Below are 66,396 nucleotides of genomic sequence, written 5' to 3' on the forward strand. Positions count from 1 at the left end.
CCCTGCCCTGCCGACCCTGGATTCTTGCACCCCAACACTCAGAGCCTGGCACCCTCACCCCATGGAGCCTGGCACCCCTGCCCTGCCCACCCTGGATTCTTTCACCCCAACACCCAGAGCCTGGCACCCCTGCCCACCCCAGAGCCTGGATTCTTGCACCCCAACACCCCAGGGCCTGGCACTCCTCCCCACCCCAGAGCCTGGCACCCCCACCCCATGGAGCCTGGCACCCCTGCCCTGCCCACCCTGGATTCTTGCACCCCAACACCCCAGAGCCTGGCATCCCTGCCCACCCCAGAGCCTGGCACCCCTCCCCACCCCAGAGCCTGGCACCCCCACCCCATGGAGCCTGGCACCCCTGCCCTGCCCACCCTGGATTCTTGCACCCCAACACCCCGAGCCTGGCACCCCTGCCCACCCCAGAGCCTGGCACCCCTGCCCACCCCAGAGCCTGGATTCTTGCACCCCAACACCCCAGGGCCTGGCACTCCTCCCTACCCCAGAGCCTGGCACCCCTCCCCACCCCAGAGCCTGGCACCCCCACCCCATGGAGCCTGGCACCCCTGCCCTGCCCACCCTGGATTCTTGCACCCCAACACCCCGAGCCTGGCACCCCTGCCCACCCAGAGCCTGGCACCCCTACACCGCAGAGCCCGGCACCCCTGCCCACCCCAGAGCCTGGCACCCCCATGCCACAGAGCCTGGCACCCCTGCCCCCACCAAAGCCTCTCCCAGGAGGTGCTCCCGGGGCAGAGCCAGGGAAGCAGAAGCTCTCTGCCACCACCTAAAGGCGCAGCAGAGCACCCAGCAGCTCCTCCCGCGGCTGCGGCGCTGCCTTGCCCTGCTGAGGCAGCTCCCTGCACCTCTCTCTGCTGCCAGCAGGAGGACCTCTGAAGGTCCCTTCCGAGCCAGCGGCGTTCCACGAGTCCCTCCTTCCCTCTCTCCTCCTGCTGCCTGCCCTGGCAGCAGCCCCAGGGGTCCCCCATCAGAGGGGTTAGGAGGGGGCAGCTCCTCCGGGACGGGTCCTGAGCGCCGCCGGCCGAGGGCCCTGGTGGCTCCGCAGGTGCCAGGAGGCAGTGCTGCCGCCTGGCGGTGATGGAAGCTGCCTGCAGGCTGAGCTGCCTGGGCCAGCAGCAGGAGAGAGCTCTCCTCCTGGCTGACCTTCAGGAGGCCACATCTAAACTCGAGGTTGTGCAACCCTCAAGTCCACCCAGCTCCAACCCCCTGCCCCGGGGCAGGGCCACCTCCCAGCAGCCCAGGCTGCTCATGGCCTCACCCAGCCTGGCCTTGAGCACCTCCAGGGAGGGGACATCCAGGACCTCCCTGGGCAGCCTGTGCCAGGCTCTCCCCAGCCCTCACTGCAAAGATCTCCTGTGTCTGGTTTTGGCTGCTCAGCACAAGAGCCATGGGCAGCCAGGAGCAAGTCCAATGGAGGCTGCAGGCTGGTCAGGGCACCCCTGAGTCCTTCTCCACAGGGCTGCTCTCAATCCCTTCACCCCCTTCCTCCCCAGCCTGTGCTGATCCCAAGCATTGCCCTGATCCAGTTCCAGGACCTTGCACTTACCTCGTTGAAGCTGAAGCAGTTCCCTCAGTCCCACTCCTCCAGCTTGTCCAGGGCCCTCTGGCTGGATCCAGGCCCTCAGGCTCATCCCCTGCCCCACTCATTTGGGTGCTCTGCAGATAAGGTGGCACAGAGCCAGGGCTGCCCCTTCTCCCAGGTGCTTTTCCCATCCTTCAGGAAGAAAGGTCCCAAGCAGAAACTGCTCCAGGAGTCACCAAGAGCCCCAGGAGCTGCCAGAGGAGGTGGGGGGATGGTTCCTGACAGCAGCTGGGGGTTAGCCTCCAGCCTGAGCCAAGAGCCTGGGCTCTGGCTCTTGGGGGTAACTTGGTGTGAACTCTTCTTTGCCTCTTGTGAGAGGCTGGGGGGAAGGATCCTGGCAGTCAGGGAGCGGTGGGGTGAGGCTTGCACACCCCAGGGGACATGCAGGCTCCTCAGGGTGCTCATCCCTGGGCTATGCATGCAAAGGGCTTTGTCCTTGGTGCCTTCCCTGAGCCAGACACCTCAGGGCCAAACAGCAGCTCCAGAAGCTGCCTTTTCCTGCTGGAAGTGTCTGAGGTGTTCCCATAATAAACAGGAAGTTGTCTCCAGCCTTGACAGCTCATGGCTGTGGGGAAGGAGAAATGCTCAGCACAGCACAGGCAGGGACCTGGTGGAGCAGGGCCTGGGGAGGAATCAAGCCCAGAAGGGCTTCAGGGTGGAAGGGACCTCAGAGGTCATCTGCTCCAACCTCCAGAAGGGGACAGTGGAGCCCTCCACTGCCCTGGGCAGCCTGGGCCAGGCCTGGACAACCCTTTGGGGGAAGAAATTGTTCCTCATGGCCAACCTGAACCTCACCTGGTGCAACTTGAGGCCATTTGCTCTCTTCCTATCACCTGATAGAGGGAGAAGAGCCCAACCCCACCTGGCTCCAGCCTCCTCTCAGGGAGCTGGAGAGAGCCAGAAGGTCTCCCCTCAGCCTCCTCTTCTCCAGGCTGAACTTCCCTGAACTCCCTCAGCTGCTCCTCCCCAGACCCTTCCCCACCTCCCTTGCCCTTCTCCAGCCCCTCAGTGTCCTCCTGGCAGTGAGGAGCCCAAACCCTGCCCCCCAGGACTGCAGCTGCACCTTGCTGCATGCAGGCAGAGGTGGTAGAACCACCGCAGGGATTCTCCCAGCCCAGGGACAGAGGGAACCTCCCCCCCCAGCGTGTCCCAGGGGAGATGGAATCCTGCTGGTAAACAAGCTCGGGGTAATGACAGTAATTAGCTGCTGTTACCCAGGCAGGAAGCAGTGTTTGGGAGGCGATTAGAAGCCCTCATGCAAAGAGCTTGTCTCATCCTCCTGCAAGTGCAGGAAAGCCCTATAAAACACCCCAGGCTGCAGGGCTCCCCTGGCCATTCCTTCCTGCCTCCTGCCTGGCCAGCTGGTAAGTGCCATCCCCCCACCCCCTAATGAGAGGAAAGGGCTGGCAGGGCTTTGGCACCCACTCCCTCTGTGGTTGCTGAAGGGCTTCGTGGGAATGGTTGAGCTGTTGGGGTTGGAGTCAGTGGAATCCACTGGGGTTGGAATCCATTGGAAAGGGAATTTCCCCCCCTCCCTCCCCCCCAAAAAAAAAGGGAGGAATTTGGAGCCATGTGTGGCTGTCCGTGGGTCCATGGCCCAGAGGAGGCCAGGGACAGGCAGAGTCCCTCAGGGAGCAGTCCTGGGGCCAGGCTTGGTCAGCAGCTTTGGCAGTGAGTGCAGCCTCAGCAGGGTTGCTGATGGCACCAAGCTGTGTGGTGCAGCAGAGAGCTGGAGGGAAGGGATCCAGCCAGAGGGAGCTGGGCAGGCTGGAGGGAAGGGATCCAGCCAGGGGCACCTGGGCAGGCTGGAGGGAAGGGATCCAGCCAGGGAGAGCTGGGCAGGATGGAGGGAAGGGATCCAGCCAGAGGGAGCTGGGCAGGCTGGAGGGAAGGGATCCATCCAGGGGCACCTGGGCAGGCTGGGGGGAAGGGATCCAGCCAGGGGGACCTGGGCAGGCTGGAGGGAAGGGATCCAGCCAAGGGGAGCTGGGCAGGCTGGAGGGAAGGGATCCAGCCAGAGGGACCTGGGCAGGCTGCAGAGCTGGGCACAAGCCAACCTCAGGAGGTTCAACAAGACCAAGGGCAGGGTCCTGCAGCTGGCTCAAGGCAACCCCAGGCACAAATGCAGGCTGGGCAGGGACTGGCTGGAAAGCAGCCCTGAGGAGAGAGCCTTGGGGGTGCTGGGGGAGGAGAAGCTCAGCAGGAGCTCTCAGAGTGCACTTGCAGCCCAGAGAGCCAAGCAGAGCCTGGGCTGCAGCAAGGGAAGTGTGGCCAGCAGGGCCAGGGAGGGGATTCTCCCCCTCTGCTCAGCTCTGTGAGACCCCACCTGGAGCACTGCCTCCAGCTCTGGAGCCCCTATGACAAGAGGGATCTGGAGGGGCTGGAAGGTGTCCAGAGCAGGGCCAGGAGGATGAGCAGAGGGCTGGAGCTGCTCTGCTGTGAGCACAGACTGAAGGAGCTGGGGCTGTTCAGTCTGGAGAGGAGAAGGCTCTGAGGTGACCTCCTTGTGGCCTTCCAGGCTCTGCAGGGGGCTGCAGGAAGGCTGGGGAGGGACTGCTCAGGATCTCAGGCAGTGCTAGGACTGGGGGGGAATGGAATGAAGCTGGGGGTGGGGAGATTGAGGCTGGAGGGGAGGAGGAAGTTCTTCCCCATGAGAGTGGTGAAGCCCTGGGATGGGTTGCCCAGGGAGGTGGTTGGGGCCCCAGCCCTGGAGGTGTTTAAGCCCAGGCTGGATGAGGCTCTGGGCAGCCTGCCCTAGTGTGGGGTGTCCCTGCCCCTGGCAGGGGGGTTGGAACTGGATGCTCCTTGTGGTCCCTTCCCACCCTGACTGATGCTATGATGCTGTGATTTCACTGCATTGCAGCTGGCATCCAGCTTTCAAAGCTCTCTTCAGGTAAAAGAAACCAACCTGGGATCAGAGGTTTTGGGGTTGGAAGGGGCCCTGGGTGGCTCCTTCAGGCCAAGCCAAAGCTGCCCTAAGACACAGAAGGCCTCAGGTTGGACATCTCCAGCCAGGAAGGGTTTGGATCCTGGGGGCTGCACTGACACCTGGAGACCTGGGATGTCCAACTCTGCCTCCCAGCAGCTCCTTTGGGCCCCAGCCAGCGAGGTTTTAGTTTTCCCAAGGGATGGAGAGGAGCTAAACCCTTCCCCCTGCCTGCATGGCCCTGGTTGGATCCAAACCTCAGCTCCATCAGAGGCTTCATCTCCCCAAGGGGCTGAGGGCTGCACAGCTTTCAGCTGCTCCCAGGTTTCAACTGCTCGTGGCTGGAGCTTCTCTCTCTGGGTCAAGAGACCTTGCTCAGAAGGAGAGGACACTGCACAAGGACAACTCCTTCCCTCCTCCCTGGCTCCAGGAGGGGCTTTTGCCTCCTCCCCTGCTCCAGGAGGGGCTTTTGCCTCCTCCCCTCCTCCCCTGCTCCAGGAGGGGCTTTTGCCTCCTCCCCTCCTCCCCTGCTCCAGGAGGGGCTTTTGCCTCCTCCCCTCCTCCCTGGCCCCAGGAGGGGCTTTTGCCTCCTTCCCTGCTCCCTGGCTCCAGGAAGGGCTTTTGCCTCCTCCCCTCCTCCCTGGCCCCAGGAGGGGCTTTTGCCTCCTCCCTGGCTCCAGGAGGGGCTTTTGCCTCCTCCCCTGCTCCCTGGCTCCAGGAGGGGCTTTTGCCTCCTCCCCTCCTCCCTGGCCCCAGGAGGGGCTTTTGCCTCCTCCCCTGCTCCCTGGCCCCAGGAGGGGCTTTTGCCTCCTCCCCTCCTCCCTGGCCCCAGGAGGGGCTTTTGCCTCCTCCCCTCCTCCCTGGCCCCAGGAGGGGCTTTTGCCTCCTCCCCTCCTCCCTGGCCCCAGGAGGGGCTTTTGCCTCCTCCCCTGCTCCCTGGCCCCAGGAGGGGCTTTTGCCTCCTCCCAGCCCCCAGGGTGCTAAGTGCTGCCAGCCAGCCAAAGCCAGCCATGAGAACTGGGACCCCCCCCCCCCCCCCCTTTAACCTTTCCACCTGAGCCAGTCAGAACCAGGCATTTCCTGCCCTGTCCCTGCAGGTTCACCACCACTTCCAGATGCCCTTTGGAGGGGAGTGGGAGCCAGGCTGCCATCCCTGCAGCATGCAGTGCCCAGAGCCCCTGGGCAGCAGCAGCACCGAGCCCTGTGTCGCCTCCTGCGGTGCCTCCAGGGTCATCATCTACCCTCCTCCTGTCGTCATCACCTTCCCGGGGCCCATCCTCAGCACCTGCCCCCAGGAGAGCCTGGTGGGCAGCTCTGCAGGGGCAGCAGCTCCTCTGGGAGCTGGGGTGCTGCCCTCCAAGCTGGCTGCAGAGGGCTGCACCCCCAGGGTCTCCCCCAGGGTCTCCCCCAGGGTCTCCCCCAGGGTCTCCTATGTGTTCGCCTCCCGCTGGCTGCATCCCTGCAGCAGACCCGGCTCGGGGGGCTGCCAGCCCCCCCAGGCTGAGAGGGAAGAGCAGGCTGCAGAGGAGGAGAAGCCAGAAACTGGAAGTGCAGAGCCAGAGGGCAGAGAGACCTCAGAAGCCTGACAGGAGCCAGCCCCAAGCCCAGAGGGCTGGGTGGAGTCCTTCTGCCCCCTCCAAGCAAACTCTGCCTGCTGCTGTCCCCTTGGCTTGCTGGGTCCTGTCCTCCCCTCAGGTGCCTTCACCTAGGGAGGTGATCAGAGCAATCAAACCCTCCCTCTCCTAATTGGGGTGAGCCAGGCCTCTGGCACACGCAGGGTTGGCTGCTCAGGCTCAGTTCCTCCTCCTTCCACTCACCAGAGACAAAGAGAGGAAGGCAGAAGATGTTTGAGGAGCAGCACAAAGGTGGTGAGCAGCTGAGGGCAGGGGAGAGGCTCTCCCTGGCAGACTCAATGAGCCTGGCCCTCAGCCTCCTCAGAGCATTAATCAGCAGGAAACTCACTTTCCCTCTTGAACCACAGCTGAAGATGCACACAGGGAGAGGGCCTTTGGTCCTGGGGTTCAGGGAAGGGGTTGGGGTAGGGGGGCACCAGGATTGGATCCTCCTCTGGGTGTTTGGGTTGGCAGAAGAACAAAGAGGGGGGAGGGGGAGGGGAAATATTGTTGTTTGGTGGCAGCTGCCTCTGGGAAGTGGAAGGGAGTGTGGGAGCCAAGGGAATGTGGGAGCCAAGGGGGTGTTTGGATCTGTGCCCTCCACGCTGTTGTTTCTTCTGCCAGCCTCCTCCTGTCCTCTTCCCTCCCCATTAAAAGGATTCTGCATCACCCTGGTGGTTTCCTTGGCTTCTTTCCCTCCCTCCTCTTGGTGTTCAGGTGCAGTTTGGCTCATGGAATCCATCATCGAGGCTGGGAAAGACCTCTGAGGCCAGGGGGTCCAAGCAGCACTAAATCATGTCCCAAGGGTATCCCTGCAGGTGTGGCTGGGCAGCTCTGCCCAGCTGCAAGCAGAATCCCTCAGTCCCAGCATGGAGGGCTGGGAAGGGAGCTCTGGAGAGCATCTCCTGCACCACCCTCACCCCCACCCCCTGCTCCAACAGGGCTCCCCCCAGCACCTTGCCCAGGGGGCACAGCGCCCGGGGTGGGGTTTGGAAGCTCTCCACAACCTCTCTGGGCTCAGCCTGCTCCAGGGCTCTGACCTCTCTAAGTCAAGAAGTTTCCCCTGATGGAACCTCCTGGGCTCCCCTCTGTGCCCCTGGGCACCACTGAGCAGAGCCTGGCCCCAGCCTCTTGCCCCCTCCCCTTATCTCTTGCTGAGCATCGATCAGATCCCCACCGAGTCAAGACGAAGCCTTTTGGACTGGAGGTTCCTGCGGGCTCCACCTTGCCGCTGACCTCGTTCCCAAGGTGGTTCTGCTCCCAGCAGGGGCCAGGCCATCGATAAGGCTTCAATCTGCGCCCTGCCTGCGGCTTATCTGGGGCGTGACAGCCAGAGCCAGCTCCCGGCTCAGCTTCCCGGCTGCGCTGATTGCATCTCCGCGGCGGATCAATAAAGTAGGACACCCGCGGGGGGCGGCCAGATGAAGGAGGAGCTGGAGGAGTCCTCCTCCCGCGAAGGGGGCACCTCTGGGAGGGGGTGGGGGGGGAGGCTCCTCCTGGGGACGAGCAGATGTGCAAGGGGCAGGCGGCAGCCCAGGCTGCTCGGCTGCAGGCAGACGGCCGGCGGCAGCGGAGCGCAGTGCAGCTGAAAGCCCCCGGCGGGGAGTGCAGCAGAGGGAAGGGCAAAGACTCTCCTCAGAGGCTGGCAGCTGCCCAGGGAGGCTGCAGGCTGCTGCTGAGCTCCTGGCAGCCTCTGCTCCCTTGGAAGGGGCCTCTGGGCAGCCATCGGGAGGTGGCTGCAGAGCCAGGGGCATCCCCTGGTGGTCGTGGAGCCACGGAGGGGTTTGGGTTGGAGAAGAGCAAAGCTGCTCCACTCCAACCGTTCTCTAACCCTGCCGAGGCTGGGGCTGGACCATGGCCCTCAGCACCACATCCCCAGGGCTTTGAGACCCCCCTCCAGGGGATGGGCATTCAGCCACCTCCCTGGGCAGCCTGGGCCAGGCTTGGAGAACCCTTTCAGTGGAGAAGTTTCTTCTGCTGTCCAACCCAAACCTCCCCAAGGTCAGGTTGCTTGGGTCTCTGAGCAGCCTGCTGGGGTCGGGGATGTCCCTGTTGGGGTCGGGGATGTCCCTGTTGGGCTTGGGGATGTCCCTGCTGGGGTTGGGGATGTCCCTGCTGGGGTTGGGGATGTCCCTGCTGGGCTTGGGGTTGTCCCTGCTGGGCTTGGGGATGTCCCTGCTGGGCTTGGGGATGTCCCTGCTGGGGTTGGAGATGACCCTGCTGGGGTTGGGGATGTCCCTGCTGGGGTTGGGGATGTCCCTGCTGGGCTTGGGGATGTCCTGGATGACCTCTAAAGGTCCCTTCCAGGATCCCATGCCACTGCCTTGCCTGTGGCTGCTCCTCTGCCTCCCCCTGCAGAAGGTGCCACAGTTCATTGTCATTGGAGCATCCCACATCACCTTCTGTCCCTTCACACAGCACAGGGCAATTATCCTCTCATTAAGGGATAACTGATGCCCAAAAGCCACCCAACCTGTCTCAGGACACTCAGTACCCAAGGGTGGATCTAAGGCTCAGCCACACCTAATTATTATTAGCCTCATTAGCTGGAACCTGTCATTAGGATTCCAGCAGGGCCTGGCAGCCAGACCTGGGATGGGGCTGAGAAGACCAAGGCCTGGGATGGACACAGGAGAAAGGGACCTGCATGGGATGTCCAGCAAGGTGCTGGTGCAGGGCTGGGTCTTGCTGTTCCAGCTCCTTTTCAAGCTGTGCCCTGAGCTCTGTGGCAGCCTTTCACTCAGGCTGAAGCTTCTGCCTCCTTGCCCTCAGCTGGAAGCAGCAGCTCCATCCAGAGACCTTGCAGCAGAAGCCCAGGGCTCACAGGATGGGCTGGGTGGGAAGGGAGCTCAAAGCTCAGCCAGTTCCTGCCCTCCCCCTGCCGTGGCCACAGGCACCTCCTCCCAGAGCAGCTTGCTCAGGGCCTCATCCAGCCTGGCTTTGGCCATTTCCAAGGCTGGAGCCTCCACAGCTTCTCTGGGCAGCCTGTCCCAGTGCCTCCCCACCCTCCTGGGGCAGAACTTCCTCCTCATGTCCCATCTCCATCCAGCTTCCTCCAGTCTGAAGCCATCAGCCCTGCTCCTGCCCCTCCATCCCTTTGCACCAAGTCCCTTCCCAGCCCTCCTGGAGCCCCTTTCAAACCCTGCCAGGCTGCTCTGAGGTCTCCCTGGAGCCTTCTCTTCTCCAGGCTGAACAGCCCCAACTCTCCCAACCTGTCCTCACAGCAGAGCTGCTCCAGCCCTGGGATCACCTCCAGCTGTTTCCTCCTGGCAGCAGAGCTCTGCTCTCCCTCTTCCTGCTGTGAGCTGCTGCCTCCTCCATCCCTAAACTCTCCCCCAGCTTCATCTAACAGAGCAGTTCTCTGCTCACCTCCCAGCTGCTCTGTCAGCTCCTTGCAGGGAGCTGTGAGGCAAGAAGGGAACTCTCTGTTAGCTCCTACCAGGAGCTGGGAGGTGAGAAAGGAGCTGAGAGGTGAGAAGGGAACTCTCTGTTAGCTCCTTGCTGGAGCTGGGAGGTGAGAAGGGAACTCTGTTAGGTCCTAGCAGGTGCTGGGAGGTGAGAAGGGAGCTGGGAGGTGAGAAGAGAACTCTGTTAGCTCCTTGTAGGAGCTGGGAGGTGAGAAGGGAACTCTCTGTTAGCTCCTTGCTGGAGCTGGGAGGTGAGAAGGGAGCTGAGAGGTGAGGAGGGAACTCTGTTAGCTCCTAGCAGGAGCTGGGAGGTGAGAAGGGAACTCTGTTAGGTCCTAGCAGGAGCTGGGGGGTGAGAAGGGAACTGGGAGGTGAGAAGGGAACTGGGAGGTGAGAAGGGAACTCTGTTGGCTCCTTGCTGGAACTGGGAGGTGAGAAGGGAGCTGGGAGGTGAGAAGGGAGCTCTGTTGGCTCCTAGCAGGAGCTGGGAGGTGAGAAGGGAGCTGGGAGGAGAGAAGGGAACTCTGTTAGCTCCTAGCAGGTGCTGGGAGGTGAGAAGGGAACTGGGAGGCGAGAGGGGAACTCTGTTAGGTCCTAGCAGGAGCTGGGAGGCGAGAAGGGAACTCTGTTAGTTCCCAGCAGGAGCTGGGAGGTGAGAAGGGAGCTGGGAGGCGAGAAGGGAACTCTGTTAGCTCCTAGCAGGAGCTGGGAGGTGAGAAGGGAGCTGGGAGGCGAGAAGGGAACTCTGTTAGCTCCTAGCAGGAGCTGGGAGGTGAGAAGGGAGCTGGGAGGCGAGAAGGGAACTCTGTTAGCTCCCAGCAGGAGCTGGGAGGCGAGAAGGGAACTCTGTTAGCTCCCAGCAGGAGCTGGGAGGCGAGAAGGGAACTCTGTTAGCTCCCAGCAGGAGCTGGGAGGCAGCTGCCAGCTTTTCTCGCTGAGATTAGCAAAGTGAATTAGGTAATGACCCTTAATACTGCTTTAATTAATAGCTTTGCAATTAATAGATGATTAAATTGGCTCTTAGCACCACGCCTCTGTGAGTCACCAGGTGATAGAGGACCTTGCAGCCGCTCTGGCAGCCTCAGCACACACCAGGGGCGCCGACAAAGGACTGCAAAGGGATCCTTTGCCGGGGTGGAACTGCCAGGGCAGCGGCCCCGGCCCCGGCCCCAGGAGCGGCCCCCCCCGGGGGGAAACCACTCCGACAGACCTCTGCCCCACGCTGGCCTTTGGAGGAGGTCCAACTGCCCCCCACAGCCCCTTGGCTTGGGCCAAAAGTGCTCTTGCAGGCTGCCTCTGCCTGAGCACACAGCAGCAGCTTCCTGTGTCCTGCTCACCGCTCGCTGCCTCCTGGGGCTTGCTGAGCTCCTCCAGCTCTTTGCAGGAGCTCACACAAAGAGAAGGCAGCAAAAGTCTCCTTCTCCCTCCCTTCCCCCTTCTCCCTCCCTTCCCCCTTCTCCCTCCCTTCCCCTTTCTCCCTCCCTTCCCCTTTCTCCCTCCCTTCCCCTTTCTCCCTCCCTTCCCCCTTCTCCCTCCCTTCCCCCTTCTCCCTCCCTTCCCCCTTCTCCCTCCCTTCCCCCTTCTCCCTCCCTTCCCCCTTCTCCCTCCCTTCCCCCTTCTCCCTCCCTTCCCCCTTCTCCCTCCCTTCCCCCTTCTCCCTCCCTTTCCCCTTCAGAGCTCTTTTGGGGTGGGGTAAGGTGAAGTGGAGCAGGGCTGGGCTGATCTGTGGAGCAACTCAGCAGCCTTATCGATGCTGCTTCATCAGCTCTGCCCACACCTGGGCTCTGCAGGTGACCCAGTAGCCCTCAGAGTCCCTCAACCCTGCTGCTGGGCAAGCAAGGTGACTTTGACCCAGAAAAGATGGAGTGGAGCTTCTCCCTCCTGAGGACAGCCTGGGGGGAGCTGGGACCTCATTCCCTGAGGGCCCAGCCCTGGAGATCACAGCTCACAGGACATTAGGGGTTGGAAGGGACCTCTGGAGGGCTTCCAGTCCAACCCCCACCCTGCCAGAGCAGGAGCACAGAACCCAGCACAGGTCCCACAGGAACACATCCAGACAGGGCTGGAAAGGCTCCAGGGAAGGAGACTCCACAACCTCCCTGGGCAGCCTCCCTGGCCTATAGCTCCCTGGCTCATCCCTCTTCCCCTTCTGGACAATGGGAGTTATGTTTCCCCTTTCCCAGTCAGTGGAGACCTCCCTTGCTGGACCTCCTTTGCCCATGCTGGACCTCCTTTGCCCCTGGTGGACCTCCTTTGCCCATGCTGGATCTCCTTTGCCCTTGCTGGACCTCCTTTGCCCCGGCTGGACCTCCTTTGCCCTTGCTGGACCTCCTTTGCCCTTGCTGGACCTCCTTTGCCCTTGCTGGACCTCCTTTGCCCTTGCTGGACCTCCTTTACCCCTGGTGGACCTCCTTTGCCCCTGCTGGACCTCCTTCGCCCTTGGTGGACCTCCTTTGTCCCTGTTTGACCTAGTTTGTCCCTGCTGGACCTCCTTTGTCCCTGCTGGACCTCCTTTGCCCATGTCGAACCTCGTTTGCCCTTGTTGAACCTCCTTTGTCCTGGTTGGGCCTCGTTTGGTTCCTCTGTGTCCAGCTCTCAGCCTGGCCAAGCCTCTCTGGAGGGCCTCCCAGCCTTCACCTGCTCCAGCCAAGCCTCCCAGCAGGGAGCAGGCCCTCTGCCCCCTCACCAGCACCGTGGCTGAGGGCTTCGAGCTGCCTCCCTTCACTCCAGGGCGATGCTCAGAGCCTCTCCCCCGATCCCAACCTGCCTGGCAAGGAGGCAGAGCCACAGGCTGGGGGGGTCCTGGTTTGCTCCAACCTGCACTGAGCATAGCATCATAGCATCAGTCAGGGTGGGAAGGGACCACAAGGAGCATCCAGTTCCAACCCCCCTGCCAGGGGCAGGGACACCCCACACTAGAGCAGGCTGCCCAGAGCCTCATCCAGCCTGGGCTTAAACACCTCCAGGGCTGGGGCCTCAACCACCTCCCTGGGCAACCCATCCCAGGGCTTCACCACTCTCATGGGGAAGAACTTCCTCCTCCCCTCCAGCCTCAATCTCCCCAACTCCAGCTTCATTCCATTCCCCCCAGCCCTATCCCTCCCTGACACCCTCAGCAGTCCCTCCCCAGCCTCCCTGCAGCCCCCTGCAGAGCCTGGAAGGCCACAATGAGGTCACCTCAGAGCCTTCTCCTCTCCAGGCTGAACAGCCCCAAATCCTTCAGGCTGTCCTCACAGGAGAGGTGCTCCAGGCCTCTGCTCATCCTCCTGGCCCTGCTCTGGACACCTTCCAGCCCCTCCAGATCCCTCTTGTCATAGGGGCTCCAGACCTGGAGGCAGTGCTCCAGGTGGGGTCTCACAGAGCTGAGCAGAGAGGGAGAATCCCCTCCCTGGCCCTGCTGGCCACACTTCCCTTGCTGCAGCCCAGGCTCTGCTTGGCTCTCTGGGCTGCAAGTGCACTCTGAGAGCTCCTGCTGAGCTTCTCCTCCCCCAGCACCCCCAAGGCTCTCTCCTCAGGGCTGCTTTCCAGCCAGTCCCTGCCCAGCCTGCATTTGTGCCTGGGATTGCCTTGAGCCAGCTGCAGGACCCTGCCCTTGGTCTTGTTGAACCTCCTGAGGTTGGCTTGTGCCCAGCTCTGCAGCCTGCCCAGCTCTCTCTGGCTGGATCCCTTCCCTCCATCCTGCTCAGCTCCCTCTGGCTGGATCCCTTCCCTCCATCCTGCTCAGCTCCCCCTGGCTGGATCCCTTCCCTCCATCCTGCCCAGGTCCCTCTGGCTGGATCCCTTCCCTCCAGCCTGCCCAGCTCCCCCTGGCTGGATCCCTTCCCTCCAGCCTGCCCAGGTCCCTCTGGCTGGATCCCTTCCCTCCATCCTGTCCAGCTCCCTCTGGATGGATCCCTTCCCTCCAGCCTGCCCAGCTCCCTCTGGCTGGATCCCTTCCCTCCAGCCTGCCCAGCTCCCTCTGGATGGATCCCTTCCCTCCATCCTGCCCAGCTCCCTCTGGCTGGATCCCTCCCCTCCAGCCTGTGTCTGCTGCACCCCACAGCTTGGTGCCATCAGCAGCCCTGCTGAGGCTGCACTCACTGCCACTGTCCCTGGCAGCCACAAAGCTGCTGACCAAGCCTGGCCCCAGGACTGCTCCCTGGGGGACTCTGCCTGTCCCTGGCCTCCCCTGGGCCACGGACCCACGGACAGCCACTCTTTGGGCGCAGCCATCCCGCCGGTTCTTTACCCACCTAGTGGTCCACCCCATCCCCCCCATGTGTCGCCGGCTCGGGGAGCAGGCTGTGGGGCGGCACAGAGCCCAAGGCTTCGCTCAGGCTTTTGTTTCTTGAGGCGGGGGCGATCTCCTTTCGGCCGGGCCAGCGTTCCAGGGCAGCTTAGCAAACCGCGGCGCGGCCGGAGGGGGGAGAGCGACAGCGGCGATTCCAGCGGCGATTCCAGCGGCGATTCCAGCGGCGATTCCAGCAGCTTCCTGCGGGAAGATGGCAATCTCCGCATGCCAAGCAGCCGGGGGCGGAGGGGGAAGGATCAAAGCTCCGGCGCTGGGATGTCGCGCAGCAGGCAATCAAAGGGAGCCGCCACGACGGCAATCAGCCGAGCGCCCAACAAACAACAGCAAACAACAACAACAACAGCAGCAGCAGCAGCAACCAAGCCTCGGCTGAGCCAACGAGGGCTGCAATCCCCGCGGCTCATGCCTCGGTTTGCAGCCCTCGGCAAGCGAGCTTGGGATGCCTCAGCTGGGCCAGGCTTGGCTCACAGTCTCACAGTGTAACTAAGGTTGGAAGAGACCCCAAGGATCATCGAGTCCAACCTGTCCCAACAGCCCTCACAACTAGAGCATGGCACCAAGTGCCACATCCAATCCCCTCCTGAACCCCTCCAGGGATGGGGACTCCACCACCTCCCTGGGCAGCACATCCCAAGGGCCAACAAGACTCTGTGAAGAACTTTTTCCTCACCTCGAGTCTAAACCTCCCCTGGCACAGCTTGAGACTGTGTCCCCTTGTTCTGGTGCTGGTTGCCTGGGAGAAGAGACCAACCCCTTCCTGGCTACAACCTCCTTTCAAGTAGTTGTAGAGGGCAATGAGGTCACCCCTGAGCCTTCTCTTCTCCAGGCTCAGCAACCCCAACTCCCTCAGCCTCTCCTCCCAGGGCTGTGCTCAAGGCCTCTCCCCAGCCTTGTTGCCCTTCCCTGGACACCTTCAAGTCTCTCAATGTCCTTCTTAAACTGAGGGGCCCAGAACTGGACACAGGACTCAAGGTGTGGCCTAACCAGTGCAGAGTCCAGGGGCACAATGACCTCCCTGCTCCTGCTGGCCACACTCTTCCTGCTGCAGGCCAGGATGCCCTTGGCCCTCTTGGCCACCTGGGCACACTGCTGGCTCCTGTTCAGGCAGCTGTCAATCAGCACCCCCAGGTCCCTCTCTACCTGGCTGCTCTCAGCCACTCTGCCCCCAGCCTGTAGCTCTGCCTGGGGTTGCCGTGGGCAAAGTGCAGCCCCTGGCACTTGGACTTGTTGAATGCCATCCTGTTGGGCTCTGCCCATCTGCCCAGTGGGTCGAGGTCCCTCTGCAGAGCCCTTCTGCCCTCTGACTGACCAACCTCTGCTCCCAGCTTGGTGTCAGCTGCAAACTTGCTGCTGACTGACTCAACCCCCTCATCCAGATCATCGTGCAAGTTCGTTGCCCTGTGGAAGTTCGTTGCCCTGTGGATGTTCATTGCCCTGTGGATGTTCATTGCCCTGTGGAAGTTCATTGCCCTGTGGATGTTCATTGCCATGTGGATGTTCATTGCCCTCCTGGCCCCTCTCCCCCCCACCCCCCTAAAGCAGCAAATCCTTCAGGGGGAGAAGCAGCAAAGCCCCCTGGTGGGGTCGATGTTTGCAGAGGAGGTTGAGCTTCCTGCTGCTGCTGCTGCCGCCTCGGGAAGAGGTCTTCGGGTGTGAGGTGGTTGAGGTGTGGTGAAGAGGGCTGCTGGGCCACCTCCAGCCCTCAGGATCCTGAGCCAAGAATTGGTTTGGTTGGAAAAGACCTCTGAGGTCATCCAACCACTGGGCCAGCACCAGCAGGGACACCAAACCCTGGCCCCAAGTGCCATAGCCACAGGTTTTTGGACACCCCCCCCGTCCCCCCCCCTCCAGGGCTGGGGACTCCACCACCTCCCTGGGCAGCCTGGGCCAGGTCCTGACCACTCTTGCAGGGCAGAAATGGTTCCTAGCCCAAGTTGGTCTAACTCACAGCGTGGCTCAGGTCGGAAGGGACCTCAGAGGTCATCTGAGCTGTGAGGGAGCCCTCTCAGCTAGACTCAGCTGCTCCAGGCCTTCTCCAACCTGGCCTTGAGCATCCCCAGGGAGGAGGCAGCCACAGCCTCCCTGGTCAGGAGAGGGCTCAGCTCCTGCTGCAGCTGGCACCAGCCCCAGCACCAGGCCAGAAGGGACTTGGTTCCTATTTCCATGAGACAAAAGCCATCCACAGCCTCCCTGGGCAGCCTGTGCCAGGCTCTCTCCACCCTGGGACTGAAGAGCTTCTCTCTCAGCTCCACTCTCACCCTGCTCTGCCTCAGCTCCAAACCATCTCCCCTTGGCCTGGCTCAGACCCCCCTCATGCAAAGTCCCTCTGCAGCCTTCCTGCAGGATGCCTTCAGGCACTGGAAGCAGCTCTGAGGTCCCCCTGGAGCCTTCTCCTCTCCATTCTGCCCAACCCCAGCTCCCCCACTCCCCCAGCCTGGCCTCCTGTCATTAAATCACCAAAGAGTTAATAAAACTCCAGGGGATGGTAAACAGTTGCCTGGGATCCTGCTCCTCACCCTTGCATCCACCTCTGAGCTCCCTCCTCACCCACTTCCAGGCCAGGCTCTGCAGCTGGGTGCCACTGGCTGGTGCTGTGTGGGCTTGGGGAGTTATCTGCTGATCAGAAGCTGTTATCAAAACAGTTGCAACAAAGGAAGGGGGAAAAACAATTCAGTTTCACAAGGAGCAAGGCCCTGGTTACGTAAAGGCATCTCCCAATGTCTCTCCTCTATGCCAGCCCTATAAAAGTCCTCATAACTCAGGTCCCTGCAGCTGCTTCTGCTGACTTGGTCCTTCTTGGTGGCAGGGTAAGTTGAATCAGCTCCTGATGACAGGCAGGAATTTACAGGGAGCCTTCAGGGGAGGTAACTGCTCCAATCCTGGCTTGGGGCTGGACCTCCAGACCGTTGTGTCTGGAAGCTGGAAGTGGCAGACAAGGGTGGGGGAGAGGAATTGTCACCTGTGAGAGGGAGGGGAGAGGAGAAGGGGGTGGAAAAAAAGGCAATGAGAGCCTCAGAAATGTGGCTGGGGGCAAGGCAGTGCCTGGGGGACTGAGCATCCCTCTGTGGGCTCCAAAAGCACTGCTGGGAGAGGGCTGAGCAAAGACAGCCAGGCTGGAGGTGAGGAGCAAGTTCTGCACCAGGAGGCTGCTGGAAGGCTGCAGCAGGCTCCCAGGGAGGTGGTTGAGGCCCCAAGCCTGGGGATAATTCAAGGTCAGGCTGGACAGGGCTCTGGGCAACCTGCTCTAGTGGAGGATGTCCCTGCTGAGTGCAGGGGGTTGGACTGGGTGCCCCTTGGAGGTCCCTTCCAACCCAAACCATTCTATGTGAGGAAAGGAGAGAGAGAGAAATGCTTCCCAGGCCTCCTTGTGGGGGGCAAGAGGGGAATGGGGCAGCGAAGAGGAGTGGGATTAGACTCCAGAGCAGCCTCTCCCCCAGCAGTTTCATCTCCCTTGGCTGATGAGACCTGCAAAGCACAGGCCTAGAAGGGTCTAGAGAAGAAGCCTGATGAAGAAGCAGGCTGAGGGAGCTGGGGGTCTCCAGCCTGGAGGAGGCTCAAGAGAGACCTTCTGGCTCTCCACAGCTGCCTGAAAGAAGGCTGGAGCCAGGGTGGGGGTTGGACTCTTCTCCTAGTAACAAAGGATAGAATGAGAGGAGAAGGCCTCAGGCTGCACAAGGGGAAGGTTAGGTTGGAGGTGAGGAACAATTTCTGCCCTGCCAGGGTGGTCAGGGACCGGCCCAGGCTGCCCAGGGGGAGCGGAGTCCCCATCCCTTGGGGCCAGGGTTCGGTGGCCGTGGTGGGCTCGGGTTGATGTCGGACTGGGTGACCTCAGAGGTCTTTCCCAGCCTTAATGTTTCTGTGTTCCTGCTCTGGAGCAAGCAGGGATTGTGCCCTCCCAAGTGCTGATCAGTTTGGATGGGTTTGGGGTTCTGCCATCACCATCAATGAGCATTGGTTGGCCCCGAGGGCTTGGGCAGCTCCATCTCTCCAGCTGCACGCAGCCCACGCTGCTCCCCTGGGTTGCCCTCCTCCTCCCTCCTCTCCCCTGGCTCTGCCTTCAGCTGTCTGGAGCCACTCTTCTTGCCTTGCAGGTTGACTTCCTCCCCCCCTCCCTGGAAAGATGTCCTCCTATGGACCACTGCTTAGCTCCCGCTGCAGCGAGCCCTGCGAGATCACCTGCCCGGAGCCCTGCATCAGCTACTGGAACGAGCCCTGTGTCAGCTCCTGTGGGGACTCCAGAGCCATTGTCTATGCCCCACCTGTTGTGGTGACCTTCCCAGGCCCCATCATCAGCACCTGCCCTCAGGAATGCATTGTGGGAAGCACCATGGCTGAGGGAGGAGGAATGGGAGGAGGAGGAGGAGGAGGTGGAGGAATGGGAGGAGGAGGAGGAATGGGCTCTGGAGGTGGAGGAATGGGCTCTGGAGGTGGAGGATGGGGCTCCAGTGGTGGAGGAATGGGCTCTGGAGGAGGAGGCTGGGGCTCTGGAGGTGGAGGAATGGGCTCTGGAGGAGGAGGAGGAGGAGGAATGGGCTCCGGAGGGTCCTGCGGCGGAGGCAGCTCCTATGGGATGAGCTCCCACGGCTCCTGCAGCTCCTCGGGGGGCATGGGAGGGGGCTCCTGCGGGGGGGGGTTCTCCCGTTTGGGAGGCTTTTACAGGAACTCCTTATTTTCAGGCTTTGGGAGGAGTTCCTCCCCCCTCTTCTCCAGGGGCTACTACCGGTACCGCTACGGCAACTACGGCCCCTTCTAGGGCCCCCTCCCGGGGGCTCCTCCCGGGGCTCCTCCCAGAGCCCCTCCTAGGGCTCCACCTAGAGCCCCTCCTGGGGCCCTGCAGAGAGAGCCAAGGAGTGAAGGAACCATAAAAGCCAAGCTAGTAGCTGCCATTTAGATCTGGGAATCCGAGGTGCCGAGCAGCCCTAGCCAGGAGCAGCCTGGGGCTTGCTTGGGGTCTCGCTGGGCTTCCTCTAAGGCTGTGCCAACGTCACCCCCACCCCCCCCACCCCCCCCGGGGCCTTCTGTTCCTGGTGTGCTTTGTTCTGCCTGAACCCAAAGAGAGTGGAAGAAGGGATGGGAAGTGACTGTGCAAGTGTCCAGCTGGAAGAAGAAGAGGAAGAAGAAGGAGGAGGAGGTGGTCTTGGGGATGGCTGATGGATTGTGGTCCTGGTTGGGATGGAAAGGACTTCCTGTGCCCCCTGCATTGCCTCCTCCTGCAAGAACATCTCTCCTCCCCCTCCCTGTTTGTATTAAAGCCCTCTTGCATCAAGCAGTCTCTGCTGCCTTTCCTCCCCCTGCCCCTTCACAGCTGCAAGCCAGGAAGGACTTCACTCGGTGCAGCAGCTCCTGCGCAGCGGTGGAGCAGCTGCCCCCACGGCAGGGTCAGGTCCTCTGCGTGGGCCAAAGGAGATCTGCCACAAAGCCTTCAGGATAGGATAGAAAACAGAATGAGCCAGGCTGGAAAAGACCTCAGAGATCATCCAGTCCAACCTCTCACCCAGCACCATCTGAGCAACTCACCCATGGCACCAAGGGCCTCAGCCAGGCTGGTTTTGAACACCTCCAGGGATGGGGACTCCACCACCTCCCTGGGCAGCACATCCCAAGGGCTCAATCTCTCTTGCTGGGAAGAACTTCTTCCCAACATCCAGCCTGAACCTCCCCTGGCACAGCTTGAGACTGTGTCCTCTTGTTCTGGTGCTGGGTGCCTGGGAGAAGAGACCAACTCCCACCTGGCTACAACCTCCCTGCAGGGAGTTGGAGAGAGCAAGAAGGTCTCCCCTGAGGCTCCTCTTCTCCAGGCTCAGCAACCCCAGCTCCCTCAGCCTCCCCTCACAGGGCTGTGCCCCAGACCTCTCCCCAGCCCTGTGCCCCAGACCCCTCCCCAGCTTTGTTGCCCTTCTCTGGACACCTTCCAGCAGCTCAACCTCTTTCCTAACCTGAGGAGCCCAGAGCTGGCCACAGGACTCCAGCTGTGGCCTCAGCAGTGCTGAGCACAGGGCAGGATGAGCTCCCTGCTCCTGCTGGCCACACTCTGCCTGCTGCAGGCCAGGCTGCCCTTGGCCTTCTTGGCCACCTGGGCACACTGCTGGCTCCTGTTCAGCTGCTGTCCACCGCTCCCCCCCAGGTCCCTTTCTGCCTGGCTGCTCTCAGCTACTCTGCCCCCAGCCTGTAGGTCTCCATGGGGTTGTTGTGGCCAATGTGTAGAGCCTGGCACTTAGATCTCACCAAGTTTTATCTCCCCCCTGCCTGCCTCTAGCCTGCATCCAGGGGTAAACCCCCAGGAGTTGCTCTGGAGTCGGTGGGGAGGCCACACTGTGACTCCTGGGCTCAGGTTTTGGGCTCCTCACTCCCAGAAGGACATTGAGAGGCTGGAGCAGGGCAACAAAGCTGGGGGGACACCTCCCACCAGCCCAGGCTGCTCAAGGCCTCATCCAGCCTGACCTTGGACACCTCCAGGGAGGGAGCATCCACAGCCTCCCTGGGCAACCTGTGCCAGGCTCTCATCCCCCCTCACCGGGAGGAATTGCCTCCTCATCCCCAGCCTCAGCCTCCCCTCCTCAAGCCTCAGCCCCTTCCCTCTCCCCCTGCCACTGCCATGCTCCCACTGGCATCCCAAGCTCCCCAAGGAGGTGGTGTGAGTGCTGTGCTGAGTTCCCAGCTCAGGAGCAGATGTGCAGCCCAGATAAAGATCCTGGCAGCAGTGCCCCAGCGGTGCCCACTCCTCTTGCCCAACACTTCCCTCCTCAGCCTGTTGAGCAAGGGCTGAGTGGTGGTGCAAGTGTCCTCCCTGGGCTGTGAGGCAGCACCCTTCACTGCAGCCTCACCTCTGCAGCTCTGGCAGGTTGGACCTGGGGACCTTTGAGGTCTCTTCCAACCTTATTGATTCCCTGGCTCTGTGAGTTGTATTCTGGGCAGCCCTGGCCCAGCCCCAGACAAATCCCTGATCCTCCTTCCTGCTCTGGGAGCACGAAGCTGAGCATCAGCACTCAGCCCCCTGCCAGCCCTCCTCAGCCAAACTCTTCCCCAAGCTGAAAGGAGCCCTCAGGAATTCCTCCTTCCAGGCTCAGCCCCTGGAAGCTGTGACATGGGCACAGGCAGGACCCTGAGCTTGGTGTCCAGCCACAGGGGACAGTGAATTCTGCTGCCCTTGGCACAAAGATGAGCCAAGGGCTGGAGCTCCTCAGGCTGAGGGAGCTGGGGTTGGGCAGAATGGAGAGGAGAAGGCTCCAGGGAGACCTCAGAGCTGCTTCCAGTGCCTGCAGGGATCCTCCAGGAAGGCTGCAGAGGGACTTTGCATGAGGGGGGTCCGAGCCAGGCCAAGGGGAGATGGTTTGGAGCTGAGGCAGAGCAGGGTTGGAGTGGAGCTGAGGGAGAAGCTCTTCAGTCCCAGGGTGGAGAGAGCCTGGCACAGGCTGCCCAGGGAGGCTGTGGATGGCTTTTGTCTCATGGAAATAGGAACCAAGTCCCTTCTGGCCTGGTGCTGGGGCTGGTGCCAGCTGCATCAGGAGCTGAGCCCTCTCCTGACCAGGGAGGCTGTGGCTGCCTCCTCCCTGGGGATGCTCAAGGCCAGGTTGGAGGAGGCCTTGAGCAGCTGAGTCTAGCTGAGAGGGCTCCCTCACAACTCAGATGACCTCTGAGGTCCCTTCCAACCTGAGCCACGCTGTGAGTTAGACCAACTTGGGCTAGGAACCATTCAGGAGCTGAGCCCTCTCCTGACCTCCCTGATGGCTTTCCAGAGGGTGGCTTCTGGGTGTCAGAGCCACGATGGATGTCTAAGCCTCAGGTGCAGGCAGAACAGCTCCCAGATGGAGCTGCCCAACCCTGGGGTGAGGGTCAGCAGCCTTTGCAACCCCAGCCTGACCCTGCTGACCCTCAGTCAAGCCCAGAAGGGCTTCAGGGTGGAAGGGACCTCAGAGGTCATCTGCTCCAACCTCCAGAAGGGGACAGTGGAGCCCTCCACTGCCCTGGGCAGCCTGGGCCAGGCCTGGACAACCCTTTGGGGGAAGAAATTGTTCCTCATGGCCAACCTGAACCTCACCTGGTGCAACCTGAGGCCATTTGCTCTCCTTCTGTCATCTGATAGAGGGAGAAGAGCCCAACCCCACCTGGCTCCAGCCTCCTCTCAGGGAGCTGGAGAGAGCCAGAAGGTCTCCCCTCAGCCTCCTCTTCTCCAGGCTGAACCTCCCTGAACTCCCTCAGCTGCTCCTCCCCAGACCTCTTCTCCAGACCCTTCCCCAGCCTCTCAGTGTCCTCCTGGCAGTGAGGAGCCCAATCCCTACCCCCAGGACTGCAGCTGCACCTTGCTGCATGCAGGCAGAGGTGGTAGAACCGCTGCAAGGATTCTCCCAGCCCAGAAGGTCTTTCCTCAGCCTCTTCTTCTCCAGGCTCAATAACCCCCAGCTCCCTCAGCTGGTCCTCCCCAGACCTCTTCTCCAGACCCTTCTCCATCCTCTCAGTGTCCTCCTGGCAGTGAGGAGCCCAAACCCTGCCCCCCAGGACTGCAGCTGCACCTTGCTGCATGCAGGCAGAGGTGGTAGAACCACCGCAAGGATTCTCCCAGCCCAGCAGCTCTCTCCTCAGCCTCCTCTTCTCCAGGCTCAATACCCCCCAGCTCCCTCAGCTGCTCCTCCCCAGACCCTTCCCCACCTCCCTTGCCCTTCCCCAGCCTCTCAGTGTCCTCCTGGCAGTGAGGAGCCCAAACCCTGACCCCCAGGCTTCCAGCTGTGGTCCAGCCCAGGGGGGACAGAAGTGAGGCTGAGCTTCCACTGCAGGGTTGATCTTCTCCTTCTCTGCTAAATCATTAAGGGGAAACAAAAAAACCCCAATTAGCAGAGGCCACTAATTGCCTTGGTGAAGCCTGGTGCCAGTCAGCAGCTGTGGGGCTGTAAAATTTCAACACAATAGGGAAGGCAAATTTATTGGGGGAGAGTCACCTCGTGGAGGGCTGAGGAGAAATCATTAATGAGGAGCTGGGAAAAATAATTACAGGCACCAGAGAAGTCATCCAGAGGGAGAAGGGGGGGTGAGAGGTGTGGGGGGGGAAATACCTCCTCAGTTTGGTAAGGGCCAGAGGTTTTTATGAGGTTTTATTGGGTGCTTCACCTCCTTCCAGCTGCCTACCAAAGGGGTATAAAAGCAGGAGCAGCTCAGCAGCCTTCCACAGCCTTCTCCTGACTCTCCTGACTTGCTGCTGCTGTAGGTGAGTGGATGCTGAGCTGAGCCTGAGCTGAGGTGTGAGGAGCTGAGCCTGAGCTGAGGTGTGAGGAGCTGAGCCTGAGCTGAGGTGTGAGGAACTGAGCTGAGGTGTGAGGAGCTGAGCTGAGGTGTGAGGAGCTGAGATCTGAAGAGCTGAGGTGTGAGGAGCTGAGCTTGAGCTGAGGTGTGAGGAACTGAGCTGAGATGTGAGGAGCTGAGCTGAGGTGTGAGGTGTGAGGAGCTGAGCTGAGGTGTGAGGAGCTGAGCTGAGGTGTGAGGAGCTGAGCTGAGGTGTGAGGTATGAGGAGCTGAGCTGAGGTGTGAGGAGCTGAGCTGAGGTACGAGGAGCTGAGCCTGAGCTGAGGTGTGAGGAGCTGAGATCTGAAGAGCTGAGGTGTGAGGAGCTGAGGTGTGAGGAGCTGAGCCTGAGCTGAGGGGTGAGGAGCTGAGGGGTGAGGAGCTGAGCCTGAGCTGAGCCTGAGCTGAGGTGTGAGGAGCTGAGCTTGAGCTGAGCCTGAGCTGAGGTGTGAGGAGCTGAGCTGAGCTGAGCCTGAGCTGAGGGGTGAGGAGCTGAGGGGTGAGGAGCTGGGCTGAGCCTGAGCTGAGGTGTGAGGAACTGAGCCTGAGCTGAGGTGTGAGGAGCTGAGCTGAGCCTGAGCTGCGGTGTGAGGAGCTGAGCTGAGGTGTGAGGAGCTGAGCTGAGGTGTGAGGTGTGAGGAGCTGAGCTGAGGTGTGAGGTGTGAGGAGCTGAGCTGAGGTGTGAGGAGCTGAGCTGAGGTGTGAGGAGCTGAGGGGTGAGGAGCTGAGCTGAGCCTGAGCTGCAGTGTGAGGAGCTGAGCCTGAGCTGAGGTGTGAGGAGCTGAGCTTGAGCTGAGCTTGAGCTGAGGTGTGAGGAGCTGAGCTGAGCTGAGCCTGAGCTGAGGGGTGAGGAGCTGAGATGTGAGGAGCTGCGGTGTGAGGAACTGAGCTGAGGTGTGAGGAGCTGAGGGGTGAGGAGCTGAGCTGAGCCTGAGCTGCAGTGTGAGGAGCTGAGCCTGAGCTGAGATGTGAGGAGCTGAGCTTGAGCTGAGCCTGAGCTGAGGTGTGAGGAGCTGAGCTGAGCTGAGCCTGAGCTGAGGGGTGAGGAGCTGAGATGTGAGGAGCTGCGGTGTGAGGAACTGAGCTGAGGTGTGAGGAGCTGAGCTTGAACTGAGGGGTGAGGAGCTGAGCTGAGGGGTGAGGAGCTGAGCTGTGGTTGTGAAGAGCTGCAGAGGAGGCTCCCTGCAGCAGCTTGCAGCCAGTGCCAAGAGTCAGTTTGACTTTTAAAGATGGAGCTGCAGAAGGATTTTCTTTTCCCTGTTGCCTCTCCAAGCCTGAGGAGCAAACAGCAAGCTCAGCTCTCCCGACCAGAGCCTTCAGAGGGGCAAGAAGGGAGGGAGAAGAGGGATCCCAGGACAGGAGGGGCTTGAGGGAGGGATGGGAAGCAGGAGCAGGGAGCTGCCCTGCCCCCCGGGACGGTTCCCTAACTGCACTTTTGCCTTCCTCAGCTCCACCTCCCCCCTGAGAACGATGTCCTGCAACATCAGCTCCCGGTGCCTGCCTGCCTGCGAGGTCAGCTGCCCACAGCCCTGTGCCTACAGCACCAGCCTGGGGCCCAGCATCGGTTCCTGTGGGGACTCCACAGCTGTGGTTTATGGCCCCCCAGTCGTCATCAAGTTCCCAGGCCCCATTCTCAGCACCTGCCCCCAGGAAACCGTGGTGGGAGCCTCGGTTCCCAACGTCAGCGGCCCAGGGGTGGGCAGCAGCTCCCCCGGTCCCTGGGGAGCTTCCAGGATGCTGGGCTCCTCCTCTTCTGCAGGCTTCTCCAGCTCGGGAGGCTTCTCCAGCTCGGGAGGCTTAGCTGGCTCTGGAGGCTCCTCGTGGAGAGGAGGTTCCTGTGGCTCTGGCATCTACCCGGGGCTGGGAGGCTGCTACGGCAGCAGGTTGTACAGCAGCAGCAGCAGCAGCGGCAGCAGCAGCCCTGCATCTCGCCGTGGCAACTACAGCTCCTTCTGAGGAGACCACTGCCACAGCTGAGCAGCTGCAGACACAAGACCCAGACCTGCAGCTGGCTTCTGGAGATGGCAGAGGCTCACTGAAGCCACAGGAGCCCCCCCCCTGCCCTCACCTCTTTCTTGCTGCTTCACTTCCTTTGCTGCTGCTGACAGCTTCTGGTGCTCCTCCCTCCGTGCTCCAGCCCCATCCCCACTGGGCCAACATCCTCTGGGAGGCCTTGGCCATCAGACTGTGACAGGAGAAGACCATCAGGTGGAGAATGGACTCTTTGGAGGCTGTTGGGAATGCTGTGCCCTTCTCTGGAGCTGGGGAAGTGTCTACTTTGCCCTCTGTGCCATCTCACTCCACGTCCTGCTCACATTAAAGTCCCCTTGCATCACCACCTTTGGTCTGGTTTTGGTTCCTCCATGGGGCTGGGGCTTGGGCTGACCCTTTGCAGCAGCTCCTGCAGCTGGGGGCAGAAGCTGTGAGCAGCCCTCAGGTGTCTCTGTAGGATCCTGGGACTCCTCCACATCCTCTGGGACTCCTCCACATCCTCTGGAGCTCCTCCAGTCCAACCCTTCTCCACCTCTACCAAGGCTGGGGCTCAGCCATGGCCCTCAGCACCACAGCTCTGCAGCTCTGAAACCCTTCCAGGCATGGGGATTCAGAGACCTCCCTGGGCAGCCTGGGCCAGGCTTGCAGATCCCTGCCAGGGGAGAAATTGCTTCTCATGCCCAACCTGAACCTCCCCTGAGGCTTTTTCCCCTTGTCCTCTGCCTTGGTCCTTGGCAGAAGAGCCCAAGCCCCCCTACCCCCCCAGCTCCAACCTTTCAGGCAGCTGTAGAGACCCAGAGGCTCTCCCCCCAGCCTCCTTTCCTCCAGGCTCAACACCCCCAGCTCCCTCAGCTGCTGCCCCCCAGCCCTGTTCCCCAGCCCCTTCCCCACCTGCCTTGCCCTGCTCCAGCCCTCGATGGCCTTCTGGCAGCCAGGAGCCCAAACCTGAAGGCATTGGGAGGTTTGCTTTGACTGTGGCCCCAGCACAGGGCTGCACCTCTGTGCCACCACCACCCTGAGCTCTCCTACAGCAGGCTGTGCAAGAGGCTTTCCCAAGGGCTGAGTGACACAAGCCCAGGAGCAGCCTCTTGTGCTGCTGCTTTCTGTGGCCATGGGAGCGGAAGCACAAAGAGCTCCATGGAGGAGTCCCCAAGAGAAGTCTCTTGCAGTCTGGAGAGAAGCAGCCTGAGGGGCATCTGATCAATGCTGATCAATACTTCAAGGGTGGGGGAGAGGAGGAAGGGAGCAGGCTGTGTTTAGTGGTGCCCAGGGAGGGGAGAAGGGGCAAGGGGCACTAGGGGCTGTCTGCTGCAACCTCCCCATCTGAACTGGGGGAGGAACTTCTTTAGCTTCAGCTTGGTGAAGGCCTGGAGCAGGCTGCCCAGAGAGGTGCTGCAGCCTCCACCTCTCTCTGGAGCCATTCCAAAGCCACCTGGATGTGTTCCTGAGTAACCCTCTCCAGGTGACTCTGCCTTGGCAAGGGGGGGGGGGGGGAAGGCTGGGCTCCATCATCTCCACAGCAGCCTCCCAGCCCCTCCCATTCTGGGGCTCTGTGTCACAGGGTGCAACCTTTCTCCACCCCCACCCCAAATTCCTGCTGCCATCCCCAGCAGCTTGCTGGCCTCCCAGAGGCTTGGAGCTGTCAGCTGCTCTCCTGGCAGCCTGGCACAGCACTCAGCTGCTCTGCAGGTGCAGAGGTGCAAAAGCAAACAGCAGGCAGAGGTGGAGATGCTGAAGAGCTTTAATCAGAGGGCAGCACAGGCTCCAGCTGGCTCCTGCAGGCCACACAGGACACTGCCCTGCCGGCCGGGCACCGATGCAGCTCCGCACGCCCCCGGCTGGGGCATCAGCGCCTGGCAGCTTCCCCTGCCGGCTCAGCGCGGCCCAGGGCTGCTGCAGCAGCAGGGCTTGGGCCTTCAGAAGTAGCCAGAGCCACAGCTGCCTCCAGCAGACCTCCTGTAGCCACAGCTGCCCCCCCCGAAGGAATGGCCTCCCCCAAAGGAGCCCCCCCCGACGGAGCTGCCTCCTGCGCAGGAGCCCCCAAAGCCTCCGGACCCAAAGCTTCTTCCGCCTCCATAGGAGCCCCCAAATGACCTGCCCCCCCCATAGGAGCCCCCAAATGACCTGCCCCCACCATAGGAGCCCCCAAAGGATCTGCCCCCACCATAGGAGCCCCCACCATAGGAGCCCCCAGAGCCAAAGGAGCTGCCCCCACCATAGGAGCCCCCAACGCCCAGAGAGCTGCCCCCACCATAGGAGCCCCCAGAGCCAAAGGAGCTGCCCCCTCCATAGGAGCCTCCTGACTCAATGGAGCCTATTCCCCCCGAGAAGCCCCCAATGGGGGATGGCAGCGTGGTGCCCACGATGCTCTCCTGAGGGCAGGAGCTGAGGATGGGGCCTGGGAAGGTGATGACCACGGGGGGAGGGTAGACCACGGCTCGAGAGTCCCCGCAGGAGGTGACGCAGGGCTGGCTGCAGGCATCCACGAAGGGCTGGGGGCAGCTGACCTCGCAGGGGGCAGAGCATCTGCTGCTCAGCAGCTCTCCTGAAGACATCTTCTGTGCTGGAGGCAAACCTGCAGCAGGAGGGGGCCCAGAGCTTTCAGGAGCAGCCAAAGAGAGTGGCAGAAGAGGCCAAGGAAGGCTTCAGCTTTCTCTCTCTCTGCCCTGACTGCCTGAGCAGCCAGCCTAGCACCTGCACCTCCCCACAGTGCCTTCTGCTGCTCTAGAAACAGTGCAGATGGTGAAGCAAAGCCCAGGAGCCCCTGGCTTGGGAGCTCAGCTCCAAGGGGTTGTTGAGTCACAGCTCTGGAGCTGACTGACATTGCACTGATCCTTGTGCCTGTGAAAATCCATCCCTACCAGTCCCCAGATTCCTCAATCCCAGCGTGGAGGGCTGGGAAAGGACCTCTGGAGAGCATCTCCTGCACTCTCCCCCTGCCCCAGCTGGGCACCCCCAGCAGCCTGCCCAGGGGTACAATGCCCAGGGGAGGGGTTGGAAGCTCTCCACACCATTTCAGTCACGGAATCCCAGCATGGCTCAGGCTGGAAGGGACCTCAGAGCTCATCTGCTGCAACCTCCCCAGCACAGGCTGTGCCATCAGCCCTCAACTGGTGCCCAGAGGCAAAGGGCCCTGCCTGGCACCAGGCTTCTGCAGAAGACCAAGTCCTCAGCTAACCACTGCAGAGCTTTCCCTGATGCTTCATCTAGAGAAAGAAGGAAGGAAAGGAAGAAGGAAGGGAGAGAAGAAGGAAGGGAGGGAAGAAGGAAGGGAGGGAAGAAGGAAGGAAGGGAGGGAAGAAGGAAGGGAGGGAAGAAGGAAGGGAGGGAGGGAAGAACGAAGGAAGGGAGGGAAGAAGGGAGGGAGGGAGGGATGGAGGGAGGGAGGGTGCAAGGGAGGAAGGAAGGGATGGAGGGAGGAAGAAAGGGAGGGAAGGAGGAAGGGAGGGAGGGAGAAAGAAAGGAGGTAGGAAGGGTCTGGAACTCACCAGGACCGGAGCTGCTGTGGGTGAGGAGCTGGATGGAGCTGAAGCCTTCCTCAGGCTCTTATATAGCTGCTCAGACCCCCAGGGGAACCTGCGCCAGGCTTTGTGCAAGAGCTTCCGACCTCTTGCCAAACTGTTTTGCTGCATGGTTGATTCCCTTAATTGTCCTAATTGTCCTCTTAATTGCTGTGGTCACGACTCTCTTCTCCGCTCCGGGGCACCCTGCGGGCATCCCTGAGCGCTTTATCTGATCGATCCTCCGAGCCCGACAAAGGCTCCCGGCAGCCGATCCTGCCCCAGCCCCTCGCGGGGCTGAGGCTGGGGTGGGTGCGGATGCGGCTGGGGGGTGGTGCTGAGCTGCTCGGCAGCTCTCCCAGGCAAGATTTCCCCCTCAGCCTCTCGGCGGCAGGCGGGTGGGCGGTTGAAAGAGGCTCTGCCGCTCGCCAGGGCTGCTAGGAGGGGAGCAGCAGCGCCCAAGGTCTTCCTTTGTCAGCTGGGATTTCCCAACCCCACCGTAGGAAATTGGGAAGATTCCATTAGCTGAGGACTCAACCAGGAGTTGCTGACAAGCAGAGCTGTCAGATCAAGGGCTGCCCTCTTGGGCCTGCCAGGTCTTGTCTGGCTTCTGATGCAAGGCCTGAGCCCAGGGAGCTTCCTCTCTGCTCCATTTTCCAGCCGGGCTGGAGAGCAGCAGCGAAGTGGTGCTGGGAAGGGCACCGAGGGGGAAAGGGCAGCAGGGCAGCAGCGCTGAGCCCAGAGTGGGGAATGGAAGGCATCAGGAGAGGCTGCCCAGAGAGCTGGTGGAGTCCCCAGCCCTGGGGGTGCTCAAGAAGTGGCACTTGGGGACAGGGTTTGGGTTGGTGGCCATGGTGGTGTTGGGTTGGTGGTGGGACTCTGGAGGGTCGTGGAGGTCTCATCCGACCAAAACGATTCTGTGAGGCTGCAACAGCCTGGAAACCAAACCCTTCCATCCCAACCCTTCCATTCCAACCCTTCCATTCCAACCCTTCCATCCCAACCCTTCCATCCCAACCCTTCCATTCCAACCCTTCCATCCCAACCCTTCCATCCCAACCCTTCCATTCCAACCATTCCATCCCAACCCTTCCATCCCAACCCTTCCATTCCAACCCTTCCATCCCAACCCTTCCATCCCAATCCTTCCATCCCAACCCTTCCATTCCAACCCTTCCATCCCAACCCTTCCATCCCAACCCTTCCATTCCAACCCTTCCATCCCAACCCTTCCATCCCAACCCTTCCATTCCAACCCTTCCATCCCAACCCTTCCATTCCAACCCTTCCATCCCAACCCTTCCATCCCAGCCCTTCCATCCCAACCTTTCCATCCCAACCCTTCCATTCCAACCCTTCCATCCCAACCCTTCCTTCCAACCCTTCCATCCCAACCCTTCCATCCCAACCCTTCCTTCCAACCCTTCCATCCCAACCCTTCCATCCCAACCCTTCCATCCCAACCTTTCCATCCCAACCCTTCCATTCCAACCCTTCCATCCCAACCCTTCCTTCCAACCCTTCCATCCCAACCCTTCCAACCCAACCCTTCCTTCAACCCTTCCATCCCTTCCTTCCAACCCTTCCATCCCAACCCTTCCATCCCAACCCTTCCAAACCTTCCATCCCAACCATCCCAACCCAACCCTTCCAACCCTTCCATCCCAACCCTTCCAACCCAACCCTCCTATCCCAACCCTTCCATCCCAACCACTCCATCCCAACCCTTCCATCCCAATCTTTCTAATCTAACCCTTCTAACCCAACCCTTCCAACCTAACCTTTCCAGCCCTTCCAACCCAACCACTCCAACCCAACCACTCCATTTCAACCCTTCCATCCCAACCACTCCAACCCAACCCTTCTAATCTAACCCTTCCAACCCAACCCTTCCAACCTAACCCTTCCAATCCTTCCAACCCAACCACTCCAACCCTCCCAACCCAACCACTCCATCCCAACCCAACCACTCCAACCCAAGCACTCCATTCCAACCCTTCCAACCCAACCACTCCATCCCAACCCTTCTAACCTAACCCTTCCAACCCAACCACTCCATCCCAACCCTTCTAACCTAACCCTTCCAACCCAACCCTTCCAACCTAACCCTTCCAATCCTTCCAACCCAACCACTCCAACCCAACCCTCCCAACCCAACCACTCCAACCCAACCACTCCATCCCAGCTACTCCATCCCAACCCTTCCAACTCAACCCTTCCAACCCAACCACTCCATCCCAACCCTTCCAATCCAACTCTTCCAACCCAGCCATTTTACTGCCAGCCTTCTCTCTTTGCCATCTCTCAGGAGAGGCAGAGAGGTTGCTGCTGTCTGGGAGGCATCGCTCTCACATCTCGAGGAGCTCAAATCCTTCTCTTTGTCCCCCAGCTCTCTCTGCCACACTAAACCTCAATGAAGCCCTCTGCAGGACCCAAAACCCTTCTCCTGCCCCCAGCCAAGCTACTGGGAGGCTCAAAAGCTTTCAGCTGGCTCAGCAAACGCAGCTCAGGCCCTGGGCACGGGGAGGCAAAGGAGGTGGCAGCAGGCAAGGGGAAAAAAAAAGGCCATTAAAAAACCCTTTAGGGATTAGAGCAAGAGGCAGGGTGTGTTGCAGGGCTGCCTTGTGTGCAGCTGATTTACTCATCACTATCAGCTATCAGAACAATTATCCCAATTACCAGGAGCTTAGACAGCAAAACCTTGGGGTACTCCCTGCCCCGTGCACGAAGAGGGTTGCACAGCCCAGGCTCGGGCTGGAGGCCTATATAAGATCAGTGCCTCCCTCCAGCTTCAGCACCACCGCTTCTCCAGCTTGGAGTTTCGCCTTTCCCAGCCTGGTGAGTGTCCCATGGGTTCCTTTACCTTGAGGGGATGCTGCTCTGGGCGTGGGGTGAGCTCACTGCCAGCCCCCTGTGAGGAGCAGCAGCAGCAGCAGCAGCAGCTGGGGGTTGGCTCCTGCGGGGTTGGTGCTGCAGGCAGGCAGCAGGGACCAGGGGGAGGTGGAGGGTTGAGGATGTTGAGGATGGCAGACCATGACAGGGAAGAGAAGGCTTCAGGGGGGACCTTAGAGCTGCCTGCCAGGATGTGAAGGGGTCCTCCAGGAAGGCTGCAGAGGGACTTTGCATGAGGGGAGTCTGAGACAGGTCAAGAGGAAATGGTTTGGAGCTGAGGCAGAGCAGGGTTGGACTGGAACTGAGGGAGAAGTTCTTCAGCACCAGGGTGGTGAGACTCTGGCACCCAGGGAGGCTGTGGCTGCCTCCTCCCTGGGGCTGTTACTATCCAACCTAAACCTGTCCTGGGGCACCTTGAGGTCTCTTGTCCTGTCCCTTGCTCCTTGGGAGAAGAGCCCAAAGCCCTCCTTGCTCCAGGACATTCCTGCCTGGCAGCCAGGCTGGACTGCAGCAGCAGTTGTGCTCCTCTTGTGTTCTTTGGCTCTAACCATCCTGAGGAGGCAGAGAGGTCAGGCAGCCACAAGAGAAGTTCTCATCTTCATAAGAAGAGAATTCCTCCTCCCCAGCCACCACAGCTTGAAGCATCACAGCCATGGTTTGAAGGCACAGAGCTCCAAAGACCTCTTTCACTTCTACTCCTGAACCTGTGCTGCAGTTTCCCTCCAGCACAGATGTCCAATGTCAGTGGTGGCACAGCCTGTGCTGGGGAGGTTGCAGCAGATGAGCTCTGAGGTCCCTTCCAGCCTGAGCCATGCTGGGATTCCGTGACTGAAATGGTGTGGAGAGCTCCCAACCCCTCCCCTGGGCATTGTACCCCTGGGCAGGCTGCTGGGGGTGCCCAGCTGGGGCAGGGGGAGAGTGCAGGAGATGCTCTCTCAGTCAGCTCCAGAGCTGTGACTCAACAACCCCTTGGAGCTGAGCTCCCAAGCCAGGGGCTCCTGGGCTTTGCTTCACCATCTGCACTGTTTCTAGAGCAGCAGAAGGCACTGTGGGGAGGTGCAGGTGCTAGGCTGGCTGCTCAGGCAGTCAGGGCAGAGAGAGAGAAAGCTGAAGCCTTCCTTGGCCTCTTCTGCCACTCTTTTTGGCTGCTCCTGAAAGCTCTGGGCCCCCTCCTGCTGCAGGTTTGCCTCCAGCACAGAAGATGTCTTCAGGAGAGCTGCTGAGCAGCAGATGCTCTGCCCCCTGCGAGGTCAGCTGCCCCCAGCCCTTCGTGGATGCCTGCAGCCAGCCCTGCGTCACCTCCTGCGGGGACTCTCGAGCCGTGGTCTACCCTCCCCCCGTGGTCATCACCTTCCCAGGCCCCATCCTCAGCTCCTGCCCTCAGGAGAGCATCGTGGGCACCACGCTGCCATCCCCCATTGGGGGCTTCTCGGGGGGAATAGGCTCCATTGAGTCAGGGGGCTCCTATGGAGGGGGCAGCTCCTTTGGCTCTGGGGGCTCCTATGGTGGGGGCAGCTCTCTGGGCGTTGGGGGCTCCTATGGTGGGGGCAGCTCCTTTGGCTCTGGGGGCTCCTATGGTGGGGGCTCCTATGGTGGGGGCAGATCCTTTGGGGGCTCCTATGGTGGGGGCAGGTCATTTGGGGGCTCCTATGGAGGCGGAAGAAGCTTTGGGTCCGGAGGCTTTGGGGGCTCCTGCGCAGGAGGCAGCTCCGTCGGGGGGGGCTCCTTTGGGGGAGGCCATTCCTTCGGGGGGGGCAGCTGTGGCTCCAGGAGGTCTGCTGGAGGCAGCTGTGGCTCTGGCTACTTCTGAAGGCCCAAGCCCTGCTGCTGCAGCAGCCCTGGGCCGCGCTGAGCCGGCAGGGGAAGCTGCCAGGCGCTGATGCCCCAGCCGGGGGCGTGCGGAGCTGCATCGGTGCCCGGCCGGCAGGGCAGTGTCCTGTGTGGCCTGCAGGAGCCAGCTGGAGCCTGTGCTGCCCTCTGATTAAAGCTCTTCAGCATCTCCACCTCTGCCTGCTGTTTGCTTTTGCACCTCTGCACCTGCAGAGCAGCTGAGTGCTGTGCCAGGCTGCCAGGAGAGCAGCTGACAGCTCCAAGCCTCTGGGAGGCCAGCAAGCTGCTGGGGATGACAGCAGGAATTTGGGGTGGGGGTGGAGAAAGGTTGCACCCTGTGACACAGAGCCCCAGAATGGGAGGGGCTGGGAGGTTGCTGTGGAGATGATGGAGCCCAACCTCCCCCCCCCCCCCCTTGCCAAGGCAGAGTCACCTGGAGAGGGTTACTCAGGAACACATCCAGGTGGCTTTGGAATGGCTCCAGAGAGAGGTGGAGGCTGCAGCACCTCTCTGGGCAGCCTGCTCCAGGCCTTCACCAAGCTGAAGCTAAAGAAGTTCCTCCCCCAGTTCAGATGGGGAGGTTGCAGCAGACAGCCCCTAGTGCCCCTTGCCCCTTCTCCCCTCCCTGGGCACCACTAAACACAGCCTGCTCCCTTCCTCCTCTCCCCCACCCTTGAAGTATTGATCAGCATTGATCAGATGCCCCTCAGGCTGCTTCTCTCCAGACTGCAAGAGACTTCTCTTGGGGACTCCTCCATGGAGCTCTTTGTGCTTCCACTCCCATGGCCACAGAAAGCAGCAGCACAAGAGGCTGCTCCTGGGCTTGTGTCACTCAGCCCTTGGGAAAGCCTCTTGCACAGCCTGCTGTAGGAGAGCTCAGGGTGGTGGTGGCACAGAGGTGCAGCCCTGTGCTGGGGCCACAGTCAAAGCAAACCTCCCAATGCCTTCAGGTTTGGGCTCCTGGCTGCCAGAAGGCCATCGAGGGCTGGAGCAGGGCAAGGCAGGTGGGGAAGGGGCTGGGGAACAGGGCTGGGGAGCAGCAGCTGAGGGAGCTGGGGGTGTTGAGCCTGGAGGAAAGGAGGCTGAGGGGAGAGCCCTTGAAGTATTGATCAGCATTGATCAGATGCCCCTCAGGCTGCTTCTCTCCAGACTGCAAGAGACTTCTCTTGGGGACTCCTCCATGGAGCTCTTTGTGCTTCCACACAGGTCTGTGCAGGTCTGGGTCTTGTGTCTGCAGCTGCTCAGCTGTGGCAGTGGTCTCCTCAGAAGGAGCTGTAGTTGCCACGGCGAGATGCAGGGCTGCTGCTGCCGCTGCTGCTGCTGCTGCTGTACAACCTGCTGCCGTAGCAGCCTCCCAGCCCCGGGTAGATGCCAGAGCCACAGGAACCTCCTCTCCACGAGGAGCCTCCAGAGCCAGCTAAGCCTCCCGAGCTGGAGAAGCCTCCCGAGCTGGAGAAGCCTGCAGAAGAGGAGGAGCCCAGCATCCTGGAAGCTCCCCAGGGACCGGGGGAGCTGCTGCCCACCCCTGGGCCGCTGACGTTGGGAACCGAGGCTCCCACCACGGTTTCCTGGGGGCAGGTGCTGAGAATGGGGCCTGGGAACTTGATGACGACTGGGGGGCCATAAACCACAGCTGTGGAGTCCCCACAGGAGCCGATGCTGGGCCCCAGGCTGGTGCTGTAGGCGCAGGGCTGTGGGCAGCTGACCTCGCAGGCAGGCAGGCACCGGGAGCTGATGTTGCAGGACATCGTTCTCAGGGGGGAGGTGGAGCTGAGGAAGGCAAAAGTGCAGTTAGGGAACCGTCCCGGGGGGCAGGGCAGCTCCTTGCTCCTGCTTCCCATCCCTCCCTCAAGCCCCTCCTGTCCTGGGATCCCTCTTCTCCCTCCCTTCTTGCCCCTCTGAAGGCTCCGGTCGGGAGAGCTGAGCTTGCTGTTTGCTCCTCAGGCTTGGAGAGGCAACAGGGAAAAGAAAATCCTTCTGCAGCTCCATCTTTAAAAGTCAAAGTGACTCTTGGCACTGGCTGCAAGCTGCTGCAGGGAGCCTCCTCTGCAGCTCTTCACAACCACAGCTCAGCTCCTCACACCTCAGCTCTTCAGATCTCAGCTCAGCTCCTCACCCCTCAGCTCCTCACTTCTCAGTTCCTCACTTCTCAGCTCCTCACCCCTCAGCTCCTCACACCTCAGCTCAGGCTCAGCTCAGCTCCTCACATCTCAGGTCCTCACACCTCAGCTCAGCTCCTCACACCTCAGCTCCTTACCCCTCAGCTCAGCTCTTCAGAGCTCAGCTCGGCTTCTCACACCTCAGCTCTTCAGATCTCAGCTCAGCTCCTCACACCTCAGCTCTTCAGATCTCAGCTCCTCACCCCTCTGCTCCTCACCCCTCAGCTCAGTTCCTCACACCTCAGCTCAGGCTCAGCTCCTCACCCCTCAGCTCAGTTCCTCACACCTCAGCTCAGGCTCAGCTCCTCACCCCTCAGCTCCTCACACCTCAGCTCCTCACCCCTCAGCTCAGCTCCTCACACCTCAGCTCTTGAGATCTCAGCTCCTCACCCCTCAGCTCAGCTCCTCACCCCTCAGCTCTTGAGATCTCAGCTCCTCACCCCTCAGCTCAGCTCCTCACACCTCAGCTCCAGAGGATCTGGAGGAGTCCCAGGATCCTACAGAGACAGCTGAGGGCTGCTCACAGATTCTGCCCCCAGCTCTCTTAGGGTTGGGGGGGCTGGAAAATGGACTTTAGGATCGTGGGAATCATCTCTCGTGCTGCCAGGAGGAGCTCCACCTGTGACCTGGGAGCAAGGTCTGCCCTGGCCACACCTTGGCTGTTAATAGAGACACAGCAGTGCTGAACTCAATCAGAGCTGTGTCACGTCTTGGAGCAGCTCCAGGGGGAGGCCAACGAGGAGGAGCAGAGGGCTGGAGAACCTCCCCTGTGGGGACAGGCTGGGAGGGTTGGGGCTGCTCAGCCTGGGGAAGAGAAGCTCTGGGGAGACCTCAGGGTTTCTGGGGAACAAAAGGCCAACCCCACAGCAGTTCACTTTGCAGGAGCAGCCAAGTGCTGAGAGCTCTGTGGAGGTGAGGATGGAAGCCCAGGGCCGGCGCTGCTGCGGCGGCAGCTTGGACGCAGCTCTGCCTGGAACAGCTCTGGGAACGTGGGAAGCCGACACCCCTCAGAGCACCACGGAGTGGGAGGCATTGGGAGGGACCTCTGGAGGCCATTGGGGTCCCCCCAAAGCAGGGCAACCCCGGGTAGGGCCCCGGGAACCCATCCAGGCAGGGAAAAATCTCCAGAGAAGGAGCCTCCAGAGACGTTCCAGGCCCTTCCTCATCCTCTTGGCCCTTTGCTGTGCCCTCTCCAGCGAGTCCCTGTCCTGGGGAGTCCATGGACACCCCAAAGCCACTTCCTGGGCTCGTTTCTCCTCCCTCATTTCCACACCTTTGTGCTCATTACTGCTGCAACCCCAATCAGCCCTCGGGAGCGGAGCGGCTTCGGAGGACCCTCTGGGCAAGGAAGCCTCCAGTGCCAATGTTCCTGAGGTGCTTCCAGCTGGTTTGGCCTCCACCCTCTGCTGTCTGCCCTGTGCAAAGGGCTGTGAGGTGCTGCTGGTAATTACAGGCTGCCAACACTAAGCTCCAGAGCCCTGAATCATAGCGTCCCTGGGAAGTATCTGTGCCGTGGCCACCCACGGGGGGGGGAAGCTCTGATGACTCCTGGGTGATGAGAAAGACCTTGGGAATTCAGAGCCCCTTGGGCTGTTTGTTTCCTTTGCTTTGTTGCCTTTGCTTTGTTGCCTTTGCTTTGGTTTGGGTCATTGTGAGGTTTTTGGGGGGGGGGGTTCAGGGGGATGTTGGGTTGGTTTGGGTTGGTTTGGGTTTGGTTTGAGTTGGTTTGGGTTTGGTTTGGGTTGGTTTGGGTTGGTTTGGGTTTGGTTTGAGTTGGTTTGGGTTGGTTTGGGTTGGATTGGGTTGGTTTGGGTTGGTTTGAGTTGGTTTGGGTTGGGCTGGGTTGGTTTGGGATGGTTTGAGTTGGTTTGGGTTTGGTTTGAGTTGGTTTGGGTTGGTTTGGGTTGGTTTGGGTTTGGTTTGGGTTGGTTTGGGTTGGTTTGGGTTGGTTTGAGTTGGTTTGAGTTGGTTTGAGTTGGTTTGGGTTGGTTTGGGTTGGTTTGAGTTGGTTTGGGTTGGGCTGGGTTGGTTTGGGATGGTTTGAGTTGGTTTGGGTTTGGTTTGAGTTGGTTTGGGTTGGTTTGAGTTGGTTTGGGTTTGGTTTTGGTTGGTTTGGGTTGGTTTGGGTTGGTTTGGGTTGGTTTGGGTTTGGTTTGAGTTGGTTTGGGTTGGTTTAGTTTGGTTTGGTTTGGGTTTGGTTTGGGTTGGTTTTGGGTTGGGTTGGGTTGGGTTGGTTTGGATTGGGTTTGGGTTGGGTTGGGTTTGGTTTGGGTTGGGTTTGGGTTGGGTTGGGTTTGGTTTGGGTTGGGTTTGGTTCATTTTGGGTTGGGTTGGGTTGGGTTTGGTTCATTTTGGGTTGGGTTGGGTTGGTTTGCATTGGGTTGGGGTTGGGTTTGGGTTTGGGATTGGTTGGTTTTGGTTGGGTTTGGCTCATTTTGGGTTGGTTTGGGTGGGTTGGGTTGAGTTAGGTTGGGTTGGTTCATTTTGGTTCATTTTGGTTTGGTTTGGTTCAGTTTGGGTTGGGTTAGTTCAATTTGGGTTGGTTTGGGTGGGTTTGGGTTGGGTTGGATTGGGTTGGGTTGGGTTAGGTTGGGTTGGTTCAATTTGGGTTGGGTTGGTTCATTTTGGTTTGGGTTGGTTCATTTTGGGTTGGGTTGGTTCATTTTGGGTTGGGTTGGTTCATTTTGGTTTGGTTTGGTTCAGTTTGGGTTGGTTGGTTTGCAGGAGAGGAGGAGCTGCTGCTGCTTCTTCACAGGAATCATGGAAGAGATTGGGCTGGAAGGGGTCTTGAGATCATCCAGCTCCAACCCCCTGCCATGGACACCTCCTACCAGCATAGCTTGCCCAAGGCCTCATCCAGCCTGGCCTTGAACACCTCCAGGGACAGGGCAGCCACAGCCTCCCTGGGCAGCCTGTGCCAGGCTCTCCCCAACCTCACTCTCAAGGATTTCTTCCTCCTCTTCACTCTCAATCTCCTCTCTCCCAGCTCAAAGCCATTGTCCCTCAGCCTGACACTCCCAGGCCATGCCAAAAGTCCCTCCCCAGCTCTCCTGGAGCCCCTTCAGGTCCTGGAAGGCTGCTCTGAGGTCTGCCTGGAGCCTTCTCTTCTCCAGCTCTCTCAGGAGGTCAAGTTGGGCACAGATTGGTTCTGTAACTCTTATTCCTCTCTAGCACTGAAGCCCTCCTGGGCTCCTCTTTTCCCTGGCCCATTGCTCACTTCCAGAACCATGGAATCATTTGGGTTGGCAATGACCTTTCAGGTCATCCAGTCCAAGCTTCAACCCAACACCACCATGGCCACTAACCCATGTCCTGCAGTCCCATGTCTGCACTCCCCTTGAGCTTCCCACAGGCTGCTTCTCCATGCTCATGAGGAGCATTCCTCTGGTGCAGCTCTGACCATAACCACTGGGACAGGGCCTGGGCACAGGGTGGTGTCCTGTAAACCAGACCAAGGAATTCCTGGAGCCCTCTCTCCATCCCACTCCAACCAAAATGAGCTTTCTCCACTCATGGTTCTTCCTGGGCTTGGCCAGGCGTTGTCCTGCAGGGGAGGAGATCCCTGACTGCAGGCTGGATCCATGGGCACCAGGTCAGACCTTTGCACTTGCTCTGTCTCACACAGTTCCAGCCTGGTGGGGTGGGAAGGGACCTCTGGGGATCATCTCCTCCAACCCCCCTGCGCCAGCAGGGTCACCTACAGCAGGCTGCCCAGGATGATGTTCAGGAGGGGGTTGGAAGCTCTCCACAACCTCCCTGGGCTCAGCCTGCTCCAGGCCTCCAGCAGCCTCACACCAAACAACTTTCCCCTCCTGGGCTCCACTTTGAGCCCCTTGCCCTGTCCCTGGGCACCACTGAGCAGATGCCAGCCCCAGCCTCTCGCCCCCCAGCCTTTAGTTCTTGCTCAGATCTCCTCTGGGGCTGCTCCTCTCCAGGCTCAGCACCCTCCAAGGGCTCCCAGCCTCTTCCTTACTTCGGGAGAGAACTGAACACCAAGCATGGGCCCTGCTAGGAGCTGTCTCTGCAAGGCACTCCTGGCCCCACAGCCACGCAGTGACTTCAGCTTCTGCAAACAGGTCCCAACAAGCTGCCTAGCTGCAGGCAGCTGCCTGCCAATGCCAGCTGAGGCTCTTTGCATTCTTGGAGGTCATGATGCTAAAGAGGGGAAAAACCAAGCTGCTGCTGCTCTCTTAGGACCTGCCAGGATGACTCCTGCAGAGCTCTTCCAACCAGCTGCAGCTTGGACACCGCTCCCTGCCAGCCCAAGCCCCATCCTTGGGGCGCCCAGGAGGGGGTTGGCTGCTGCAAGCCAGGAAATGAAAGGAATCCAGGGAAGGGACCGTGCAGGTCAGGTGCTGCTGAGGAGAGGGTAATGAAGAGCAAGGAGCCAGCTGAACAATTACTGTAATTAGACCTCAAATTCAAGTTTGGGGAAGTCATGGAACCCTAATGTCCAAAGGGTGACGTTGGGGAGTCTTGCATCAGCCTGGGGGTCCAGCAGGGTATAAAAACCCCTGCGTGATTCACAGAGCTTCCAGCAGGTCCTCCCTGGCTTCTCCTGGCTGAGCTGAGTAAGTTGGATCCTGAGACAATTCCTTTCTTCTTCCTAAGGCAAAGGAAACAGCAACCAGACCCCTTCCCCCCGCCCCCCACCTGCAACCCGGGAGGAGCATTGGTTGGAAATCGCCGAGGGATGGATTCGGGACGGAGCTCCTGTGGCTGCTGGGTTTGGCTCTCCTCTGCTGCTGGGGATGTTTGGGATGGAGCTCCTGTGGATAGTTGGGATGGAGCTCCTGTGGCTGTTGGGGATATTTGGGATGGATATCCTCTGGATAGTTGAGATGGAGCTCCTGTGGCTGCTGGGTTTGGCTCTCCTCTGGTTCTGTGGCTGTTTGGGATGGAGCTCCTGTGGCTGTTTGGGATGGAGCTCCTGTGGCTGTTGGGGATATTTGGGATGGATATCCTCTGGATAGTTGGGATGGAGCTCCTGTGGCTGCTGGGTTTGGCTCTCCTCTGCTTCTGGGGATGTTTGGGATGGAGCCCCTGTGGCTGTTGGGGATATTCGGTATGGATATCCTCTGGACAGTTGAGATGGAGCTCCTGTGGCTGTTTGGGATGGAGCCCCTGTGGCTGTTGGGGATATTTGGGATGGATATCCTCTGGATAGTTGAGATGGAGCTCCTGTGGCTGTTTGGGATGGAGCCCCTGTGGCTGTTGGGGATATTTGGTATGGATATCCTCTGGACAGTTGGGATGGAGCTCCCTTGGATATTTGGGATGGATATCCCCTGGATATTTGGGATGGAGCTTCTGTGGCTATTTGGGATAGATAACCTCTGGATAGCTGGGATGAAGCTTCTGTGGCTGTTGGATTTGTCTGTCCTCTGATCCTGTGGATATTTGGGATGGATATTCTGAAGAGGTTTGGTTTGGATATCCTCTGATCCTGTGGATATTGGGATGGAGCTTCTGTGGTGCTAGGGACATTTGGGATGAAGCTCCTGTGCCTGTTGGGGATGGAGCTCCTGTGGCTGTTGGGGATGAAGCTCCTGTGGCTGTTGGGAATATTTGGGATGAATATTCTGAGGAGGCTTGCTTTGGATATCCTCTGATCCTGTGGATATTGGGATGGATATCCTGAGGTTTGCTTTGGATATCCTCTGACCCTGTGGATATTGGGATGGATATCCTGAGGTTTGCTTTGGATATCCTCTGACCCTGTGGATATTGGGATGGATATCCTGAGGTTTGCTTTGGATATCCTCTGATCCTGTGGATACTTCTGATGGAGCTTCCCTGATGTTTGGGATATTTGGGATGGATATCCTGTGGCTATTTGGGATGGACACTCTGAGGAGGTTTGGTTTGGATACTCTGTGATTCTATGGAAGTTGGGATGGACATCCCAGGGATATTTGGGATGGGCATCCTGTGACCCTGAGATTCTTTGGGATGGATATCCTGTGATCCTGTGGATATTTGGGATGGAGCTTCTGAGGAAGTTTGGTTTGGATATCCTGGGATCCTCTGGATATTGGGATGGATGTTCCATAGGTATTTGGGATGGAGATCCTGTGGTTAGGCAGGAGCTTGGTCTCCTAGAGGGGTTGTCTGGTGCTCATCCATTCCAAGGCCCTGCTGGCTAGAGGTGTGAAAAGGAGTTTGGTGTCTAGAGAAAAATGGGAACTGAGTGCACAGAGCCCTTGGGGCTCCTCAGCTCCTCTCACCTCTCCTCTCTCCTCCTCAGCTGGCAGCTGGCTGCTGCTGGCAGCGTTGCTCTGACCTTGTGGCTCCCAGTTTGTGTCTGATTCGGGGCAGAGGGATTTGGTGTCACTATTGAGCAGCCTGGGCTGGTGGAGGTGTCCCTGCCCATGGCACAGGGATGATCTTGGAGGTCCCTTCCAACCCAACCCAAGCCATGGCATGGATCTTCTGCCAGTGCAGCCACTCAGAAGGAGCAGGGACCAGGAGAAGGAGCAGGGACCAGGAGAAGGAGCAGGGACCAGGAGAAGGAGCAGGGACCAGGAGAAGGAGAAGGGACCAGGAGATTGTCTGCTTGAGGCTCCTTGGGAAACTGCCTGGGGGTGGTTTTGTTCTGCTCATGCAAAGTGGTCCCATGGAAAACATGGAACAGGTTGTGCAGGAAGCTCTGCTGCCTTTGAAAGGTTCTGTGCTGCCTGTTCTGGGCTTGAGGCTGGTTCCCAGCTCTGCCTTTCTCCCCTGGCTGACTTGCAGCTGAGGGGTTTGCAGGTCAAGCCAAGAAGAGGGAAAGAAGAGATGTGGTGGGATGAGAGGGTAGGAACTTGAGGATCGTGTGTCTAGGCTCAGGCTGGAGGTCAGGAGAAGCTGAGGTGAACAGTGGGGGGGGGGAGGGGGAAGGGGGATTGACAGCCTGTCTACAACAGCCAAACAAAACAGCACTCAGAGCAACATTGCTTGAGTCAGCCCCAGCCCCACCCAAGCCTCCTGAGCTCAGACAGAAGATGAGGAATGGCCTTGGCTGAACCCAAAGCATCCTCCCCGAGTCTGACTCAGGAGGTTCACCAGCCCCTGCCCTCCCTGCTTGGGTTGGAGTTGGGAGAAGGCTGAAGCCCATTCCTGAAGCCTGGATCTATTCCCCAGCTTCCCCCCACCCCAGCCTTCAGTTGCTTGCAGGAGCAGGGAAGGAGCTCAGGAATCCAGCTCAGGTTTCCCAACAGTTTTCCCTCCCTCTGAAATTCCAGTCCAGGAGAGCTGCCTGCAGGGCTGTGCTGTGACTCAGCTCTTCCCCTCCTTTTGATCTGAAACGGGCTCCGAGTGACCTTGATGCTGTGATGAAGCCTCCTGCTGCAGACTCCCTGCGCTCATGTTTGTATCCCTGTGGGATCAGCTCCCCCGTGGTCCAAAGAGGGATTAGGAGACTCCTCCTGCCTCTTTAGCCCAGAGAATATGGAAATGGGCTGCGGCAGAACCTGTTGTGTGGTTTCCATGTCTGATGTTTGGTGCTGTCCTAACCCTCCTTTGACTCAGCTCCACGTCTGGAGCCTCAAATTACAGAGCAGCCGGCGGGCGGTGCTGAAGCGGCAGCCCCAAAGAGGCTCTTTGGTGTCTGCGGGAGGCAGCTGGGCTCTGAAAGGCTCCAGAGGAGAGGAGCAAAACAAAGCAGAACAGGATCAGCCTGAATGCCAGCATGGAGGGGTGGGAAGGGAACCTCTGGAGAGCATCCCCCACCCTGCCCCAGCAGGGCACACACAGCAGCTTGCCCAGGGGGCACAGTGCCCGGGGGGGGGGTGGGGGTGGGGTTGGAAGCTCTCCACAATCTCTCTGGGCTCAGTCTGCTCCAGGCTTCCAGCAGCCTCACACCAAACAAGTTGCTCCTCCTGCTCAGCTGCAACCTCCTGGGCTCCACTTTCTGCCCCTTGTACTGTCCTTGGGCACCACTGAGCAGAGTCTGGCCCCAGCCTCTTGCCTCGCAGCCTTTAGCTCCTGCTGAGCATTGCTCAGCTCCCCTCTGGGGCTGCTCTCCTCCAGGCTCTCAGCCCCAGGGCTCTCAGCCTTTTGCTCCTCACAGAGCTGCTCCAGGCCCCTCAGCACCTTCCCAGCCTCCCCTGGATTTGCTCCAGCATCTCCTTGCCTCTCTTGAGCAGGGGGAGCCCAGAACTGAACCCAGGACTCCAGAAGTGGTCTCCCTAGGGCAGAGCGGAGGGGGAGAACCTGGATACCTCCCAACTCATCTCTCTTCAGGGCTCACCTTAGCTGAGCTGAATGGTTGCCGCTGCCCTGCCGGCTCCTTTGGGTTTACATTTGCTCCTCCTGTCCCTTGCAGGTCCAGAGCAGAGCTGAAAGATGTCCTGTGAGAAAACTTTGTGCCCCGAGCCCTGCTCCCTGCCCTGCGACTCGAAGTGCCCCGAGCCGCGGGCCGCCGCCTGCAGCGAGCCCTGCGTCATCGCCTGCCCGGACTCCCGAGTCATCATCTTCCCCCCTCCCGTGGTGGTCACCTTGCCAGGCCCCATCCTCACCACCTACCCCCAGGAGACCATCGTGGGCAGCACGGAGTCGGCCGAGCTGGCCGGAGTCCTGGAGTCAGGGGTGGCCATCGGCTCGGGGCAGAAGGGCTTGGAGTGCCTGGAGCCCTGCTGCGCCCCCAAGGTCCTGACCCAGTGCGAGGCCAAGTGCATTCCTCCCTGTGCTCCTCCCTGCCCTCCCCCTTGCCCTCCCCCCTGTCCTCCTCCTTGTCCTCCCCCGTGCCCGGCTCCCTGCGCGGCTCCGTGCCCGGCTCCCTGCGCCGCTCCGTGCCCGGCTCCGTGCCCGGCTCCCTGCCCGGCTCCCTGCGCCACCAAGTGCGCCACCAAGTGCGTGCCGCAGTGCACTGCCCAGTGCGGCCCGCAGTGCACTGCCCAGTGCGTGCCTGAGTGCTCCTACACCTACTCCACCCGCTGGAAGCACCCCTGCCAGAGGGGCTTCTGCAAGAAGATCTGAGCAGCTCCCGGCCGAGGATCGACCCCGGGCGAGCACCGAGCGCCGAAGCAGAAGCAGATGGCCGGGGGCTGGGTCGGCTGCCGGCGGGGGGGAGGCAGCCCTGCGAGCCGGGCCCCCTGCGGTGGATCCCTGCGCTGCTCTTGTAGCTTAGGTTGAGGCTTTCTCTGCTCTCGGGGCTCTGCAGCTTCCATCTGCTCTTTCCACTTTCTCTGCCCCAGTTTGCCCTCCCCAGCGCCAGGCTCAGCAGGAGCAAGGCAGGTCGGGCTGTGGAGGCAAGGTGGCAGACTGGGCTGGGTGATTGGTGGTGGCTTTTCCTGGCCTCTGGAATAGGCTCTCTCTAGCTTGCATTATTCTCTCTGCAGATGTTTACTCCACTTTGCATTCCCATTAAAATGCTGCTGCATCAAACCTTTGGCCTTCTGAATCTCCTTTCTGCTCTGCTCCTCCTTCGTGAGGCCCTCCTGGTGACCCCCAGCCCTTCCACAGGGGAGCAGAAGGTGGTTTGGAGGCTCTCTCCTTGAGTCCAAGCTTCCTGCTCAGGTAAAGTGAAGGATTTGGGTTCTGCTCTGCCCTCCTGGTGACCCCCAGCCCTTCCACAGGGGAGCAGAAGGTGGTTTGGAGGCTCTCTCCTTGAGTCCAAGCTTCCTGCTCAGGTAAAGTGAAGGATTTGGGTTCTGCTCTGCAGGCCCAGGTGAGAAAATGTCAGATGTGGAATCCAGGTGGAAGCCTGGGAAGCAGTGAGCAGAAGTCCTGTCCACAGGTGACAGCAGAAGGCAAATCCCCTCCCAGTCCTGCTGCTCTCCCTGCTCTGGGTGCAGCCCACAGCTGCCTCCTTGCTCACCCATGGCCTTGGCTGCCCTTCAGAGCAGCTCCAACCAAACCCTTTGGCTCAGAGGCCGACTCTGTGAGTGCCTTCAGGAGGCTGCCCAAGGACCAGGACCGCTCTGAGCAAACAAGGGAAGGCTTCACCCCACAGCTGGGCAAGGGCAGAGCTCCCCCAGGCCTCCTCAAGACTTAATCCCTGCCCATAAGTCACCCCTGCAACTCTTCAAGGCAACCCTTTGGCTGCCAAAGGTTGAGTCACTGAGATGCCCAAGCCCCAGAAGGGTTTTGTTTTGCAAAGGGAATGCAGGAGAGGTGGATGGATCCTCCCCTGGTGCCAGGGACCATTCTCCCCCTGCAGCAGCTCCAGGCCAGCCTCCAGCAGTCAATCACCAGGCTCTGAAGTGGCAGCAGCAAGGAAGGAAGCCAAGGTGAGAGCCAGGGATGCTTTAGTCGTGGTGGTGTTGGGTTGAGAGTTGGATTGGATGATCCTGGAAGTCTTTTCCAACCTCCACAGAACTGGCAGGGTTGGAAGGGAACCTCAAAGCTCCTCCAGTTCCAACCCCCCTTGCCATGGGCAGGGACATCTCCCACTAGAGCAGGTTGCCCAGAGCTGGCAAAGAGCTCTGAGATCATCCAGTCCAACCTCCCACCCAACACCTCCCTAGCCACTAAACCAGGTCCCCAAATGCCACCTCCACTCCCTCCAGGGATGGGGACTCCACCACCCTCCTGGGCAGCCTGGGCCAGTGCCTGACCACTCTTGGAGTAAAAGATTCTGTGCTCTGGAGCTGAGCACCACCCAAAGCCAGGTCTGACATGTCCCAAGCTCCAGATCAGAGCCTGTCTGTGGGGCAGGGAGAAAGAACAGAGAACATGGAGAAGCCAGGCTGGTGGCAGAGGTCCTGGGCTGGTGGCAGAGGTGCCTGGGCTGGTGGCAGAGGTTCTAATGCTGTTGGCAAAGGTTCTTGTGCTGGTGGCAAAGGTTCTTGTGCTGGTGGCAGAGGTTCTAATGCTGGTGGCAGAGGTTCTAGTGCTGGTGGCAGAGGTTCTAGTGCTGGTGGCAGAGGTTCTTGTGCTGGTGGCAGAGGTTCTAGTGCTGGTGGCAGAGGTTCTTGTGCTGGTGGCAAAGGTCCCTGTGCTGGTGGCAAAGGTCCCTGTGCTGGTGGCAAAGGTCCCTGTGCTGGTGGCAAAGGTTCTAATGCTGTTGGCAAAGGTCTTGTGCTGGTGGCAAAGGTCCCTGTGCTGGTGGCAGAGGTCTTGTGCTGGTGGCAAAGGTCCCTGTGCTGGTGGCAAAGGTCTTGTGCTGGTGGCAAAGGTCCCTGTGCTGGTGGCAGAGGTCCCTGTGCTGGTGGCAGAGGTCTTGTGCTGGTGGCAGAGGTTGCTGAGCTGGTGGCTGCACTTCACTGGGACAGGTCAAGGTGGAGCTCTGTGCCCTGGAATCCCTCAGCACTGCTCAGCGGGGAGCAGATTTGTGTTTCTCTCTTCCCCCTGCTGGTGGCTCCGGCGTCTGCTTTGCTCTCAGAGTGTCAAAGCCACCTCCCGAGCTCGGTGACTCACCAGGGAGATCCCCCGGAGCGACAGCCTGGGAACGTCTGGGGCTCGCTCAGAGCAGGCGGCTGAGGAGCTGGCAGCCGAGGAGCTGCGCAGGGCGATTCCTCTCCTGCTCACTGCTGCGGTGAGATGCCCCAGAGCTGGCACAGCAGCATCGCCAGGACCTGGCCCTGGGGAGGTTTCCTCTCCCTGGCAGCCTGAAAGCTGATGGGGGGTTGGACCTCATGATCCCTGCAAGTCCCTCCCAGCAGCCTGTGGTGGTCACCTCCTTAACCCTCATGATGCCTGGAAGTCCCTCCCAGCAGCCTGTGGTGGTCACCTCCTTAGCCCTCATGATGCCTGCAAGTCCCTCCCAGCAGTCTGTGGTGGTCACCTCCTTAGCCAGCCCAGCTTGGCTTTGCTGTGGTGGGCAGGATGAGATCAGTGCACCCCAGGCCCTTCAGAGCCTCTGCCCTTGCCCAGCCCCCTGCCTGCTGCGCTGGGTGCTTTGGTTCCCTCCTCAGGTGCCGCTCACAGCCCCCAGCCCAGGGCACAGCTTGCAGCTGGTGCTGTCCACACAGCCCTGAGGTGGGAGCTCCCCATCCTCAGCTCCCTCGGGGCTGGCTGAAGGCAGCAGCCCCACGCTCAGAGGCTGCAGGCTGAGCACGGAGCCGGGGCTGGGGCTGGCAAACAGCAGGCGCTGAGAGGAGCTGCTGGCAGGGACCTTCCCCTCTCCACAGGCACTCTCCTGCCTTTCCCTCCCAGCCTTTGGCCCAGCTGGCTGCGAGCTGCACTGCTGACCCTTGCTGGGTGGATGACGGAGCTCTGGCAGCCGGCACTTCGCCTCCTGGCTTGGCAGGAGGAGGCTGAGCGTGGGCTGGGCGGCAGGAGCGTGCCTGGCTCCGATCCTTCCCTCTCTGGGGCCTGTTTACACCTGCCAGGCTGGAAGCCCTGCCTGTGGGATGGTTATGAGGAAGCTCTGGGCCAGGCTTATCTGGGCTGCTCTGATTTCCAACCTCCCAACCCCCCCACCCCCAGAAATAAAGGACTTCAAAGCACCTCCTGTGTGATTAACTTGTTGGAGATACAGAGCCCTGCTGTAATGGCATTAATGACACCTTGCTGCAGCTGGAGGCCCTCTTAATGATTGTTTAACACCTCCTCCTCATCATCATCATCATCTCCTCCTCCTCCTCCTCAGCAGCCCCTTCAGAGCTCTGGAGGTCAAATTTTCTTTGCTAGAGAAGCAAACTCTGGCACAAGGTTGCCCAAGGAGGTTGTGGCTGCCCCTTCCCTGCAGGTGCTCAGGGCCAGGCAGCCCTGAGCAAGCTGGGGCTGCTGGGAGGTGTCCCAGGGGGGGCTGATCTTGGAGTCCCCTCCACCCCAAACTCTTCCATGAGTGTCCTGAGCAAGCTGGGGCTGGTGGGAGGTGTCCCAGGGGGGGCTGATCTTTGAGTCCCCTCCACCCCAAACCCTTCCATGAGTGTCCTGAGCAAGCTGAGCTGCTGGGAGGTGTCCCAGGGGGGTTGGAACTGGCTGATCTTTGAGGTCCCTTCCAATCCAACCCATTCTGGGGTTCCATGAAGACTTCCCCCCCTCTGGAATACTAAAATCCAAGCCTTGAGCTGATGACCTTCCTGGTCTCTGCGTGGTGCAAATCTGCTCTCTGAGCTGAGAAGGCAGCCAAGAGGTTTACCCTGCAGCCACCCTGGGCTTGTGGTGCTGGAAAAGGAGTTGGAGGAGCTAAATGAAGCTCTCCTGATGAAGCAGAGGGAGCACAAATGATCCAGACCCTCCTTCTCCACTGCTCCCTTCCCTCTTTCCTTGTGTGTGAAGTTCCAGTTCCCCCTGGAAACACCAAGCCCCCAGACTCGTTTAGCCTCCAGCTCAAGGAGCTGCCTTTCTTGCCCCCTCCATGGCCCAAGGAACTCGACCCAAAGCTTCCAAACCCTGCTTGCATCCTGCCCACTTGGCTCCAGAAAAGGATCCTTGTGTGTGGGATCTTGTGTGCAGCCTCAAGCAGCCACCAGAGGCTCGGCTCAGGGGCTGAGGCTCGCAGCTGACCCAACAGCTAACCCCAGGACAGGTAATTACAGCAGCTGCAGGAACCCTCCAAGCACCACCACCTGCTTTACAAGCCCAGGAGATGACCTCCTTGGCCTGCAGGCAGCTGCAGGGATGCTATAAAAGCAGCTGGCAGCTGCAGGCTGCTTGCTTGCTTCTGTTGCTTGCCTGCTGCTGCTTCCTCCCCTCCCTGGATCAGGTGAGTCCCCAGTCTGGCTCCTCTTTTGGCTCTCCCAGTTTGGGGGCCAGGCTTTAGCTGCTCTGATTGCAGCTCTCTGCTCTTAGCAGGTCTCTCCTGTAGCAGTTTGGAGGCCTGGGTGGCTGTGGATTTGGGGGAGGCAGAAGGGGATTTAGGGATCCACCCTGGGCTCAGACACTTCCCATTGGGCACCAGAGGGTCTGAATCCTCTCCTCTGCTTCTAGCCTCCCTCCAGCAGCCCTTTGCTGCTGGCTGCTGGTCTTATCAGGGTGGTTGTTCAGTCAGATGTGCTTCTGGCTCTGATGTTCTTCCACTTCCAGAGAGCTGTGGAAGCTTTGAAGGTTAACCTTTCCAGGCATTGAGACAATCCCTGCATGGTGCAGGTGGGAAGGGGCCTCTGGAGATCATCTCACCCCCTCCCTGCTCCAGCAGGGCATCCCCCAGCAGCTTGCCCAAGTGGGGCTGGAAGCTCTCCAGACAAGGAGACTCCACAAGCCCTCTGGGCAGCCTGCTCCATGCCTCCAGCAGCCTCACACCAAAGGCTTTTCTCCTCCTCTTACCCAAAGCAGCTTCCCCACGAGCCTCAGGGCACTCAGTGCCCTCCCAGCTTCTCCCACTCGTGTGCTGTGCTCACCCTGGGGCAGGAAGGGGGCTGGTGGGGGGCAGCCCTCGCTGCCAGGGAGCTGAGCACCGTTTGGCAGGGCTCAGGATGTGCTGTGCACCACATCCTGCTCTCCAGGCTGGTGACACATGGGTTTGATGGGTGGACCACTAGAGGGTTACAGAACTGGCTGGATGGCTGCACCCAAAGGGTGGCTGTCCATGGCCCAGGGGAGGCCAGGGACAAGCAGAGTCCCTCAGGGAGCAGTCCTGGGCCCAGGCTTCTTCAACATCTTTGTGGTTGCCAGGGACAGTGGCAGTGAGTGCAGCCTCAGCAGGGTTGCTGTGTGGTGCAGCAGACAGGCTGGAGGGAAGGGATCCAGCCAGAGGGAGCTGGGCAGGCTGGAGGGAAGGGATCCAGCCAGAGGGAGCTGGGCAGGCTGCAGAGCTGGGCACAAGCCAACCTCAGGAGGTTCAACAAGACCAAGGGCAGGGTCCTGCAGCTGGCTCAAGGCAATCCCAGGCACAAATGCAGGCTGGGCAGGGACTGGCTGGAAAGCAGCCCTGAGGAGAGAGCCTTGGGGGTGCTGGGGGAGGAGAAGCTCAGCAGGAGCTCTCAGAGTGCACTTGCAGCCCAGAGAGTCAAGCAGAGCCTGGGCTGCAGCAAGGGAAGTGTGGCCAGCAGGGCCAGGGAGGGGATTCTCCCCCTCTGCTCAGCTCTGTGAGACCCCACCTGGAGCACTGCCTCCAGCTCTGGAGCCCCTATGACAAGAGGGATCTGGAGGTGCTGGAAGGCATCCAGAGAGGGACCAGGAGGATGAGCAGAGGGCTGGAGCTGCTCTGCTGTGAGGACAGACTGAAGGAGCTGGGGCTGTGCAGGCTGGAGAGGAGAAGGCTCTGAGGTGACCTCATTGTGGCCTTCCAGGCTCTGCAGGGGGCTGCAGGAAGGCTGGGGAGGGACTGCTCAGGATCTCAGGCAGTGCTAGGACTGGGGGGAATGGAATGAAGGTGGAGGTGGAGAGGAAGTTCTTCCCCATGAGAGTGGTGAAGCCCTGGGATGGGTTGTTCAGGGAGGTGGTTGAGGCCCCAGCCCTGGAGGTGTTTAAGCCCAGGCTGGATGAGGCTCTGGGCAGCCTGCTCTAGTGTGGGGTGTCCCTGCCCACGGCAGGGGGGTTGGAACTGGATGCTCCTTGTGGTCCTTCCCAACCCTGACTGATGCTATGCTGTGATCTTCCCCCTCTGTGTTTCAGCCTTCCCTGCCCTCGGGGCCATGTCCTACTGCGGAGACCTCTGCCTGCCCTGCGGCAGCTCCTGCGAGCTGCCCTGCCCCCAGCCCTGGGCCAACGCCTGCAATGAGCTGTGTGTGACCTCCTGCAACGCCTCCAGAGCCGTCATTTATCCACCTCCTGTGGTCCTGACCTTCCCAGGGCCGGTCCTCAGCTCCTGCCCCCAGGAGAGCGTGGTGGGCAGCTGCGCCCCGCCGGGCTCCGGGCGCCCCTTTGGCTCCGGGGGCTGCCTGGGTGCCAGGGGCTATGGCAACGCTGTTGGCTTGAGGGGCTCCATCCTGTTTGGGGGCTCAGGGGGTTATGGGGGTGCAGGCAGCTCCAGCAGGCTTTACAGCTCCGGGTGCTCATCCCTGGGCAGGGGCAGCTGCAGCCCCTACCCCTACCGCCGGTTCAGCAGCTACAGCCAAGGGAGCTGCGGCCCCTGCTGAGGGGAGGAGAGGGCAAAGCCCAGCGGCTCAGGATGGGGTTTGAATCCCTTGCCCTCCCCCAAAACTCTTTGTTTCCATCACTTCAGCTCTGTCCTGGAGCTCTTTGCTAGGCCAGTGCAACCACTCAGCCCTTGAGCTGCACCCCAGGCTCTTGGCAGCTTCTCTCGCTGCTTCCTTTGCTGCTTGCTTCCATCCTCTGCTCCTTGCACCGCTCCTGGGGGCAGGCAGGATCCTCAGCTCTGAGCCCCCAGCACTGCAAGCATCCCAGACACCCTCCAGCTGAACAAAACGTTCCATGTGTCCCAGGAGCTTGTACCTCCTGTGGCCTCCCACGGCACTGCAGGGCTGGAAACCTCCTTCGCCTCAGGTCTGCTTCAAGTCAGCCTGGGGCAGGAACAGGAGGTAAAGCTGCAGCTGGGAGAAGGGGAGCAGGAATTCTCCCTTCAAATCCATCACTCAAAGGCACAAACGCTGAGGGGAAGGCTCCTGGGAGTGTTTCTTGGGCCCCTGTGTCACTGCAACTGTTGGCTCTGCTCCTCACCCCCATTAAAGTCTGCACAGCACTGCCCTGGTGTCCCTTCAACCGACCTCTCTGTCCAGGAGAAGCCCTCTCAGCTCCCTCCTTTCTCTTCCAGATCACACAGTAAGTTCCTGGTGGCCACCAGCAAGGCAGCTTTGTGCCCATCCTAGCCCTCAGTTACTTGGGAATGAGAGTTTGGGCTCTTCTGCTTCCCTTGAGAGCCAGGGAAGGTCCTGGTGCAGGCAGCCCCAGCACATAGCCACCACTGCCTCTGCTCTGCTGGAGCCCAGCTCCAGGCAGACTCCTAGAACCAACCAGGTTGGAAAAGACCTCAGAGCTCATCAAGCAGTTCCTCAGCTTTTGGTTCCTTCCCAGGACAGGAATGGAAACCTCTCCCCAGTGCTGGCAGCTGCCTGTAGCAGGAGGCTTCATGCAGCAAACACTTGGCAAATGGTGGAGTGAAAGGCTCTGAGCAGTGAAAGGCTCTGAGCAGCTCCTTTCCCTCATAAGCTCCTGGGAGGTGAAGATAAAAACTGCCCCAGCAGCCCCAGAGGTTGTTCAATCCTTCCCTGGCACCACAAAGCCTTGCAAAACATTTTAGGCAGGTCCAGAGGAGGCCACAAAAATCATCCCAGGGCTGGAGCAGCTCTGCTGTGAGGACAGGTTGGGAGAGTTGGGGCTGTTCAACCTGGAGAAGGCTCCAGGGAGACCTCAGAGCAGCCTGCCAGGGTTTGAGAGGGGCTGCAGGACAGCTGGGAAGGGACTTTGGACAAAGGGATGGAGGGGCAGGAGCAGGGCTGATGGCTTCAGACTGGAGGAAGCTGGATGGAGATGGGACATGAGGAGGAAGTTCTGCCCCAGCAGGGTGGGGAGGCACTGGGACAGGCTGCCCAGGGAGGCTCCAACCTGGCAACTGTTCAAGGCCAGGTTGGATGAGGGTTTGGGCAGCCTGGGCTGGTGGGAGATGTCCCTGCCCATGGCAGGGGGTTGGAGCTGGCTGAGCTTTGAGGTCCCTTCCAACCCCAACCCATTCTGTGCCTCTCCACTTCCCTGCCTGAAGGACTTCCCAGCTGCTCCTGCAGAGTGGTTGAGCTTCTGGAGGGCCCCAGCTTGCCCCAGTGGGAGCCCAGTGGGCACAAGAGGGACACTTCCCAGGCAAGCATCACATCAAAGAGCCCAGGTCTCAGTTGCTTCACCCATCCCCTCCAGCTCCACACTGAACTTGCTGGGATTGAAGCTGTCAGCAGCTTTCTCTAGGCCAGGGGTAAGGCAGAGCCCCAAGCTGTGGAGCTGTGAGGTGGAGATCAGGACCCCTCTGAGCCCCAAGCTGTGGAGCTGTGAGTGGGGGTCAGGACCCCTCTGAGTGAGTCCCAAGCTGTGGAGCTGTGAGTGGGGGTCAGGACCCCTCTGAGTGAGCCCCAAGTTGTGGAGCTGTGAGTGGGGGTCAGGACCCCTCTGAGTGAGCCCCAAGTTGTGGAGCTGTGAGTGGGGGTCAGAATCCCTCAGAGTGAGCCCCAAGCTGTGGAGCTGTGAGGGGGAGGTCAGGTTGGAACTGGATGAGCTTTGAGGTCCCTTCCAACCCAACCCAACCCAACCCATTCGGTGACCCTGTGCTAAGTGGACAGCACACAAAAGCCACCAGGAGACTTGGTCCCAGGTTTACAGGCCCCAGGTCTGGATTAACAGCCAGAGGAGCCTGGCAGCAGCTGAGACATCCCTTTACCAGCACTGCCTGCTAGGGTCAGGCTGAGGAGGAAAGGAGACCAGAAGGCAAAGGCTGTGATGCAATCAGAGCTTTAATAGAAGCAGGATGAGGGCTTCATAGCAGCGGAAGGTGAGAACCCAGGGGGTGCAGGAGGCATCTGCAGGGCTGGCTGGGGGGTGCCCATGGTTGTCTGCAGTCTGGAGGGTGAGCTTCTGCCTTGCTTGCATCTGCAGGGCTTGAGGGCTGAGGCTGGGGCTCCTTCAGGGTCTTCTTTGCTTGATGTCAACCCCAGGCTGGGCGAAGTGTGGCAGCTCCCCAGGACCCAACCTCCAAAGCCAGGAAACCTCCCAGGGGAGAGGCCAGGACGGAGAGGATCTGAGCTGCACTGATGTTTGGTCTCCTGTAAACCACCTGGATCGCATCTCAAAGCTTAGGACCCCTCAAAGGCAGAGCTGAGACCTCCCCAGGAGATACCAACCCCCCCACCCCAGCAAGGCCAAGACACCCTCGGGGGGGGGGGGTTTCTATGGGGGGTTTCTCTGGGTCCCCCACTGCTCTGCCCTGCTGGAAGCTGTCTCCCTCTGCTCAGTTACGAGCTGAGGCTTTGCTCCCATCCCTGCTGGCCTCAGCTTCCTTGGGGGGCTTCACAGGGCCCACACCTCCCACGGCTGCCAGCGGAGACCTGCGGTAGGAGGAGGAGGAGAAGGAGGAAGAGAAGGAGGAGGAGGAGGAGGAGGGGTAGGAGAAGCGACCGCCCAGACAGCCACCAGCCCCAAAGGAGCCCTGGGCGCCCCAGGAGCCGCCGTAGCCGAAGGAGCTGCCCAGATCCATCGGGGAGGTGGTGCCCACGATGCTCTCCTGGGGGCAGGAGCTGAGGATGGGGCCGGGGAAGACGATGGTGACCGGCGGGGGGTAGACGACGGCGCGGGAGTCCCCGCAGGAGGCGAAGCAGGGCTGGTTGCAGGCTTCTGCGTAGGGCTGGGGGCAGCTCAGCTCGCAGGGGGAGCAGCTGCTGTAGGTGCAGGGCACTCTGTAGGAAGACATCTTCGTGGCTGGAAGCAAGCCTGCAAGACACAGAGGAGGGAGGGCAGGGTCAGCGGTGATGCCCTGGTTGAGGGGAGGGGGGGGGGGGGGGGGGTGGTCTGCAAAGAGGGAAACCTCCCTGGCCCGAGGAACACGTTGAGAGGGCACAGGGAAAGCAGTTTGGAGTCAAAGGGGAGAAGCACAAAATGCAGTTCCCTGCATTCCCACCCAGCACAGGAGCAGCCCTGAGTGGTTCAAAGCATGAAGTGCTCAGGAAGCTCTTCCTCTGGAGCTGAGGGCAGAGTGCAGCTCAGTTGGCAAAGGTTAGGGCAGAGCAGTGCTCAGGAAGCTCTTCCTCTGGAGCTGAGGGCAGAGTGGAGCTCAGTTCACAAAGGTTAGGGCAGAGCAGTGCTCAGGAAGCTCTTCCTCTGGGGCTGAGGACAGAGTGGAGCTCAGCTCACAAAGGTTAGGGCAGAGCAGTGCTCAGGAAGCTCTTCCTCTGGAGCTGAGGACAGAGTGGAGCTCAGCTCACAAAGGTTAGGGCAGAGCAGTGCTCAGGAAGCTCTTCCTCTGGAGCTGAGGACAGAGTGGAGCTCAGCTCACAAAGGTTAGGGCAGAGCAGTGTTCAGGAAGCTTTTCCTCTGGAGCTGAGGACAGAGTGGAGCTCAGTTGGCAAAGGTTAGGGCAGAGCAGTGCTCAGGAAGCTCTTCCTCTGGGGCTGAGGACAGAGTGGAGCTCAGCTCACAAAGGTTAGGGCAGAGCAGTGCTCAGGAAGCTTTTCCTCTGGAGCTGAGGACAGAGTGGAGCTCAGTTGGCAAAGGTTAGGGCAGAGCAGTGCTCAGGAAGCTCTTCCTCTGGAGCTGAGGACAAAGTGGAGCTCAGTTGGCAAAGGTTAGGGCAGAGCAGTGCTCAGGAAGCTCTTCGTCTGGGGCTGAGGGCAGAGTGGAGCTCAGCTCACAAAGGTTAGGGCAGAGCAGTGCTCAGGAAGCTTTTCCTCTGGAGCTGAGGGCAGAGTGGAGCTCAGCTCACAAAGGTTAGGGCAGAGCAGTGCTCAGGAAGCTCTTCCTCTGGAGCTGAGGGCAGAGTGGAGCTCAGCTCACAAAGGTTAGGGCAGAGCAGTGCTCAGGAAGCTCTTCCTCTGGAGCTGAGGGCAGAGTGGAGCTCAGCTCACAAAGGTTAGGGCAGAGCAGTGCTCAGGAAGCTCTTCCTCTGGAGCTGAGGACAGAGTGGAGCTCAGCTCACAAAGGTTAGGGCAGAGCAGTGCTCAGGAAGCTCTTCCTCTGGAGCTGAGGGCAGAGTGGAGCTCAGCTCACAAAGGTTAGGGCAGAGCAGTGCTCAGGAAGCTCTTCCTCTGGGGCTGAGGGCAGAGTGGAGCTCAGCTCACAAAGGTTAGGGCAGAGCAGTGCTCAGGAAGCTCTTCCTCTGGGGCTGAGGACAGAGTGGAGCTCAGCTCACAAAGGTTAGGGCACAGAGTCATTGAAGTTGGCAAAGCTCTCTCTGGTCACCCAGGCCAACCTCACCATGGGCACTAAACCATGCCCCAAGTGCCAGGTCTCCAGGGCTGGGGACTCCACCACCTCCCTGGGCAGCCTGGGCCAGGCCCTGACCACTCTTGCAGGGCAGAAATTGTTCCTCATGGCCAATCTCACCCTCCCCATATGCAAGCTGAGGCCATTTCCCCTTCTCCTGCCACTTGTTCTTTGGCAGGAGAGCCCAACCTGGCTCCAGCCTCCTCTCAGGGAGCTGCTGAGACCCAGAAGGTCTCCCTTCAGCCTCCTCTTCTCCAGGCTCAACCCTCCCAGCTCCCTCAGCTCTTGTTCTCCAGACCCTTCCCCACCTTCATTGCCCTTCCCTGGACCTGTCCCAGCCCCTCCATATCCTCCTGGCAGTGAGGAGCTGCCTGTGAGAGATCTGCTGGAAGCCAGCACAGCCTCCCCAGGAGAGCTGAGAATCCACCTGGTCACAGCTCCTGAAAGCTGCTCCTGAGATGGACTCTCTGCCATCTGCACTTGCCAGGCACTGCTGAGAGCATTGAGCATCCATCCTCTGCAACAGGCCAACATCTCCTGCAGCCCCAACCCTGCCCAGCTGAAAGCAGGCAGAGAATCCTTCCCTACCTCCAACCATGCAGCAGGCAGTGCCCTCCCCCCAGCCCCTCACCCCTCCTCCTGCAAGAGGCTGCCAAGCAGAGCAGACCCAGCTCAAGCCAGACTTACTCAGTTCACCACCAGGATGAAGGCAAGAAGAAGAGGAGGGTTTGGGAGAGCTCTGAGCTCTGAGGGCTTTTATAGAGGCCCTCAGAGCAGCTCAGGGTCGTGAGCCATGCCCTGGGCACGTCCTCCCCACTGCCAAAACAAACTCCCCAGCCTTTGGCCACGTCAAAAGGGTGGAGGAATCTCTGCATCTTGTTTGCTGTTGGGCAATGCTGAGCTGAGTGGTGTCAGAGCCATGGTGCAGCCTTCAGGGCTCTGTCATCCCCCAGCAGGGTCAGGGTTCAGCCTCAGCTCTCCTGCTGCTCGTGGCCAAAAAGTTCACTTCCTCCTTCCCCCCCTTTTTGTCCAAGCTTCAAAGCCCTGAGCTTGGCCACACCAGGGGAAGGTCTCTGTGACAGGAGAGATTTGGGGCTGAAGTGATGGGTTGAGGTTCAGGGGGTTGTGGAGGGCTTCAGAGCTTCCAAGCTGCATGGAGGCCTTTGGGTCTCCTTGGCCAGCTACCTTCCTGCTCCCTTTCTGGCCCCACTCTCTTTTGCCCTCCAGAGGTGCCAGAGGAAAGGGATGGAGCACAGCTCCTGGGGGCTTCCAGGCTGCTGATCCCCCTGCTCACAGCTCCAGGGAAGCAGATCTGGCAGCTGAGGGGTGTCCAGATGAGATCCTCCATGGTGTAGAAGGAAGAGGAACCTTCCTGAGGGGGAAGTTCTTTACCATGAGGGTGCTGGAACACTGCAACAGGTTCCCAGGGAGGTAGTGGAGGCCCCAAGGTGAGGCTGGACAAGGCTGTGAGCAACCTGCTGCAGTGGAGGCTTGGGCTGGATGAACTCTGGAGGTCCCTTCCCTCCCAGGCCATGGAGGATGCCCCAGCTGCATGCAGGGGGCTTGGACTGGATCAGCTTTGGAGCTCCCTTCCCTCCCAGGCTATGGAGGATGTCCTTGCTGAGTGCAGGGGGCTTGGGCTGGATGAATTTAGGAGGTCTCTGCTGAGTGCAGGGGGCTTGGGCTGGATGAATTTAGGAGGTCTCTGCTGAGTGCAGGGGGCTTGGGCTGGATGAACTTTGGAGGTCTCTGCTGAGTGCAGGGGGCTTGGACTGGATCAGCTTTGGAGCTCCCTTCCCACCCAGGCCATGAGGATGCCCCAGCTGCATGCAGGGGGCTTGGGCTGGATCAGCTCTGGAGCTCCCTTCCCACCCAGGCCATGAGGATGCCCCAGCTGCATGCAGGGGGCTTGGGCTGGATCAGCTTTGGAGCTCCCTTCCCACCCAGGCCATGAGGATGCCCCAGCTGCATGCAGGGGGCTTGGGCTGGATCAGCTTTGGAGCTCCCTTCCCTCCCAGGCCATGAGGATGCCCCAGCTGCATGCAGGGGGCTTGGGCTGGATCAGCTTTGGAGCTCCCTTCCCTCCCAGGCCATGAGGATGCCCCAGCTGCATGCAGGGGGCTCAGACCGGATCACCTTTGGAGCTCCCTTCCCTCCCAGCCCCGTTCCAGGCTTCTCTGCACTCCCTGCTGGAGGCTGCCTGCACTGAGGGTTGCAGCCTCTCCTTTCCCCATCCCTCAGCCTCGTTGCTTTGGTTTCTGGCTGCCTGGGAGCCGGCTGAGCTCTCTCTGCTTTCCTGGTATCTGGGCGCCAACCTCCCTGCCCTCAGCTGAGAGATAATAGAATGCCAATTAAAAATAATCACCCTGACAAGTACAAGACATGCCTGGGATCCCCTCCCAGAGGCTCACTTTGTTGCCAGCAGATGTTGGGCAAACCCTCTGCCCTGTTGTCTTCTGAATCACCTCCTCTAGAAGCCACCAGCGCCGGGTTCCCGTTTGCCCTGGGCGTTCCGCAGGCTGCCAGCCAGCGGCCTCTGAGCTGCTGGGGAAGAAGGAAGGGAAAAGGAAATCAAACCCTCCTGAAATAGCTCCATTGATGCTCTTGGAGGAGGGGATGGAGTCAGTCAGCAGCAAAATTTGCAGCTGACCCCAAGCTGGGCAGTGAGAGGGCAGAAGGGCTCTGCAGAGGGCCCTGGGCAGAGGGGCAGAGGCCAACAGGAGGGCATCCAACAGGTGCCAGGGGCTGCACTTTGCCCACAGCAACCCCAGGCAGAGCTACAGGCTGGGGGCAGAGTGGCTGAGAGCTGCCAAACAGAGAGGGACCTGGGGGTGCTGATTGACAGCTGCCTGAACAGGAGCCTGCAGTGTGCCCAGGTGGCCAAGAGGGCCAAGGGCATCCTGGCCTGAATTAGGAAGAGTGTGGCCAGCAGGAGCAGGGAGGTCATTGTGCCCCTGGACTCTGCATTGGTCAGGCTGCACCTTGAGTCCTGTGTCCAGTTCTGGGCCCCTCAGGTTAGGAAGGACATTGAGAGACTTGAAGGTGTCCAGAGAAGGGCAAGAGGCTGGGGAGGAGTCTGGGGCACAGCCCTGTGAGGAGAGGCTGAGGGAGCTGAGGTTGCTGAGCCTGGAGAAGAGGAGGCTCAGGGGAGACTTCATTGCTCTCTCCAACTCCCTGCTGGAGGTTGTAGCCAGGTGGGGGTTGGGCTCTTCTCTCTAGCAACCAGCACCAGAACAAGAGGCCACAGTCTCAAGCTGTGCCAGGGGAAGTTTAGGCTGGAGGTGAGGAGAAAGTTCTTCCCAGAGAGAGTTGTTGGCCCTTGGGATGTGCTGCCCAGGGAGGTGGTGGAGTCCCCATCCCTGGAGGGGTTCAAGAGGGGATTGGATGTGGCACTTGGTGTAGCCATGAGGTCTGTGGTGACAGCTTGGACTCAATGATCTTTGAGGTCTCTTCCAACCTTGGTGATGCTGTGAAAGTGCCCCAGGGAGAGGTCCCCCTGGAGGCAGGAAGAGCTCAGGGGAAGGCAGGGCTGTGGTGAGCCTCGGAGAGAGCCAAGGGAGCTGCGGGAGCGAAGCCCCCAGCGCCCCGGGGGCTGCCCTGTGTGGAGGGAGGCTCTGCTGCCCCTCTGCTCTGCCCTGCTGAGGACACCTCTGCAGTGTTGGGGCCCAAGTTACAGAGGGCCTGGGAGCTACTGGGGAGGGTCCAGGGGAGGCTGGGGAGGCGCTGAGGGGCCTGGAGCAGCTCTGGGAGGAGCAAAAGCTGAGAGCTGCCTGGGCCAGGCTCTGCCCAGCCTCAGCAGCAGCTATTGCTCCTTCTCTCCATTCTCCAGCTCCCTCTTGCACTTCCAAACCATCCCTCCTTGCCCTGCCACCCCAGGCCCTGCTCCAAACTCTCTTCCCAGCTTTCTGCTCAGCTCTGGAAGCTCTCCAGAAGGTCTCAGGAAGGTCTCCCTGGAGCCTTCTCTCCTCCAGGCTGAACACCCCCAAGTCTCTCAGTGCTGGCTTCCTCTCCAGCCCTTCACCCCTAGATCCTTGTCCCCAGGGCTCCTCTCCAGCTCCTCACCCCTAGGTCCTTCTCCCCAGGGCTCCTCTCCAGCTCTTCACCCCTAGATCCTTCTCCCCAGGGCCACTCTCCAGCTCCTCACCCCTAGGTCCTTCTCCCCAGGGCCACTCTCCAGCTCTTCACCCCTAGGTCCTTCTCCCCAGGGCTCCTCTCCAGCTCCTCACCCCTAGATCCTTGTCCCCAGGGCTCCTCTCCAGCTCCTCACCCCTAGGTCCTTCTTCCCAGGGCCACTCTCCAGCTCCTCACCCCTAGATCCTTGTCCCCAGGGCTCCTCTCCAGCTCTTCACCCCTAGGTCCTTCTCCCCAGGGCCACTCTCCAGCTCCCTAGGTCCTTCTCCCCAGGGCTCCTCTCCTGCTCCTCACCCCTAGGTCCTTCTTCCCAGGGCCATTCTCCAGCTCCTCACCCCTAGGTCCTTCTTCCCAGGGCCACTCTCCAGCTCTTCACCCCTAGGTCCTTCTCCCCAGGGCTACTCTCCAGCTCCTCACCCCTAGGTCCTTCTTCCCAGGGCCACTCTCCAGCTCCCCACCCCTAGGTCCTTCTCCCCAGGGCTCCTCTCCAGCTCCTCACCCCTAGGTCCTTCTCCCCAGGGCTACTCCCCAGCCCTTCACCCCCAGCCTCTGCTGGCAGTGGGCACTGCCCTGAGCCATGTGCAGGACCTGGCACTTGGCTTCCCACCCAGCTGACACAGAGCTGCTGGCATGGCTCAGCCCAGCACAGGGCTGGGGTTGCATCACCTGGGTCCTGCACTCCTGCTCCCAGCTCAGTCAGCAGGGCCTGGTGATGGATGAAACCCTTTGGGATTAGGAAGAAAAAACATTCCCTCAGTCCATGCTGATCCTCAAGACAAGAGCTCTGCCTCACTCCTAAGGCCAGGCCCAGCAGCTGGAGCTCCTTTGCTCTGGCTTTCATGCTCTCAGCCCCAGAGCTGTCATCAAACAGGGCACAACCACCCCACTTGATGCCATGCCAGGGAGCTGACTGTGATGGAGAGGTGAAACACCACCCCAGGTGGAGCTCCTCAGGAGAAACAATGCTCACAGCCTGGACCTTGATGGATTGACAGCATTGGACAGGAGGAAGTTCCTTCCCCCTGAGCAGGTTGCCCAGGCAGGTGCTGGAGGCTCCATCCCTGGAGACATTCAAGGTCAGGCTTGCTGGGGCTCTGAGCAGCCTGCTCTGCTTGGGGACATCCCTGCTGGCTGCAGGGGGTTGGACTGGCTGAGCTCTGAAGGTCCCTTCCCACCCACTGCACTCCAGGGCCCTAATTCAGGCACTAAAAGGAAACCCCAGGAGCTGGACCTAGGTCCTGCCTGCCCCACAGCCAAGGGTCCTTCAGCAGTGCTGCTTCTGCTGTGCCTGGCTGCAGGCTGAGCAGCCAGGGAGGGGGCATCCACCACACCTCCCCAGCATCCCTCCACCCTTCCTGGGAAGAATTTCTTCCTCCTGTGCTGCCTGAACCTCCCCTCCTCCAGCATCTCCTCCAGCAGAGCCGTGTCAGCCACATGTCCCATGGCCCAGAGGAGGCCAGGGACAGGCAGAGTCCCCCAGGGAGCAGTCCTGGGGCCAGGCTTGGTCAGCAGCTTTGTGGCTGCCAGGGACAGTGGCAGTGAGTGCAGCCTCAGCAGGGTTGCTGATGGCACCAAGCTGTGTGGTGCAGCAGACAGGCTGGAGGGAAGGGATCAAGCCAGAGGGACCTGGGCAGGATGGAGGGAAGGGATCCAGCCAGAGGGAGCTGGGCAGGATGGAGGGAAGGGATCCAGCCAGGGGGAGCTGGGCAGGATGGAGGGAAGGGATCCAGCCAGAGGGAGCTGGGCAGGATGGAGGGAAGGGATCCAGCCAGAGGGACCTGGGCAGGCTGGAGGGAAGGGATCCAGCCAGAGGGAGCTGGGCAGGCTGCAGAGCTGGGCAGAAGCCAACCTCAGGAGGTTCAACAAGACCAAGGGCAGGGTCCTGCAGCTGGCTCAAGGCAATCCCAGGCACAAATGCAGGCTGGGCAGGGACTGGCTGGAAAGCAGCCCTGAGGAGAGAGCCTTGGGGGTGCTGGGGGAGGAGAAGCTCAGCAGGAGCTCTCAGAGTGCACTTGCAGCCCAGAGAGCCAAGCAGAGCCTGGGCTGCAGCAAGGGAAGTGTGGCCAGCAGGGCCAGGGAGGGGATTCTCCCCCTCTGCTCAGCTCTGGGGAGACCCCACCTGGAGCACTGCCTCCAGCTCTGGAGCCCCTATGACAAGAGGGATCTGGAGGGGCTGGAAGGTGTCCAGAGCAGGGCCAGGAGGATGAGCAGAGGCCTGGAGCACCTCTCCTGTAAGGACAGCCTGAGGGAGCTGGGGCTGTTCAGCCTGGAGAAGAGAAGGCTCTGAGGTGACCTCATTGTGGCCTTCCAGGCTCTGCAGGGGGCTGCAGGAAGGCTGGGGAGGGACTGCTCAGGATCTCAGGCAGTGCTAGGACTGGGGGGAATGGAATGAAGCTGGAGGTGGGGAGATTGAGGCTGGAGGGGAGGAGGAAGTTCTTCCCCATGAGAGTGGTGAAGCCCTGGGATGGGTTGCCCAGGGAGGTGGTTGGGGCCCCAGCCCTGGAGGTGTTTAAGCCCAGGCTGGAGGAGGCTCTGGGCAGCCTGCCCTAGTGTGGGGTGTCCCTGCCCACAGCAGGGGGGTTGGAACTGGATGCTCCTTGTGGTCCCTTCCCACCCTGACTGATGCTACGATGCTATGACACATCCCACAGCCTGTGCCCAGCCTTGGGGAGCACACAGCACCCCCACCCCCCCCAGACCCCCCCAGCCCAGGGCGCTCTGCTGGGCAGCCAAACCTCAGGCAGGGGAGGTGCAGCTCTGCCAGCCCCCTGCTGGACCCCGGCCGCGGGAGGAATCCCCCTGGGGAGCGCCCTGAGCCCAGAGCCCTGCCGGGACCTCGCCCTGCTCAAAGGCAGCCGCGGGGCGGGGGCAGGCGTGGCTCTCACACCCCCCCAGCCCGAGCCTACGTGGCCAGGAATGCAGCTGCCCCGTGGGGAGCTGAGTTTTCACAACACCCCTGAGGTCTAGGTGGTTGTGACAGGAGAGGCAGTTGAGACATCAGGGCCGAGGGTTTGCCGTCGCAGCAGGTCCTGACTCGGAGGCGGAGCTGCGGCGGTGCCTGGCGCTGCCCTCCTGGCTCTAGCAGTGGGGGTCCGGGGGCTGGCTGGCAGCAGCATGTCCTCCCCTCCGCTGCCAGGCCAGGGGAGAGGCAGGAGAACCTCTCTGCATCTGGAAGGAGCAAGGTGCAGCCACAGCAGCGTGGAATGAGTCAGGCTGGAAGAGACCTCAGAGGTCTCTAAGCCCTGGCCCTCAGCACCACGGCTTGGGAACCCCTCCAGGCATGGAGACTCCACCTGGCCTGGCCAAGCCTCAAGGGGCAGAAATTGTTCCTCATGGCCAAGCTGAGCCTCCCCTGGGGCAACTTGAGGATGTTTCCTCTCCTTCCTTGTGAGAAGAGCCTGCCCCCGACCTGGCTCCAGCCTCCTTGCAGGCAGCTGTGGAGAGCCAGGAGGCCAAGGGGCACAAAGTGGAGCCCAGGAGGTCCCAGCTGAGCAGGAGGGGAAAGTTGGTTGGTGTGAGGCTGCTGGAGGGGTGGAGCAGGAGTGGAGTGTCCTGGTGTGGAGAGCTTCCAACCCCTGCCCCTGAACACCATCCTGGGCAAGCTGCTGCTGGGGGAGGGGAGGGGAGGGGTCCCCAAAAGCCTCTCCCCTGAGGAGCTGCTCCTTTGCCAGCTGCTCTCTGCTGAATGCCCAACTCATGGATGATGCAAAGAGCAATTTCCTGACCTGTCCTGATTCCTGTGGCTGAAATCTGATGAAGCTGAGGGTGAGGAAGGAGTTGAGGGCAGGATGACGCCGTGAGAGCTGTGAAGGGAGCTGCCCACGGGCTGGAAACGGTGAGCAAAAGGGTGGCAGAGTTCAGGGTGCCCTTACCTCTGGTGTGAAGCTGGTCCAAGACCTTGTGCAGGAGGTGCCTCAGCCCCTCCAGGCTCCCCAGGCAAGAAGAACCTGCTGGGAAAGGGTTTGGAGCTGAGGCAGAGCAGGGTCAGAGTGGAGCTGAGGAAGAAGATCTTCAGTGCCAGGGTGGCACAGGCTGCCCAGGGAGGCTGTGGCTGCCTCCTGCCTGGGGGTGTTCAAGGCCAGGCTGGATGAGGCCCTGAGCAGCTGAGTCTGGTGGAGAGGTGTCCCTGGGCAGGGCAGAGAGTTGGAGGAGATGAGCTCTGAGCTCCCTTCCACCCTGAGCCACGCTGTGGTTCTGTGACCCTCTGCTTCTGAGGGAGCCCTCGGGGCTGTGCCCCACCACTCTGGGTGCAGATATGCCAGGGGGAGGTTGTTTGGTGCAAAGAAGGAAGGTTAGGAAGAGCTGAGTCTGGCCAGGCCAAAAGATAACTCCAAGATTGGCACTAAAAGGTGGAGCCAGGACCTGGGAAGCCAAATCCTCTCTGCTCAGGGGGAAGCTTCCACCCCCAGCACGTCCCAGTGCCTCTGAGCACAGATCTCTGCCCTGCCTTGGGGACCTGCTCTGCTCATCAGCCTCTGGCTCTGTTCCAGACCCACTCCTCAAGGATGACCTCCTGCAGAGGGCTCTGCAGCTGCCAGTGCTGGATGACCTCCTGCAGAGAGCTCTGCAGCTGCCAGTGCTGGAGGACCTCCTGCAGAGCTCTGCAGCTGCCAGTGCTGGATGACCTCCTGCAGAGAGCTCTGCAGCTTCCAGTGCTGGAGGACCTCCTGCAGAGAGCTCTGCAGCTTCCAGTGCTGGATGACCTCCTGCAGAGGGCTCTGCAGCTGCCAGTGCTGGATGACCTCCTGCAGAGAGCTCTGCAGCTGCCAGTGCTGGAGGACCTCCTGCAGAGGGCTCTGCAGCTGCCAGTGCTGGATGACCTCCTGCAGAGGGCTCTGCAGCTGCCAGTGCTGGATGACCTCCTGCAGAGAGCTCTGCAGCTGCCAGTGCTGGAGGACCTCCTGCAGAGAGCTCTGCAGCTGCCAGTGCTGGATGACCTCCTGCAGAGCTCTGCAGCTTCCAGTGCTGGATGACCTCCTGCAGAGGGCTCTGCAGCTGCCAGTGCTGGATGACCTCCTGCAGAGAGCTCTGCAGCTGCCAGTGCTGGATGACCTCCTGCAGAGAGCTCTGCAGCTGCCAGTGCTGGATGACCTCCTGCAGAGCTCTGCAGCTTCCAGTGCTGGATGACCTCCTGCAGAGGGCTCTGCAGCTGCCAGTGCTGGATGACCTCCTGCAGAGAGCTCTGCAGCTGCCAGTGCTGGAGGACCTCCTGCAGAGAGCTCTGCAGCTGCCAGTGCTGGAGGACCTCCTGCAGAGCTCTGCAGTTTCCAGTGCTGGATGACCTCCTGCAGAGAGCTCTGCAGCTGCCAGTGCTGGATGACCTCCTGCAGAGAGCTCTGCAGCTGCCAGTGCTGGAGGACCTCCTGCGGAGAGCTCTGCAGCTGCCAGTGCTGGAGGACCTCCTGCAGAGAGCTCTGCAGCTGCCAGTGCTGGATGACCTCCTGCAGAGAGCTCTGCAGCTGCCAGTGCTGGAGGACCTCCTGCGGAGAGCTCTGCAGCTGCCAGTGCTGGAGGACCTCCTGCAGAGAGCTCTGCAGCTGCCAGTGCTGGATGACCTCCTGCAGAGAGCTCTGCAGCTGCCAGTGCTGGATGACCTCCTGCAGAGAGCTCTGCAGCTGCCAGTGCTGGAGGACCTCCTGCGGAGAGCTCTGCAGCTGCCAGTGCTGGAGGACCTCCTGCAGAGAGCTCTGCAGCTGCCAGTGCTGGATGACCTCCTGCAGAGAGCTCTGCAGCTGCCAGTGCTGGAGGACCTCCTGCAGAGAGCTCTGCAGCTGCCAGTGCTGGATGACCTCCTGCGGAGAGCTCTGCAGCTGCCAGTGCTGGAGGACCTCCTGCAGAGAGCTCTGCAGCTGCCAGTGCTGCACACCCTGGCAGGGTTTGGTGGCCATGGTGGGGTTGGGTTGGTGGTTTAGGCCAAGGGGGAAGGGTTTGGAGCTGAGGCAGAGCAGGGTTGGAGTGGAGCTGAGGAAGAAGTTCTTCAGTTCCAGGGTGGTGAGAGCCTGGCACAGGCTGCCCAGGGAGGCTCTGGCTGCCTCCTCCCTGGGGCTGTTCAAGGCCAGGTTAGATGAGGCCTTGAGCAGCTGAGTCCATCTGAGAGGTGTCCCTGGGCTCAGCC

At 60.6% G+C, this 66,396-nt stretch overlaps 5 protein-coding genes across 5 annotated transcripts; 3 read left to right on the forward strand and 2 right to left on the reverse strand.

The window, feature by feature from the left end:
- Positions 1–17,957: 17,957 nt before the first annotated feature.
- Positions 17,958–18,590, forward strand: LOC128899248 (claw keratin-like). Its single transcript, XM_054177628.1, has 2 exons — positions 17,958–18,297; positions 18,451–18,590. The coding sequence occupies exons 1-2, from the start codon at positions 17,958–17,960 to the stop codon at positions 18,588–18,590; spliced, it is 480 nt and encodes a 159-aa protein (XP_054033603.1).
- An 8,428-nt stretch (positions 18,591–27,018) lies between these two features.
- Positions 27,019–27,657, reverse strand: LOC128899178 (scale keratin-like). Its single transcript, XM_054177526.1, has one exon. It carries the CDS (start codon positions 27,655–27,657, stop codon positions 27,019–27,021), a length of 639 nt encoding a protein of 212 aa, XP_054033501.1.
- A 5,038-nt stretch (positions 27,658–32,695) lies between these two features.
- Positions 32,696–33,304, forward strand: LOC104307892 (scale keratin). The gene has a single exon (XM_009908993.2). The coding sequence runs from the start codon at positions 32,696–32,698 to the stop codon at positions 33,302–33,304; it is 609 nt and encodes a 202-aa protein (XP_009907295.2).
- A 1,282-nt stretch (positions 33,305–34,586) lies between these two features.
- LOC128899179 (sericin-1-like) lies at positions 34,587–35,072 on the reverse strand. The gene is made up of 2 exons (XM_054177527.1): positions 35,050–35,072; positions 34,587–35,001 (listed from the first exon to the last, which is right to left on the reverse strand). Exons 1-2 carry the CDS (start codon positions 35,070–35,072, stop codon positions 34,587–34,589), a joined length of 438 nt encoding a protein of 145 aa, XP_054033502.1.
- Positions 35,073–50,929: 15,857 nt separating this feature from the next.
- Positions 50,930–51,373, forward strand: LOC128899170 (feather keratin B-4-like). The gene has a single exon (XM_054177509.1). It carries the CDS (start codon positions 50,930–50,932, stop codon positions 51,371–51,373), a length of 444 nt encoding a protein of 147 aa, XP_054033484.1.
- Positions 51,374–66,396: the final 15,023 nt, after the last annotated feature.

Source organism: Dryobates pubescens, chromosome 41, assembly GCF_014839835.1.
Source record: "Dryobates pubescens isolate bDryPub1 chromosome 41, bDryPub1.pri, whole genome shotgun sequence".
NCBI classification, from domain to species: Eukaryota; Metazoa; Chordata; class Aves; order Piciformes; family Picidae; genus Dryobates; species Dryobates pubescens.

Excerpts from the sequence above, each read along its gene's own strand:
- LOC128899248 (XM_054177628.1), top strand. The coding sequence starts at position 17,958 with ATGTCCTCCTATGGACCACTGCTTAGCTCCCGCTGCAGCGAGCCCTGC. Across the intron at positions 18,298-18,450 it reads CTCCAGTGGTGGAGGAATGG|GGGGCTCCTGCGGGGGGGGG; the intron begins GCTCTGGAGGAG and ends GGGGCATGGGAG.
- LOC128899178 (XM_054177526.1), bottom strand. The coding sequence starts at position 27,657 with ATGTCTTCAGGAGAGCTGCTGAGCAGCAGATGCTCTGCCCCCTGCGAG.
- LOC104307892 (XM_009908993.2), top strand. The coding sequence starts at position 32,696 with ATGTCTTCAGGAGAGCTGCTGAGCAGCAGATGCTCTGCCCCCTGCGAG.
- LOC128899179 (XM_054177527.1), bottom strand. The coding sequence starts at position 35,072 with ATGTCCTGCAACATCAGCTCCCG. Across the intron at positions 35,002-35,049 it reads TCCTGCAACATCAGCTCCCG|CACCAGCCTGGGGCCCAGCA; the intron begins GTGCCTGCCTGC and ends CTGCGCCTACAG.
- LOC128899170 (XM_054177509.1), top strand. The coding sequence starts at position 50,930 with ATGTCCTACTGCGGAGACCTCTGCCTGCCCTGCGGCAGCTCCTGCGAG.